The sequence below is a fragment of the Neomonachus schauinslandi genome, chromosome 8 (assembly GCF_002201575.2).
Source record: "Neomonachus schauinslandi chromosome 8, ASM220157v2, whole genome shotgun sequence".
Classification (NCBI taxonomy): Eukaryota; Metazoa; Chordata; class Mammalia; order Carnivora; family Phocidae; genus Neomonachus; species Neomonachus schauinslandi.
Window position 1 is genome coordinate 82076897 of NC_058410.1, and position 72089 is coordinate 82148985.

The following is a 72089-nucleotide window of genomic DNA, read 5'->3' on the forward strand; positions in this document are numbered from 1 at the left end:
GCTAGACTTGTCTTACAGTATGCAGAAGCAGAGCCCAGTGTCTTGATTACCACCTGCATGCCGAAGTTCAAGAGCTAAGAAATACAACTCGGACCCAGGGAAGAATACAACAAGATTTATCCAAGAATATTCCTACAAAGCGGGGATTAGGTGAGGTGTTGACATCTTTTAATTAGTGAAAGAATGAACTGTAATCAAAAGTTTTCCTTTAAAAGCATATTTTGCTGGCTGGGAGAGAGAAACTGCAGTTCACCTCTCTAGAATTAACAAATCCATGACACATCTAGTTAATTTATCAATCCAGTTAGAATTATTTGCTGTTTGTGTCTGACTGCTTCTTGATTCTTCATATGTCCCATGCCTTCAACCCTTCTGGATCATTTTGATAAGACCAAATATTTATAAATTTTGACCAAGTGCAGTAAGACCTTAGAGAAATGAGTTCTCTCCTCCCCGACATCCACACAATGGTTCCAACACCTTCAGTTGCTGACAGATAATGACAGGGACCCTACTCCAAGGAACCCTTTTTCCCTAAGCCTTATCCTTATCCTCTATACCCACTATTATTGTTCAACATTCAGTTTTATTTTCTTTGCAAATATTTAATCATGTACAATAAAATCTTTTAAAATATATTTTTGATAAGTATTTACCCTTGGAAAATACCTGCTAAATAATCTCTTTAAAACCTTAAATTCAAAAAGTAATGCATGACTATATGTTCATTACTCTAGAACTTTCAAACAGACACTATAGACTAAAATTTAAAACCCCCCTTTTACTCTATTCCTTCTTGTTCTATGAGAAGCCATTGGAAAGATTCTTCTGGGTTACGCTTCCAGAACATTATGCAGGGAGAATATATCTTTTTGAACAAAATTGATTAAAAAAATGAGTTTCCATAGACTTCTTTATTTCTCATTCACTGTTATAAGTTCATTCTGTCTCCCTAGAAAATTTGTATGTTGAGTTCCTAACCTTCAGTACCTCAGAAGTTGACCTAATTTGAACACAGAGTATTTGCAGATGTAATTTGTTAAGAGGAGGTCATCCTAGAGTAAGTTGGGCCCCCTAGTCCAATATACCTACTCTCTTTATAAAAAGGAGACATCTGGGCACACACACACACACACACACACACACACAGGGAGAACACCAGGTAGAGATGAAGGAAGGGAAGGAAGGGAATGGAGTGATGTTTCTACAAGCCAAGGAATGGCGAAGATTGCCAGCAAACCACCAGAAGCTAGGCAAGATTCATGGAATAGATTCTCCCTCACCACCCTCAGAAGGAACCATCCCTGCTGACACCATGACCTCAGATTTCCAGCCTCCAGCACTGTGAGACAATAGATTTCTGTTGTTGAAGGCACAGGTTTGTGGCACTTTATTGCTGCAGCCCTAGCAAAGTAAAACACCCACTAGAGAAGGATGACATCATCTTCTCAGTTTATCTTTTTTCCAACCTAAGTAGAATTCCAGCGAAGTATGGAATTTTAAGATGCATAACAGGAACACTGGGAAATTAGGAACAGAAATCACGAAGAGAAAAAATAATTGAGATAGAAAGGGGAGAAGGACTGAGGACAACAACCCAGGTAGGATGGATGAAAGGAAAACTTCCTGGTTGAGGGTTAAGGGTATGTGAGGAGGGGTGTTAGGAAGGAGCTGCTGTTGAGGACAGTGACCGGGAAAGAAGAATTTTAAGCTGTTTGGCCATGTATTCAAAAAGTACTTCCCCAAACCTCCAGCACATACAAACACTCTTCCAACTTTAGAGATTTGTCAGAAAATTAATGTATTGATTTTACATATGTCTTGATTACAATATATACACATTTATTTTTTCTTGCTAACTGCTATTTCTTTGACTTCACACTACATGAAGACTAAGTAAAAAATTATATCAATCATATTCAGATTATATGTACACAAAATATATAAGTATATTGTATATTTTTATTAAATTTTAAATTGTGGACTGTTTAAATATATATAAAGTAAAGAGACTCATGTACCCACCTCACAGGTTTTATACTTCCACCTTATTTAATGAAATAAAACATTAATTAGTGTTTACTACTATCATAATAAAGTCCCACAAACACAGTGGCTGAAACAGTGTAAATTTATTATTTATTATTCTGGAGATTAGAAATCTGACATGGGTCTTACTGGGAAAAAAAATCAAAGTGCTGGCAGGGCTGACTTCCTTTGGAGGTACTTAGGAAGGAATTCATTTTCTTTCCTTTTCCAATTTCTATAGGCTGCCTGCATCCTTAGCTCATAGTCTCCTCCCATCTTCAGATAGCAACGATGGGTCTAGTCCTTCTCACATCACCCTGACATCCTCTTCCACCTCCCTTTGCCTCTTTTAAGGACTCTTCTTCAAGGGTGCATCCAGGATCCAACATAATCTCCCCATCATAAAGTCAGCTGCCCAGCAACCTTAATTCCATCTGCAATCTGAATTCCCATTTCCCGTGTAATCCAGGAGGGTAGGGAGGCATTATTCTGCCTATCATACATAATAAACTCCAATTCCCTCATCCCTCTCTTCTTCCTCACTCCCAGAATATTGTTATGCTTTTTTGACATATGCATGAAATATGTTTCTAGAGCACTGTTTTGTGCACTTAAAATTTTCCAACAATAGTATAATATTTAATGAGAACTTACATCTTAGTTTGCTCAAGACAGTCTGGTTGCACTTACTGTTCTAACATAGTATTAATAGCACTCTTTTATTCTCAAAAGTATTTCAAATCATACTGTTCATACCCTTTTGCAGCTAGCATTTTTCACTCAACACTTTTTTAATATCCATACTGTTGCCCATAAATCAACATTGTAACAAACTTGTTATATTCTTTATGTCCTCACTTATTTTTGGATATCTTGATTCATCAATCCATCCGCTCCTCTCCCTCTTAAAAAAAAGATGTGCAAATCGTCCCTCTACGATTGTAAATTTTTGGTTTTCCTTTTACTTCTGTCAATTTCTCCTTTAATGTATCTTGAAGTTATGTCATTAAGGAAGGTTCAAAATGTATTGCTTTATTCTCACGATGAATTATTCCTGTTAACATTCTTATCAACTTTTTTAAAAGATTTATTTATTTATATGAGAATGAGGGAGAGAGAGAGAGCATGAGCAGGAGGGGCTGAGAGAGAGGGAGAGAGAATCTCAAGCAAACTTGGCAAAGAGTGTGGAGCCTGACGAGGGGCTCAGTCTTACGACCCTGAGATCATGACCTGAGCCGAAACCAAGATTCAGTCGCTTAACCGACTGCACCACCCAGGTGACCCTCAACTTTTTTCTAATAATAAAATAACTAAAATACCTAAATATTTTCTTTTGGTTAGTATTTATGTGGTATATCTTTTCTAACCTTTCCTTTGTTTTTAATCTTTGTATATAATTACCATTCAACTAATGTCACTAATAAATTTTATTTTGTATTTATATTTTATATTTTAGTCAGGGAATTCAATCCCTCTACATTTGCTATAAATGGTAATATTTGCATTTTTCGACCATACAATATTATGCTCTTTATATGTTGTGTTTTTCCTTTGCTTCTTTAACATGTTTGATTCAGAGACAATCTATATCCCTTCCTTCCTTATGGGTAATAATGAAAACATTTTAACTCCAATCAACCTCTTTCCCCCAATGTATTGCTGTCCAATATTCTGGTTCCACATCGTTTTTGCCCTTCCCCATTGTTTGCTATAATTATCATTGCCTGTTACATTCTGTGCTCTTTAGGTTTTCTCAAATATTTACAACTTTCTTTGCTTATAATTGCTTCTTGCAGTTCACTTCATGTTGAATTCAATTCCCTGAAGTATATTTTATAGAAGACACTTCAATGGGTCTGCTCATGGTCAACTCTCAGGTTCTGTTTGAATAAAAGTCTTTATAGTGGCTTTTAAGAATTAGGTTCTTTTCAATTTTTTACATTGCATTGGTTATGTTTTCACTCTTTAGAATTATTACTTGTGGCAGACAATATCTTCCAAAGCTTGACACAAAAATATCTCACATCTTAAAAGTTCTTCTACAATATGACCTTGCCTCTCTCATGTTAAGAAATGGGATCTATGCTACCCTCCTCCTCACATCAAATCTGGCAATTTTGTGGCCCACTTGTAACCAATAGACTGTGGCAAAAACGAGACAGCATAACTTCCAATACAAATTGAAAAAGCTCATGCAACTTCTACCTTTTTCAAAGATACACTACTTGTGAGTTCCGAGTGACCATTTAAGAAATGTAAGTCCGCTGAGGCCATCTGAGGAAATATAGGCCACAATGAGAGACCACAGACTTTAGCCATAGTCTCAGGTGAGGTCCCAGTTAACAGCCAAAATCGGCCAACACACACATGAGTGAAGACAACTCTAAATGACTCTATTTCCGAGCTGTGGAGTAACCCCAGCCATCTTGTTGTCCCAGCTGAGGCTCCAGACATCTTGGAACAGAAACAAGCCATTGGCTCTATGCCCTTTCCAAATTCCTGGCCCACAGACACTATAAGCACAATAAATGGGTTGTTTTAAGACACTAAGTTTTATGGCAATTGGTTATGAAACCATGGTAACTGAAGAACTAATTAACCATCTTTTGACCTATTTTTGTTGTTCCAAAAACTTCTTAGTTTCATTCTTTTTTTATAGAATCTGTACCATTACTCTGGTTGCTTTTAGATTTCTCTTTTTGTCTTTGAGAAAGAAAGAAATCTTCAAAGATAAAGGTAAGTGGTACTATGAGAGTAAAAAAAGAAATAGATACAGACACTGTGTGTGTTTAAATAAAAATGCCACCTCTGTTTCTGGGATGGTAAAATTGCTTCTAGAAAACCAACCTCCTTCCAAGAATGGCTAGAAAACCATATGAAATGTTTTAAAAATATGTTTGACAACATTGAAGAAGTAGCAAGACAGCAAGGACCTGAAACAGCAAGAGCCTGGAGAGAAGGGGAGTATAGAAGTGAGCCCAATATTCAGTGCTACTTTTCTCCTCAAAGCCTTTCCTGATTCATAAATAGACATCTAGAGTTTGAGATGTTGCGAAAAACTTCAGGTAGCTTAATTGGATTATAATGACCAAAATTAAAATTCATGCCTTTTTAAGAAGGAGATCCCTTTAGACTTCTACTTGGGTGCTAAAGAATGACAACTTGGGGCAAGTAGAAAGAGCCAAATATTTTTTTTTTTTAGTGACCTATTTGCCTTTCTTTTCTTTTTTTTTAATTATGTTATGTTAATCACCATACATTACATCATTAGTTTTTGATGTAGTGTTCCATGATTCATTGTTTGCATACAACACCCAGTGCTCCATTCAGTACGTGCCCTCTTTAATACCCATCACCAGGCTAACCCATCCCCCCACCCCCCTCCCCTCTAGAACCCTCAGTTTGTTTCTCAGGGTCCATAGTCTCTCATGGTTCGTCTCCCCCTTCGATTCCCCCCCTTCATTTTTCCCTTCCTGCTATCTTCTTTTTTTTTTTTTTTTAACGTATAATGTATTATTTGTTTCAGAGGTACAGGTCTGTGATTCAACAGTCTTACACAATTCACAGGGCTCACCATTGGAGCCAAGTATTTTTAAAACTAAGGCTCATCTTAAAATCAGCTCAATACCAAGATGGATTAAGATTATCTTTCTCTACGAAACTGCCTTCTGGTGTCAAAATAAATGACTCTGGAAGAATTAACTCATCTAGAGCTTTAAATAATTTATATAATTTTTCATCACATTACTTAGCACTCAGTAAAAAAATTACTTGGAAGATCAGGAGGTATGACCATATTACACCCCCCCAAAAAAGCAACAGATTCACAAAATATGTAGATATTAAAACCATCAAAGAACATCTATAAAACAAAGAGTTAAAAGATATATGCATATCAATCAGTATATATGTATATATACATGCAAATACATTTGCATATATATACAGAAATTATATGTATGTGTGTATCTATCTATCTATATATATAATACTGCAAATCCTAGAACTAAAAAATAAAATAATTGAAATTAAGATTCAATATATGGTTTTAATGGGAGATTAAAGCTTGCTATAGAGAGATTGCATAAAGATCAATAAGAAGTGCTCAGACTAGGGACGCCTGGGTGGCTCAATCGGTTAAGCGTCTGCCTTTGGCTCAGGTCATGATCCGAGGGTCCTGGGATCAAGTCCCGCATGCTCAGTAGGAAGCCTGCTTCTCCTTCTGCCTGCCACTCCCCCTGCTTGTGCTTGCTCTCTCTGACAAGTAAAAAAAAAAAAAAGGAAAGAAATACTCAGACTAAAGCACAGACAGATTAAAGGATGGAAAACGGAGACAATACCATAATAATTGAGAGGGTAAATAAAGTTTTAACATATGTGTAAATGGTACTCCAGAAGAAGGCATAAAAGAAAATGAGGCAGAAACAATATCTGAAGAGATAAGGGCTGAGAATTTTCCAAAAGCTACATATTTAAGATGTGTAATAAAGAAAACTATACCTAGACAAAAATAGTAAACTTGCTGAAATTTAAAATTCAAAGAGAAATAAAACATATTTTAGGCAGCCAGAGAATAAAAGACACATGACTTTCAAAGGAGCAACAATATGAATTTTAGTATACTTTCAAAAAAAGATATGGTAGCCAAAAGACAATTAGATGCCATCTTAAAGTACAAAAAGAAAACTACTGACAACCTAAATTGTATATAGAGCAAAAATATCCTTTCAAAATAATATTCTCTAATTATGAAAGAGTTGTATAAGATTGGTGCTTTTTTCCCCTAAAAGTTTGGAAGAATGTACTAGTAAAGACTTCTGGCACTGGAGTTTTCTTTGTGGGAGAATAATTAATCAGTTTCTTTGATATATGACTATTATAATTTTCAATTTCTTCTGTCAGTTTTTATAGGTTGTGTTTTTCTCAGAACTTGTCCATTTCACAAAAATATTTTTAAAATATTTTTTAGTAGGATCTTAATGTTGTGCATCTTTTCATTATTGAAGTTGGTAATTTACATTTTTACATGATCAATTTTAATAGGGATTATTATTTTTGTTGTTTTTCAATGAACCAATTTGTCGTTTTGTTAATTCTCTTTGCTGATCAATTTTAATAGGGATCAATTTTACATATGTATCTTTCTATTAGTGTATATAGCACAGAAAGTTGAATTGGAAGATAAACACAAAATGACAACATTGTTTCTTTTTCAGCTGTTTACTGTATTCAGTATTATTTTTATTTTTATACTGAGTGCCATAATTTTTTAATAAAAATGGTAAAAGGTTTACACCTGAAAGAAATAATTCAACCTCCTAAGTAGCTTTTTAATCATAGCTTTTAAATATTTTAAATATATCACTTGTTAAAACCATATCTGCTCATATTTATATCTCATGACCTTGTCAATTTCTTTATTTTTTTTAATCTTCACCATCCAAGATAATTACAAAATAAAATAACTTCAAAAAAAAAAGATTCGAATATCTTTATTTTCTTATTCAATTTTGTATTTTATCTTTTTTCTTACTACTCAATACTACTCTTTTTTTGAAATTCCTTTTAAAAACTTCTGGCCATTTCCCTTCAAATTTGCACGGATGGATTTTTAGGGCGATTTGAAAGTGATGGTTTTATGTATCATCCTCCATATTTTCTCAAGCAAGACACCAAAATTAAGGTATACCTGTATCTCTATAATAACACTAAATAATCCTATAAATATTTGCATATGCCTTATGCCTTCACATTGACTTTTGCTGCTTCCTACCAATTTATCAGTTAAGGTTGGAGTAGTACCATCTTTGAGCTCATTCTGGGCAGTTCACCATCACAGCATTCTCTGCCTGCCACAGCTCTACACCATTCAGTTGATTCTTTACTTAGTTGCATTTTACTGATTTCAAAGTTATGTACAAAATTCCTGTTTTTAGCTACTGAGCCACATTCCCAACTGAGACCATAAATTCATAAAGACTACTACATCTTTAAGCTATCAGTGAACAACAACCCAAAATCACACACAGAAAGCACTCAGTATTTTTTTTTTTCTCTCATCAGGAAAGTCCCAACATCAAGCATGTTTATAAACATGAGGTGAAGAAAACTGTGGTTGGAAATTAAACTAATTTGTAGGAGAAAATATATGTTCATGTAATCAAGAGTAAAAAGATTGCTGATTTGTTGAGTGACGAACTTGTCTTTCAGGAATGCGGCAGTATAATTCTCTCAGACTTCACCCACGTTGTTATTTTCTGCTCTCCTGGACAAGCCGTTTTCATGTAGCTCTGGTGCTTTAAACCTAGTCTTTTCTTCCTGCAATGGTAGATGGATTGACAGTGGTAAATAATGGTAAACAAGGTGATCATTGGGCTCAAGCGATAAGGTTCCCCACTAACTAAACAGGAAATCTTCTAATTACTCTTTGAACATAAAGTGTATTTGTTATATTGACATTTACAAATAAATTGGAGATTGGTCAATACGAACAATCTGCCGATATTCCTTCTGACTGAAGTTAATGTGACATTTTAAGTGTTAAAGAAATAGAATTTCTTTTCCTCAACTTTGGTGTATCCCCAATACCATTCCACTTACCCAAGGAATATAGGTACCACAATCTGAGGAATAACAGATACAGAGGGGGAGAAAAAAAGGTCAAAGCAGTCCGCTCAGTTAGCTTTCACCTCGTTGAGCTAAATCCATTTTTTTAAGACTTAAGAATCATCCAGTTCATTTCACTGGGGATTTGAGCCCAAAACACTTGATAATTATAAAGTGTATGAAGTGTCACATGTGATTGTTTTAGAAATAAAAAGGTAACAAGACTCATACACCCAGAGTCACTGAGCCTGTCTACCTCGAACATGAAAACCAATAGTGTTTGATGACAGAAAGTTTTCTATCCTATGTATTAGTGTTTAACTGTATCAAATAAGCAAATTGTAGGTAAAATACACTTTAGTTTAAGCACACTTTGCCACTTTGTATCCATCACTGCCCCAACAGCAGTCCAGTCCCACTGGCTTCCTTTGATTCCTTTCCATCCCAGGACATTTTCGCAACTGGTTTTCTTTGTCAGGAATAATACACCCACTCACACACATGCACACTTTGTGGCTAGTCTGTATTCATCTGTCAGGTCTCAGTTTGAATGCCACATGTAAGGCTAGATTATATGTCCTCACAGGATTCTGAACATCTCCAAAGTCACCTCACATTCAACAGGGCTCACAACTGTCACATGTTTTCTAACTTGTGTGTAATACTCCATCATTTTAAAAAAATACTTTCATATTCATTTTTCTTCTACGCATCGAAATGGCATTTCACCTCACAAGGAGGCAGCATCGAGCGCTTTGGGCTCTGAAATCAGAGGGCCTGCCTTGCCAACCCCTCTTGGCCACCTCTGAGTTACACAAAATGACAAGATATTTAACCTCTCTGTGCCTTGGTTTCTTGATCTGTCAATGGAAATAATGGGACCTATATCGCAGGGACCGGGACAGTGTCTAGCACTTTGCAATTACTTGTAAATACTAGCATTTACCATTTCCTCCCTAACTTTTTGGATGAACCTACGTGGTTTGGCCAAGATCAGACAAATAGTCTTTTGATTTCTTTTACATGTCCCTTTGGGGTTTTCTTCTTCAAAGCAGATGCATTGTTTTTTTTGCAACTATCAAAAATAATTTTAAAACTCGCATTTCATTTCAAGAGATTGTATAGCAGATTTTAATAAAGTTAAGTCCTGCCTGAAGACCCTGATTTTAGTTTTCTAAATGGCTGGCTGTTTTCAAATTTATATTTAAGAAAAAACACTTTTCAGAATTCTATTTTTAGTCAAAAGCATTGATATTTCTTACAGATGACATGCTGTACCAATTGAAACCAGCACACAAAAAAAGAGAAACAAAGGTTATGACATTTAACATTGAATGCCAAGCTCTCTCGTCATTAGCAAACAGAGCCTCTTTTTGTTAATTTCTGTAATCAGAAATTGTGACCTTTGTCTCTTTATTCAGCGGTGACTTTAGGCTTGTATTATTTGTCTGTGCAGTTTCTTCCTGAACACTTGTTATTTTAATTAGTGTTTTATTTTTTATTTACAAATTATTTTCTCTTATTTTGAAAGAAAAAATCTGTCTTCAATTTCTTTTTTTAATTGACATCAGTTGATAACAATTATCTTGTAGAAATCTAAAATAACTAAGAAATTCCCACTCTGACACTAATGTTCTTAAGAATATTTTTCCCCCACACATGAGAGTGTAAATGGTACCCCTACCTAACTTGTGCATCTTTTGGATTTTCTTCCATTTAAAGTTACTCAGAAGTTGGAGACTTCTGGAGCTGAAGACTTTACAGGAATCTTCCAAGTTATTAATACCTGAAATTATTATAACATTTGTTAAATAAGTATGATCATATAGTCAAGCATGACTGTCAAATTATCTGCTTTTCTTAAGTAATTTATGAGTGAGTCTTCATTTCTCAGGGACCTTCAGGACCCTAGATTTAAAGCTCATACGGTCAATCTTCATTATTCATGCATGTTGTATTTGCCAATCAACTTACTTACTAAAATTTCTTTGTACCCCCAAATCAATACCCATTGTGGTTTCACGATCATTCATGGACATGCTCACTACTGCAAAAAATTTGAGTCACCCAACACACATTTCATCAGCTGAGGTCAAACAAAGGCAATGCTCTGCCTTCTTGTTTCAGATCTCACACTGTAAACAAGTGTGTCCTTTTCACAATCTCTTTAGTGCCACATTTTCCATGTGTGCTGTTTGTTGGTGATTTTGCTCTTTAAAATGGCCCCTGTGCATATTGCTGAAGGGCTCTCTAGCATTTCCAAGCACAAGAAGATTGTAATACGCCTTAAGGGGAAAACACGTGTTAGAAAAGTTTTGTTCAGACCTGAGTTATAGTGCTGTGGGTCATGCATTCAATGTTAATGAATCAACAATGTATACTAAATTAGGTGTGTTTAAAGACACCTAAGGTTAGATGTTGGTCATTTGTTAATTTGTTCTGATGGAGACTCATAGAAACCTCACCGTGCATTTCCCCTAGGAGTAATAATTCAATATTCACTAATTTAGTGCTCAAGGTAACTTTATAATATATAACTACCATAAATAATGAGAATTGACTGTATTTTGTTGTCAACTCTAAATCTTTGAAATCAGAATCTACCTGAATATTATTAGTTTAGCTAAAATGTCTGTCAATGTATTAACTTGGATGATTTAATGAATTTTTAAAAGCACAATTGACTGGATATCTTGACATATATTGACATAAAACAACAACCGTAGATTAAAGAACTAGCTTGATTCTCAATTTAGTGAGACTGTTCAATTGTGCTAATTCTGTATTTGTAGAAAAGTTCCCAATGCTTCAAATGAGTGATTTGCCAACCAATACACTGAACTTAATATCTTAATATTTTAATGAGTTTTCTTAATGTTATCCAGATATAGTCTTAAAAATAATATTAGGGAGATGGGTAATAAAGATAACAACAGAGAAGGAGGCTACTTTAGAGAGCCTGAATGACAAGAAATCTGAATGACAGGAAGCCATGTGAAAGTTTAGGGACCAAAGCAATCCAGACAGAGAGAATAAGTGCAAAAGCCTAAGTCTTGGAAGACTGTGACACATGCCAGATGCAGATAGCTAGCTAGCTAGTGTGGCTGGAGCTAAGGTCTTAGTGAAGCAAGTATAAAAATGACATCTGCATCTATGACCTTCTCATGTGATAGAGAAGTCCTCTCTAGTTGTCTGTCCAGGTGTCCACTCTTGTCTCCTCCCCTTCCCTGCTCCTTCAAATGGAACCACAAAAACATCTGAGGTCCTTTTATGTAACTTCTTGGGCTGCAGAAAATTCTGGGAGTGGTGCTTCAGCCTTTCCTCTTCTTCCCAAGAATCAATATCCCTGTGTCTCTACTTCTATCAGGCCTTCTGCCCCCAGAAATCTCCATGCAAGAAGCAAGAAGCATTCTCTATGTTCATTTATGTGGTTAAATCCAGAGACACAAGTCAACTTCTCTCAAGAATTTCATCAAGCAACCCTTAGCCCCAATGGCAGTGCTAGAGTTAATGCAATATGAACAGGAGATAAACTCTGACCTAAACCTTGTAAGAGTTGGTTAAAAAAAGAAGAAGAAACCAATGGGCGGTGCAAGGAAAAATAAGATAGGCAGAAGCATGATGAAGTCACAGCTTCAGGACCAGAAGGAAGTCAGCTCTGCCGAACAGAACTTTTTACCCATGCCTGCCTCTTCCACTCCTCGCTAGTCATTATGGAGACTGTGGGATGGAGCCCTGTCTACCATCCCCAGCCTGCAATTATGTGAGCAGAGACAACTCTTCCTCCTCTCTGGGTGCTGAGAAGCACGTAAGATGCAGCCTTGTTGTTGACCACACTCACCCTGTGGTACCGTGAGCTGAGGCCTTGCCCTTCCTTCTGCCGGCTTGGCTCTGTGGGCGCCGTCTACCATTCTGGCCTGCCCCAAGTGGAAAAAAGCAAATAGGTGACACCTCAGTCCCGTAGAACTAGACAGTGAAGACAGAACTACCCAGAAGGAGGAGCCAGAGAAAGGGATTCTTTAAATTTATGTAGATAGATCCTGGGATGATTCCAAGCGACCTTGCATGGAACTGCCTGGAATCCACATGACAAATTATCTGAGAACTGAAGTACGGTGTGTAAAATCACTAAGGTTTCAAATTAGCCTCTGGAAAGCACACAAACAGAGCAGTCCACCATAGCATAGAAAGTCTCTGAAAGTCAAGTTAACATTTGAACCACAGCCCACAAAGTCAGCCAGGGGGTGCATTCAGAACCTAACCTTATTGACTGCCAATCTCAAAAGGCTATATGCTGTGTGATTCCATATATACGACGGTCTTGAAATGATGAAATTACAGTGTTGGAAGACAGATCAGTGGTTACCAGGGTTAAGACCTTACCTACAGACAATCCTAAAAAAATCTAACATTGCAAAAATCCCAAGAATCCACAAAAAAACTATTATATGTAATAAACAAATTCATGCAACTTGTATGGAGTAAGATCAACATGCAAACATCGGCTGTGTTTCTTTACTCCAGCACTGAATAATCTCAAAAGGAAATTAGGACTTCATCAAAATTAAGAAATTTTGTACAATTACAGGATACTATCAAGAAAGCAAAAAGACAACTTATTCGATGAAGGAAAATATTTGCAGATCACATATCTGGTAAGGATTAAAATTCAGAGTCTATAAAGAACTCCTACAACTCAACAAGAACAAAAAGTCAAACAAGCCAATTGAAAGGGGCAATGGGCTTGAAAAGACATTTCTTCAAAGATGTACAAATGGTGAGGTCCTGGGTGGCTCAGTCAGTTAGGTGTCTGCCTTTGGCTCAGGTCATGATCCCAGGGTCCTGGGATCAAGCCTCACATTGGGCTTCCTGCTCAGGAGAAGCCTGCTTCTCCCTCTCCTTCTGCCCCTCCCCCCCCCCGTTCATTTTCTCTCTCTCTCTCTCAAATAAATAAATAAAATCTTAAAAAAGAAAAAATGTACGAATGGCCAAAAGTACATGCATAGATGCTCAACAACAGTAGAAATGAGGTAAATTCAAATCAAACCACAGTGAGATATCACTTCATACCTACTAGGATGGCTATCATTTTAGAAATAGAAAAGAGAAATGTTGATGAGGATATGGAGAAATTGGGACCTTTGGGCATTGCTGACGGGAACGTAACATGGTGTGACCACTGTGAACAATAGTGTGGTGGTTCTTCAGAAAAGAGGGAAAAAAGTCAACAATGCCATTTCTAGAATACTTAGACCTGTCAAATTCATACGGACAGAAAATAAAATAGAGGTCTCATGGACTGGTGGGGAGGAGAGGGAGATTGCCTGATGGGTAGAGGTTTTGGTGGAGAGATGAAAAGGCTTTTGGTTTAGATAGTGGTGATCGTTTTACAACGTTGTGAACACATTCAATGTCATGAATAGTACACTTATGAATGGTAAAAAAGATAAATATTATGTAATGTATGTTTGACAACAAAAAATACTATAAAAAAACTCCTTACACAGCAAATTTGAAATTTGCTTTTCAAACTCACCTTTCTCCCCTATATTCACAGTACATAGAAAAGGTATACATATAGGCTGATGCTACTAAATTCCCTTTGATAAACTACTTCTAATTCAGGTTTACTGCTTTGTAGATTTTTTGAAGTGAGGTTAATTTTAAAGGCTTAAAGGATAAAATTGAAAAACGTGGCTGTTTTGAATGTCTAAATTTTTAAAATATATACTTGCTAATAGTCATCTGCTATTATCCCACAGTCACTTTAGTTATGTTAACAATGTTGTCTGCGTGTCGTTTCTCTTAATTTCTACATACATTTTGCAAGCAGTGTTGGCAAAGATAATTAAAGAATGGAAGCTTCATTTTGCCAAAGGGAGTGGGATAAAATAGCAGAAAATTTGCATTTTCTTCAAAATGCCAAACTTAACGAATTCTGGGTGGACTCTGATTTTTGTTGCTAAAGCTTGCCAGTCCTTTCTGGATGAGATGTATGAATTGGAATTTATTTGAGTCCTTTTTTAAATTGAAGATGTGGAGACCAAAAATTTTCCAATTTAAAATTCCAAGTTTTTTTCCTTTGAAAATAGTAACTATTATTAATTTTGTAGCATCAGTGGTCCTATAGATGGTCATGACTTGTGCTAACAAAATTCTAGTAAGGCCTGGCTTCACAGCAAATGTGACACATCACAAGTACAAACAGTTTAGTGTGCCAAATACCGTTGAAATCATACACTATCATTGAACCTTAATTTCTTCTCAAACCTCAGTATCTCCCAGTGTTTAAGTGCATGGATCCCAGAACCTCTTTGCATGGGTTCAACCCTTAGCTCTACCATATATTAGCTATGGAAGCCTGAGCCAGATATGTACCTGTTTGTGCATCAGTTTCCCTGTCTGTAAAGTGGGATAATAATATTATCTACCTCATAGAATTGTGATGAGTATTAAATATAAAGCACTTAAAACAGTACTTGCACAGGGTAAATATATATAATGGATAGTTAACTTTTTCACAAGACACACATCTGTCCACTCAGCATTAATGTTTTAAATTAACACCTCAATTATTTATTTATTTTTTTTTTATTTTTTTTTTTTTTTAAAGATTTTATTTATTTATTTGAGAGAGAGAATGAGAGACAGAGAGCACAAGAGGGAAGAGGGTCAGACGGAGAAGCAGACCCCCCGCTGAGCAGGGAGCCCGATGCGGGACTCGATCCCGGGACTCCAGGATCATGACCTGAGCTGAAGGCAGTCGCTCAACCAACTGAGCCACCCAGGCGCCCGACACCTCAATTATTTAATAAAGCTTATCCTCTTTACCCCAAGATTACTTGTCTTTTAAAGCATTCTTTTGTTTTCTTGCCCAATTTGTTTATTTGGGGGGAAAATATTTTTTCACAGTGACCGTGCTTTCCACGGGTGACTATGCTGTCATTCTAATCATATCACGGCCTCCTATGTCTTGTGCCCAACAACCATCTTTGTTTATAATGGTGTTATTAACAGATGGTGGTGCCAGGGAAAATTTTTACCAGAAATGATAGGAATATTTTCTTTGGTTCTAGTTTATCTAAAAAGTTAAGTTTTTAAAAGTTTAGTAATTATCATCATATCCAGTCTTACATGTCTTTTGTTAACCTTAATATGCCAAAAATCATAGTTCCTGACGTCTACTAGCCAGCATTAATTTTAAAAAACCTCAAGGAAGGGCGCCTGGGTGGCTCAGTTGGTTAAGCGACTGCCTTCGGCTCAGGTCATGATCCTGGAGTCCTGGGATCGAGTCCCGCATCGGGCTCCCTGCTCGGCGGGGAGTCTGCTTCTCCCTCTGACCCTCATCCCTCTCATGCTCTCTGTCTCTCATTCTCTCTGTCTCAAATAAATAAATAAAATCTTTAAAAAAAAAAACCTCAAGGAAAACCTCGCAGGGAATGATTATTTTTACTTATTTTTCTTCCTGCATTATGTAACTTCTGAAAGTAAAATAATGGCTGGCCCTTTGATTCTTATTTACTAACAACAGAAGAAAAATGTACAGCACAGATTAAAATCATCAGCAATCAATATGTTCATTTAATTTCAACAAAATAATAACAGCATTACTTATATATTTTTCAATATTAAATAATTCTTTGAAATATTAATAACCACAACTTGGTTATTCTTTCTGAGGAAATCTCTTGAAAATATCCATCATCAAAATATAATTTTAATTCATGACTATGTTAATAATGAAAATATTTCCAATTCTGAGCACAAGTCATCTTCAGTGTTTCCTATTTGAAATGATTATTTCTATGCAAAATCAGATATATATGATATATACATATGTATCACATTTTCTTTATCCACTCATCTATTGACTGACATTTAGGTTATTTCCATATCTTGACTGTTGTGAATAATGCTACAATAAACTTGGGAGTGCAGATATCTCTTTGAGATCCTGTTTTTATTTCCTTCGGATATATATCCAGGAGTGAGATTGCTGGATTGTATAGTAGTTTCATTTTAAATTTTTTGAAGAATTCCATACTATTTCCCATAGTGGCTTCACCAATTTACATTCCCACAAACAGTTCACAGAGTGGTTTTTTTTTTTTTTTCATATTTATGCCAACACTTAACTACTGTTTTCTTGATCATAGTCATTCTAACAAGTGTGAGGTGATAGCTCATTGTGATTTTGATTTGCGTTTCCCTGATGATTAGTGATAATCAAGTATATTTTCATGTACCTGTTGGCCATTTGTATGTCCTCTGTGGACAACTGTATATTCAGTTTCCCTGCCCATTTTGTAATAGGAGTTTTTTGTTATTGAGTTGATGAGTTCTTTATATATTTTGGATATTAACCCCTTCTCTAATATATGCTTTGTAAATATGTTCTCCCATTCTGTAGATTGCCTTTTCATTTTTTTAATTGGTTCTTTTGCTGTGCAGGGGTTTATTTATGGATTCTCTATTCTGTCCCATTGGTCTATGAATCTATTATTATGGCAGTACCTTACTCTTTTGCCTATGACAGCTTTGTAGTATGTTTGAAATTAGGAAGTGTGATGCTTCTAGCTTTGTTTTTCTTGCTCAGAATTGCTTTGGCTATTCAGTGTCTTTGGCTTCCATACAAATTTTAGGATTGTTTGTTCTATTTCTGAGAAAAAGGCCAAATTTTAGGATTGTTTGTTCTATTTCTGAGAAAAAGATAGGGATTTAATTGCATCTATAGAGGGCTTCGAGTAGTATGGACATTTTAACAGTACTAAATCTTCCAGTTCATGAATACAGGATAGTTTTCCATTTGTTTGTGCCTTCTCCAATTTCCTTCATCAAAGTCTTGCAGTTTTTACTATTTTGAGCTTTTACTTTTTTCGTTAAGTTTATTCCTAGTATCATTGTTTTTGATGCTTTTGTGAGTGAGGTTGTTTTCTTTATTTCTTTTTAGATATTTTGTTGTTGGTGTATAAAAATACAACGGATTTCTATATGTTGACTTTATACCCTGAAGCTTTGCTCAATTCATTGATTAGTTTCAACTGCTTTTTGGTTGAGTTTTCAGGATTTTCCATATATAAGGTCATATTATCTGTAAATAAAGACAATTTTACTTCTTTCTTTATGACTTGAATGTCTTTTATTTCTTCATCTTGTCTGATTGTTCTAGCCAGGACTTACATACTGAATAAGAGAGATGAGAGTGGACACTCTTACCTTCTTCCTGATCTTAGAAGAAAAGTTTTCAACATTTCACCATTGAATATGATGTTAGCTGTGGGTTTTTCATATAGGACCTTTATTATGTTGAGGTATATTCCTTCTATACCTAATTTATCAAGGGTTTTTATCATGAAAGGATGTCGTATTTTGTCAAATGCTTTCTCCCTGTGATTAAATGTAAAGTTAACAACTCCATTCCCAGGAATATTAGAAGTTCAAATTATTAGAAGATACAGATTTTTCCAGCTTGATGAAAGAAGCTTACTTAATAATATATATTGTTAATAGTTTTAAATTAAAACCAGTTTTTTCCTCAGTTTTTTTTTTCCTAAACCAATGAATAGGTTGTTTAATCCAAGTGTTTCTGAATTCTTATAATGTTTAATAATGGGACATTTTCAGAAAATTTCCCATATTTCATTAGCTCAATTATCTGCGAATGTCTTGCCCTGCTTTCATTCAGGGAAACAATTTAAAGCAATTTGTTAAATTTTAAGAAAGAGTTTTAGTAATACAAATGTCAGTGCTTTTGGCTTGTCTAAGGAGACTAAACAAAACAAAGAGCACATTATTAAATAGTTATAAGACTTTCAAACTTTGAGAATGTTTACTTAAATCATTTTGAAAGATTAAAACATGGCAAACAAGTTCTTAGCTGAGTCATATTTCTTTTATTCTTTCTAAATCAAGTCAGAGTTAATAGTACCAAAGAAGTCATATAGTCATCCTCATCTTTTTTTTTTTCTATCCCCCAAACAGATGACCATAACAAAACCCTATTAATAATAAAGGCTCATGAAAGCAGAGTTGTATGGAAGAATCATCAATTGTATGGATGATGGGGGTGGAGATTTACATCAAATTCTTGGCTTCATTGGAAAAAGTATGTCTGTAGTTTTAAAAAGTCTTGCAGGTGAATCTAAACCATTTTTCTCCCCACCTCTTTAACCATCCCTACCCAGATCAGAATTACAGTATTAAAAAGAGGTTAAACAGTAAATGATTCTCTCTACATTTGAGCATGTACCATCTGTTCTTTTTGACATGGGAATTCTACATTGGAGGTAAATCAAAAAATGAGTTAGATGGTGAGGTAGTCAGAATAATGGTCTTGAAAGATCCATGTCTTAATCCCCAGTAATATGAATAGGTTACTTCCCATGGCACAGGGGACTTTACAGATATTATTAAAGTTAAGGACATCAAGACAGGAAGATTATTCTGGATTATCCAGTAGGCCCAATCTAATCATACAAGTCTTTAAAAGTAGAAGATCTTTCCTGGCTGTCAGAAAGAGATGTGAAAGCATAAGAAGGGTCAGGTGCATGGAGATGCGATGTTGCTGGCTGTGAAGGTGGAAGGAATTCATAAGCCAAGGAACATGGGCAGTCTCCAGAAGCTAGAACAGATGAGGAATGGATTTTCCAAAACACAGGCCCACTGATATCTAGACTTTAGTCCAATCATGCCCATGTCACACTTCTAACTCACAGAACCATAAAGGAAGAAATCTTTGTTGTTTTAAGGTATTACATTTATGGTAATTTGGTTTTGCAGCAAAGACTAATGGTAGTAAGATTTTGACCCTGACTACTTTTGCTTAAGAAGTATCAGACAGCTACAAAATTCCTTTAATTTACTCAAATTATAGACACTTGAGTATACTACAAACAAAGATTATTTGTAAGCAAGTAAACCCATTCTTTCACAATTATACAGTTAGAATTAGAATTAAATGTTTTCATAGTATTTAATTAGCAACTTCAAATTTACTCAAAATGTCCCTAATCAAACAGGTATGATCACAGAGCTATCTGCAAATAATGAAGTAGATTGTTGCAACTTTTCATAGTCTCCATAGCAGGATAAATACTTAGTATTTTTTGTCAAGGCATCCCCAAATTATATGTACTATAACATACCAAAACAATGGATAAAGTGAAATGTTTTTATCAAATCTCCTTACCAGTTTTTCATACTCTGGCCTCAGTCTTGATATAATAATCAAATAGTGTATGCCTAGATTAGGTAAATAATAATAATAATAATAATTCAAGATGTTATGCAACTTATGATTCCCAAAGATAATAAATTTATTTAGGAACCATGACTAAAAAAATAATATATATATTAAAATATATAATATGTTATTTGGGGAAAAAAATCCATATTTTTGGCCCAGAGGAAATGTGCCCTCCCAAAAAAATGTGTGATTTCTCTGCTGAATAGTCTCTATGGGTAGATCTGCTCAACACTCAGGGGCCCATGAGCACGTGATGCGGTTGGGGAAGATGAAGTAAGCTCACTGCTCTCCACTATGTGCCTTGTTGCGGATTGAACACACAGACACCAACCCTCAAGTAGTACTTTAGTCAAAGGATATGGTAGTAAAATTGGAGAAGGGTAGAGGAAGCATGTGTGAAAACTTTTTAAGTGCTTTAAAATGATTAATACAGAGCATCCAGTGCTCATCTTTGGATAAATATATATATATATGTATATATATAATGTTCATCTTTGGAAAATGAATACCTTTTGACCCCAGAAGCCTGATAGAGAAAAAAATATGTAAGTACTATATGCATTTTAATTAGCAACAAACTATTAGAATAGCCCATGTTTTTATTTTGTTGATATATGTTTTTAATACTTTTTTGTAAACATAGAAATAAATGAGAATTCTCTAGTGATCATTCCAATAGAATTTTGTGATGTGGGAATTTTTGCCAATATTGTAGTTTACATGTTAATTCATTCACTGTGTCAGTCGGGATCTGGTCAGGGGACAGAAACCGTATCAGTTACGTGAACAGAGTGAATTTAAATAAAGATCTGTTAGGTTAGTGCAAAGTTTTTAACTAGGCAGCTGAGCGGATAAAAGAAAAGAAAAACACTAAAGGGTCATGGAGGCAGTAACTCTGAGAAGGAGGTAGTACCGCTTGGGCTGGAGGAACAAAGCGAGGAGGTTGGAGGAGTATCCGCAGGCACTGAAACTGCTCAGCTGAGGCTGAGGTGAGCTCAGAGGAGGGCGCCCTAGGCCTGCAACCCAGCAACCTGAGGAATGGACGTTGGCTCCTGGTGTCTCTGAGGGGGAAGCCTGAAGCTGGTTATGCAGCTGTTGGACCAACTGAAAACTGGATTCTATTAATGCTACTGGCAGAGGGAGGACACGATGGTAGGATGCTGCTCACAGAAATGGCAAGTAGCCAAAAAACCAAATATGAAGCTCCATCATAAGAAAGTAAGGATAGAAGGATGGGTTTGAAGTTGAGGCAATAATTTCATAACTTGTACTTAAGCCAATAAAAAAGCACCTGTTAATGAAAATATTTAAAATATTTTCACTTTATTAATTTCATAGGCTCTAACCAAGTGGAAGACTTGATGTTTTTGTTCATTTACCTTTGGCCTAAAAATCTCTTCTTAATTTTTACATATCTGCATCTATCCCATAATTCTAAGTCAGCACCATGCCACTGATCTTCGTAATCACCCAACAAAAAGTTCTTTCTTCCTTCTGGGAACACTCATACAATTTTGTTTGTACCTCCTTTGTGATATTCATCACTTTCCACTGTATTTTATGGCTGTTTATAAACTTCTTTAGAGGTCCTTCTACCTAGGGGCCATGACTAATTCTTCTACTTAGCACAGTGCCTGGAGAGTGGTAGGTATTGACAGAAGGACTGAGTCTCCCATGACCAGAAGAAAAGGACTCAGATTCCTGCATACTTGCAGGAATCTGAAGTGAATCAGACCACTCTTTTTAACCCTCCACATCAAAACCCTGGCCTCGAGAGAAAGATATGGTACCCCTTCACTCTTTTCTCTCACACTGGATCTTAGAGGCTAAGAAGCACTGTTAGAACTGGTGGACTGTCATATTTTTAGAGGAAAATGAATTTGCTCCTAATTTACCCCATGCAACCATTTATGTATCTGGTTTGGAGGGAGGGGAACTGGTAGAAGCCCCATTCTAATGGAAGTTCTTCTGGAGTCAGGCCTAAGTACCAACAACACTCAGAAACTATACTTGCTGATGAGATTGCTTTATTTTACAAAGTCCAAAGGGAGAGGTGAAGAGAAAATATTTGCCGAGCACGTGAGAAACAAAACAGGCTATCAAATACGAAACAACATCAACAGGTGAAATATGAAGAGAAGAAAATTTAGCAATGGAAGTATCATAATGTCACAGAATGACTCACTGGAAAGACCAAGACTTCTAAGTTATAAATTACTGCCCCTTTTTGCACTCATTTCTGCTCTTTCTAATACTCCTTGTATGCTTATTTTAAAAATATTAATAGAGAACAACTGGACCTTTTAATTCATTAATTCAATAAATATTTATTAAACACCTACTGATTGTCAGGACAACATTGGGGACTGGAAAGGAAGTTGTTAACAGAACCCATACCTTCACAAAGCTTTGATTCTGAGGTAATATTAGGGTAATATAATATTCATTATACAACTTTTGAAAATTAAAGCTAAAAAAACTCTGTCAAATAAAGATATGCTTTCCTGAAGGTGTAATGAATCTTTGGAGGTAGGGAACAGAAGAGCAAGCATCATATTTTATATGTGTTATTTATGAAGAAGGAAACAGGGTTACAAAAGGTTTGTGGAAAAGGTTTTCATGTTTCTCACTTTGTAGCTTGAGATAGAAAGTGAGAATACTTTTTAACACATATCTATCATTTGGGATTTTCACTAACCTGAGAATTCATTCCAGATATGTGTTAAAAATGAGAGTCAGTCTCCAGAGGTTTTGCCAATTCAGTTGAACCCAGTCATTAAAAGTCCTCAGGCAAAAATATACCATATTCCCCACATTTTAAAAATGCATATTTTTCACATTGTAGCATATCTAAGATTAAGATTTGCTTTAAAAGTGCTTGGTATACTTAATCTATTATTATTTCAGTGGTACATCTTATAGCTGATTGTTTCCCACAATAGAAAAAATTATGGCACACAAATGAAAACCAAATAATCCTTTCTAAAAAGTGATTATAGAAAATGTATAGCTTTTATTTTAAAATGATGACATAAAAATAAATTATATATAAAGGGGCACCTGGATGGCTCAGTTGGTTAAGCATCTGCCTCCAGCTCAGGTCATGATCTCAGGATTCTGGAATCTAGCCCCAATGTCTGGCTCCCTGTTCAGCGAGGAGTCTGCTTCTTCCTCTCCCTCTGCCCTTCCTCCTGCTTGTCCTCTCTCTTCCTCAAATAAATGAATAAAATCCTTAATAAATAAATGATAAATGGCCTGAGAAATAATAAAGCAAGTGTTTTAAAATTTTAATCTAAAATCTTTAATGAGGGAAAATCAGGTAAGATTCTCAATAAGAAGATTGTAATAAGATATATATTTTATAAACGAGATTGAAACTGATACATATCTGTATAATGAATGTGAGTTTTGCAAAAGGATTTGTTATATTAACTCATACCGCCATGGAAAATATTAAGTAATTTGTATAAAACTCATTAGGCAATTTCTTACATCAGCCAAAGATTCTGTTACTAGTCATTGATCTGACAGTTAAATATTAGGCTAAAGAATTGGAGTCACGGGGGCGCCTGGGTGGCTCAGTCGTTAAGCGTCTGCCTTTGGCTCAGGTCATGCTCTCAGGGTCCTGGGATCGAGCCCCGCATGGAGCCCTGCCTCAGGCTCCCTGCTCAGCAGGAAGCCAGCTTCTCCCACTCCCTCTGCTTGTGTTCCCTCTCTCGCTGTGTCTCTCTCTGTCAAATAAATGAATAAAATCTTAAAAAAAAAAAAAAAAAGAATTGGTGTCATGGGATGCCTGGGTGGCTCAGTAACTTAAGCATCCACCTTTGGCTCAGGTCATGATCCCAGGGTCTTGGGATCAAGTCCCATGTTGGGTTCCCTGATCAGTGGGGAGTCGGCTTCTCCCTCTGCCTGCAGCTCCCTCTGTTTGGGCTCTCTCTCTCTCTAATAAATAAATAAATAAAATCTTTTTAAAAGAAAGAATTGGTGTCATTGTGAAATGGAATAGTCTACAAGTAAAATTCAATATTGTGTTCTTAAGGCCTTTAGTAGATCATGAATAGAGTTTAGAAAACCAGTAGATCACGAATAGAGTTTAGAAACCAAATTATCTTAATCTGTAGAAAATGGGAGTCAACATAACGGATTTGATTTGGGGTAAAGTTTCACCATTGAAACTCAAAATACTACTTTAATGGAAACTGAATCTTTCTCTACATCTGGGGTCAATTCTAGGAAAAATAGCAGCTGGCTGATTCATTTCTTTGTGTGGCCTCCATGCATATTGTCCATGCTTGCTTGTTTTTCTAGGGAGAATATGTATTACAAGGAACGTGATTTTTATAATCTAGAAAGGCCCTAAAAATCCTGATTTTGGGGGGATTAATAGCTAACTAACTTGGGTAGAGTTACTCTGTGAAACTGCTCTGTAAGGTTTAGGCAAAGAGAATCTTCTAGATTTGCTTTCATAAATGTTACAGAAATGTTATTGTGTGCATGTCAGATATACAATAAATGTTAGCATTTATCTACCTGAGTGTTATTAAATTACGGACTGAATTTTTCATATTTCACTTAGCTATTTTGCCTCCAAATAAACAGGATAGGGCTTGATTGAATGAGTACAGGAAAATAACACTTTTTCTGATATATAAACTTTTTTCTTTGCTATATTTGTCAAATAAATATAGTCACAGTGTGTAAAAAGATAAGTATATTTTATTGTGTTGCAGAAAAACAAATATTTAGAGTTTCTGTAGATAACTTTAGAAATATAAGAATTTGTGCAGGTATTTGTTTTTCCTTTTCTTTTTCCTAGCTATTTCCTATAGTCTTCAAACTAAAATTTCACCTGAGCTTAACCCAAGGTGTATCAAAATAGTAACCAGTAAAAAGATTTATAATTAGCTTATCATGTACAATTAAATTTATTTCTATGTGGTCACTTCCAAAATAAATATTTCAGTCTTTTCCATCATGCCTTTTGAATTCTTCCTTTACAGTTGGTGAATTCTATAAGTAGGAGTCATGAAATGGATAATCAATGAATTTCCAGATGACAAGAGCCAGAGAAATATAAGGGAGAAAGACAAAGGAAGAAAGGAAAGGAAAGAAAGTGGGAGACAAGTGGGGGGACAGAGAGAGGATGAGGAAGACAGAGAGAGAGAGGTGGGGGATAAACAGAGGGAGTGAAGCCATCGTTTAGGAGTGAATGCCGGTTATGAAAGTTTTACACAGTATCTTCCAGAAAGCAACTATTTTTCTGTCTGATATTTGGTAAGGACTGTTTGAAATCTAAGGCAATTTCAGAAAGAATATAAAAATTTCTGTAGTTTGCCTCCAACACCCAGACCTTTTAGCAGGTCTCTAGTCAAGAAGCATCTCCTCAGAGATGCCTCCGGACATCTCACTGAAAAATGGCACCCTCATTGCTCTCTACCCAACTCCTTATGGTATCTGCTTCTCTATGTAGCACTGAGCACTACCTGAAGGAATTATGTGTGGATTTTGTTTTCTCTCTCCTGCTCTAGAAAATCTATGGATGCAAGAGTTTTGTTATTCACTTTTACACTGTATTCCAATACCTAGGATAATGCTTGTTAAATAACAGGAACTCAATACAAACTTGGTGAATGAGTATAAGAAAGCACACAGCACAGGATCATCCAGACTAAGAGTCAAGAAGCAACAAAGTTGTAGTCACTCCAGAAGTAAAACAAAACTCACCATTATATAGCAACAGAGGTTTTACTGATTTCTAGAGAGGAAGAATTATAAATTTATGTCAGGAACCCCTCTTGTAGTATTTTTAAATGCATTTTGCTATTTGTTTTTATGCTTAAAATGTAATTAATGTATAGTTATTCATCTACAAAGTGAATCAGCCATTTTTAATGGTATGTATTAAATCACTCTTTCAGACATTGCTTTAAATACATGTTTGAACTTGACCATAACTTACAACAGTAGCCATGACATTGGTGCCCAGGGAAGACAACCCTTTAAAACATGGTGCATTAGCAATATTTTGATAGTGCAAACCAACACAGAGATGGTTTTGCCAGGTGGTTGTGAACCTCGACTTGGTGGGACACAGAAGAGAAGTCATTACTATACCTTTCCCTTCATAAACCTCAAGTTGTAACAGAAAATGATACCAGAACCTTCTTCCAGAGGCTTAGAAAACAAAACAGAGGAGAAAAGAAACATGACTTTATATGGCTGATCTTTCTTAAGTTCTTACTATGTGCTGGGCATGGATTTAAATCCTCAAAATAACCAGATATAATTCTCATTAAAGATGAGGAGATAGGCTTAGAAATTTAAATGCTCACCCAAGTTCACACAGATAGAGTGATGAATATGGGTTTTAAACACAAACACCATCAAAAAATCAGCAACAAACCCACTCCTGACAATGTTCCCATCCAGCGTACACACTTTTCATTTCAAAGATTCCACAATGAATTCCGTAATAGTGATCATCTCTATTGTGTAATTCTCTTTCTAATTTGAATTAAGTGGATGCCTTTGTTTTTTCCAAGAGTTCATCTACTCCAACAGAATACTGGATGTATTTTTAAAAATCAAGAAATAAATTCAAAATACGACTCGTTACAAATAAGTTTGTTGTAGAATCTGGCACTAAAATCAGTTCTAGGTCAATTTCTCTTACAGTTTGTACAGAGACCTACATAATATTGTTTCACTGAATAAGAAGTTACATCAAAAGGGAATTCAAAAAGCTGTTTGCCTTCATGCAGATTGTAAGAATATTTTATTTTACATTCTCTAGTGTGAGCACAATTTTAGGCAACACGAAGTAAGCTGCGGCTTTCCAACTGCGGGTTATTTCCCAAGGGAAGCTTCTAGTTCCTCAAAAGACTAATAGCATTGATTAATTATTGACTCATTTTTAAATCACTCATCTTAACAAGATCTGTAAACATGCCCCCATAAAATGCCATCTATTTCTCTGCATTCTCAGAAATACATTTTTTTAAAAGGCTAAAAATGTTGGCAAGTAGAGAAAAGGTTCTTGATCCCCAAGAGGTTCCCAGCCCTTCGGTGACATAATACAGTGAAAAAACCATTAAATGAAAAAAGAAAAAAAAAAAAGATTTTCTTTTAAAAAAAGGAAGGAAAAAATATGGGCTCTGACACCAAATAAGAGTCTGTGGTAAGCCATCCAATTAGTCTAAGGCTCAATTTCCCCCTCTGTAAAAAGGATACAACACTGGTGTTGCTTTTTTCATCTGGAATCCCACCCTCTCCCCGGTTCCTCCATTTCTATTGAGAAAATGATAACTAGTAAGTCCAACTGAAGTGCCCCCTTTTGCTTCTGTAACAGTCATTCAACCTCACCTTGATCCTTTGAACTGGATTACAATGGCACTCTCTACATACTACTCTCTTAAAATGTAATATACTATCACATAATAGAATAGAATGTAGTGTAAAAGGTTTGTTTCACATTTATTCCTTGATAGATATAAGCACCTGGAAGAAAACAAAACAAAAAAAACCCCATAAAACTTATATAACTTTAATATCCCTTCACAGTCCCTACTTTAAGTACAAAAAAAGTACTAATATTAGTTATACTACTGGAATTACTAATAGTGGTAGTAATAGATGCTGGGTGTTACGGAGGGCACTCTTGATGAACACTGGGTGTTTACGTAATTGATGAATCACTAAACTCGACCCCTGAAACCAATATTACACTCTATGTTAACTAACTAGCATTTATATAAAAACTTGAAAGATTTCAAAATTACATCATATGTTCACTAATTGAATTTAAATAAATAAAAATAAATAAAATTACATATCACCATCCTTTTTCCTTTCTGTAGGAGGAATTTTATTCCTTTATAAATTTATGTCAGGAACCCCTCTTGTAGTATTTTTAAATGCATTTTGCTATTTGTTTTTATGCTTAAAATGTAATTAATGTAGTTATTCATCTACAAAGTGAATCAGCCATTTTTAATGGTATGTATTAAATCACTCTTTCAGACATTGCTTTAAATACATGTTTGAACTTGACCATAACTTACAACAGTAGCCATGACATTGGTGCCCAGGGAAGACAACCCTTTAAAACATGGTGCATTAGCAATATTTTGATAGTGCAAACCAACACAGAGATGGTTTTGCCAGGTGGTTGTGAACCTCGACTTGGTGGGACACAGAAGAGAAGTCATTACTATACCTTTCCAATATTACACTCTATGTTAACTAACTAGCATTTATATAAAAACTTGAAAGATTTCAAAATTACATCATATGTTCACTAATTGAATTTAAATAAATAAAAATAAATAAAATTACATATCACCATCCTTTTTCCTTTCTGTAGGAGGAATTTTATTCCTTCCTAAATGTTAGTGGCTCTCAATAGGTCAGTGACTACACATCCCAGCTTCACAGGAGCTTTTGTTGTTTATTTGTTAATACCAATGCCAGGTCCCAGAGCAGGCCTGTCCAATTAGAATCATTTTTTTCTTTTATCTTTTATTTGTGTTTTAAATGGCCGCGTGGGTAGGGGAGCAGGCTCTGATGTTTACAAAAAGTAAATCTTTTTACTTTTTATTTTACTAGAGAATGTAAAATAAAATATCCCAGGTCCTGGGAATGGTGCAGCCACGGCCAGGACCGTAGACCATTTTTCTATAGAACCAATTCACTGACCTGGGTCTGAAGAAGGACTGAAGCAAAGAGGATGAAGCATAGAAAGGTGCCTACCTGTGGTTTAACTTTGGGGCTCGTTAATTGGGCATAATGTTTATGATAATAAAAAGGATATACTTTTACCTATGCATTTAAGAGGATGGAATCCGTCTATCAGCACCCCCACCTTCTGTTATGCAAGTTCATCCAGTTCATGCTCATTCGAGTTCTTCCTCACCAATACACGCTTCAATGAGACGTTTTTCTCTTTTCACTAGTAATTCCAATAAATGTGCTCTTATAATTGGCAGAGTTTTACAATAAAAATAAATAAAACAAAAAGTTCTTACAAAATAAACATTCTAAAATTATTTTATTTGTGGTTTCATATGGCAAACAGGAGTGCTTCCATCCTCTGCCTTCTGTGCCTTTTGAAATTTGGATGTGACTTCTTTCCAACAACAACAGAAGGAAAATATGCTTTCCCTTAATGGTGTCACCCAATCCTTCAACCACGGTATTGAATGAATTAGATCCCTAGAGGGCAAACCTAGTTTCATTTTGAAGCATTGGGACTCATCGGGAACGTTTCTCTTTGGAGATGGGACTAGTGTGTAAACCTCAGGCACAGTTGCGGGTTTCCCTAGTGCAGAACTGAGCATGCTCTTTCCTTTTGGGTCTAATAATATCCTCGATAAGCTTTCATTATCACACCGACAAATTTTCTTCTTTTACACCTGTTTACAGGTGTTTTCCCCTCTATTATGTTACCCACTTCTTGAGGAAACGAATATATACCCGGCATCTGACACACAGCCTAGCACCTGTCATTCAGCGCCTGTTGCACTCCAAAGCACGCAAGTATAGCAAGTCAGAAAATTCAGATTTTTTTTTTTCTTCATGCCTTTCTTGGACTCACATAATACCTTTTCAGGCTTGTAATAAAGCCTATCTGTACACACAATTGTTTAATTACACATTCTCCTCCTTTCTGACTTGTCTTTATTTTCTTTAATATAAGATTCCACAACTTGGGTGAGAATAATTTGATTCCCTAGGATAGCATTAGAGTTTATAGTCTATTCAGTGCCCCATTCTCAATCTAATAATTTTTTATTACTATTTCAAGAAAAATAAGAAATATGGGTATTCACACCAGAAAAACACAAAATGTTAGTTTTTTTTAAAAAAAGGATGCTTCATATTTATTCTTATTATATTAAAAAATTGGCAGATGAATGACTACAGTGTTGAGTGAAAATGTTTATAAACCATGACTTATTTTTTTACCCAGAAATCCTGTTTTTTTTTAAATTTCTGAAGAAAACAGTAAGCATTACTAGATATATAAGGACTAAGAAAATACTATACCTGTGGACCCAGGCTGAAAATATTTCTCAAAATATTTATATATATATATATATATATATATATATATATACTAACCATTTAAACCACTTAATTATGGAATCAAAAGTAAGTAGTTTCTGTGAATGTAATTACAAAATTATTCAAATATTTTAAAAGTATTGTAAGAGAAGACATAAATTCCAAAACCCAGTAATTTAATTAAAACCTTTCTTTCAACTGTGAGATTAGACTAAGAAGAATAGGAAAAAACAGATGAGAAATACCAGATGATAACATTTTCCAATAATAAAATAAGAACCAGATAATAAGTGAAAGATTATTACAATACATTTTTCAAACAATATGGCTAAAAAAGAAACAAGACAGATTAATTTCTTCTACATTGCTATTGGAAAAAAGAGAAAGAATGAAAAACTTATCTCACAAAATAAAAGATACAAAACACAGAGAAAAAAAAAAGAGTATAAAAATCATTAATAAGTTGATATAAGTAAAAACTGATGAATCTGTTACCATGCTATATGCAAATGTTCTAATTCCTCTACCAAAAGACAAGGACTCTTAGATGGGGTTAAAAAAAAAAATATCTAACCATATGTTTTTTAAAACAGACATGTCTTAAATACATTACTTGAAACGTTTAAAAGTAAAAAACTGTGAAAATATATATGTAGAAAATACACAGTAAAATGAAGTAAGAATTTCAAGGGGAATAGCTGGTAAAGTGGGATTCAAAGGAAATAAGCAAGGATGAGATTTTTAAATATTATTTTATATAAAGTCTGTAAATATGTCTGTAACAGTGATCAACCTTTATGGATAATGTAACATTAAAACTGAACAAAAAGATTTATAAATATAAGCAATTATCAGTAGAAAGAAAGTAACAGGACACAAACAAGTAGGTAAAAATAAAGTAGACTATAAAGGACTAACCACATGGAAATTAAATTTTCAAAAATAAGGAAATCATCCACAGAGAGTTTTTGGAGGAAAAAGGAAATGATGCTGCAATTATACAATGTTTAGGAAACAATTATTTAAAAAAAAAAAACACCTTTATATAAAAAAATAGAATGTATAGTCAAAGATTTTCTCAAAATCAAATTCATAGCCTTAGTTTCTAAAGTTTTATTAAAAGCATTAGGAACTAGATAATTAAAATATAAAACACGAAATGTAAGAAAGGGAAGAAGGAATGTATAAAGATAACTGAATAAGTAAATGAATTAAAAACAAAACAGTTAACACATAAAACATTTTAGAACACAGACTTGAACAAAAATAAGTTTATAATAACATATACAAATTTAAGCTAGTGTAATTGAAAAAAAAGTAAAATAAGATAACAGAACTAAAAAAAGGCATGAAATACAGATACAGGGAGTTTACAATTTTCACAAAATACCATGTATATTCTTCATCAGTCTGCATTATTTTATACATATTCACAGAAATTAAAATTTAAAATGGAGTTTATTCTACAGTAATTTTAGTACCCATGCTGTTATTGTAAATCAGGCAGAGAGATAGAGATTCTATTTCTATTAAGTAGAAATATTGAATATGCCCTTGAGTTAGTATTTTACTGGAGAAGAATGAAACACAAAGACATAGAGGTACTTACCTGTACATTGTTTTCTTTTCCCTAAAGTAAGACCCGTAGTAATTTTGAATTCTCTTCTCAAGTAAATTCAAAGATGAATAAAATTTCAAATAACAAAACTTAAACTCTGGAAATGGAAATAGAATATGCTTTTTATTTAGAAAATTGAATATGGTGACTAACATAACATAGTAAAATAAAAAAAGAAAATAGTTTACCCACAAAAAAATTGAATATAGCTTTTGAAATAATTTATAAGACGATTTCCATTTCCAATGATAGACATGATTGACTTTTTCAGGGCTTACTCCTCAGGTCCCCAAACCATGCAATGAAATATAATGAGTAGGATCTATCATACACGGAAGTGCATTTTCAACCATGAGTAGATCTGGACTCCGGGAGCTTCGTATCCAATATTTTATTACTAGACAGCCAAGATAGCAATAACAAATTGAGGGAAACTATCTGTTCATTAAGAAAACAGACTCTGCAATACACCGTATCACAGGTTTCAGGACAGGGCTTCTGATTCCATAATGAATTCACTAGCCACTGTGTTCTAAACCTCTTTCAAATGTCTGATTTCAAGTTTTGATTTCTAAATGTTAACTTCATGAATGGGGAGAGATTAAACATTTCAATGCAGATACCCAGGGATTCTCACCCATCCCATGTTTTCCATCAATGAGGCATTTTGGATCTCTCAAAATTCCATAAGTAATATATAATATGTGAGGGAGGTATACAGATGCCAAACCTCTGTCTGCAGAGACAACTTTTTCAGGGGATGGAAACAGAAACAAGAGCTTGCTAAAAGATTTCCAGGCCAGGAAGTCCAAAAAGTTGGGCTGAAATTTGACCTCGGGAGCACTGAAACCACTGGTAATACTTAAAAGCAAAATGTGGGCTTTAAATAACATTTCACATGCTGACTATAGAAAACGGAAACAACCTCTGGGTGTCCAGGCAGGACATCTGAAGTCTTTCACAAATGGTAAAATCACAAATCAAGTCCAACATGGGACCAAGAGTGAAAATACAGTGACACTGCATTGTTATGAGGGAAAGTGAGTTTTTCTCGGGTCTTTGATCTCCTTGAAGGTTGCTTATTTGCTTGAGTTTTAGAAGCATACACACAGTAATAGGCATAGCGTATTATTCAGGCTTTTGTCCTCCAAAGTGAGGTCTTTTCATGTTTCAAATACATAAATCAGAATGTCCTTAAAAAGAAACAGTCTTTTGAGCCTCATGCTTCAAATAAGCGCAGTTTGCTGAGCACAGAAGTAAAAAACTATCAGGCATTAACGTAGTGTCTTCAAGGCTCCTCTCTTCTGCACAGTCTGATGTTCGCTCACCTCCCTCGTTACCCTGCCCCACTTGTGTAGACCGAGTTTCACAGCTGGAGTAACTTTAATGACGCCTCCAGAAGCCACCCTGTTCCCTTTTTGCTCCTCTTCTTTTCTATTGAATTCTCTCTGTATTTAAAAGATAGAGAAAACTAGAGATGGAAACAGCCTTAAAATCATCCCTATGATGTTTTATCACTGATTGTCCCTGTGTGCTACCAGAACAGATAAATAATTAAGTGGGAGAAGAATCAAATAAGTCGATTAAAAAGTTAATCCCAAATAAGTTTGGTTTTCCTTTTGCTTTACTCACTGGGACTACACACTTGTTGGGAGAGCTGAGCCTCTTTCTTGCTGAGTCATGGGCTCAAAGTGAAGAAAGGGAAGGGGAAGTCTCAGACTACAGTCGGCCTCCACATTCCTACCTGGCCTGGTGACTCACTGGTCACTGTCTTAGAGCAACACCTCTTGACATTACAGGGCACTAGCCCCGCTGGAGAATCTACCGGCTGCGGCCCACCTTACTGCGTCTATGCGAGAGATGCAGCCATTCCACGGTGCCTGCGTCCTCGAAGGAAACTTCCTCAGTGACCAGACGACGACGTCGCCTGTCTTAATGACAGGGCCCTGACTCTGGGACTCAGACTTATCCCAAGGGAGCAATCATAGAATGTTATGGACTGAATGTTTGTGTGCCCCCAAAATGCACACGTTGTAGCCCCAACCCCCAATGCGATGACATTTGGAAATGGAGCATTTGGGAGGTCAGGAAGTTGAGATGAGATCAAATGGGTGGGGCCCCCTGATGGGGTTAGTCCCCTGTAAGAAGAGGAAGAGAGACCGGCGCTCTCTTTCTCCCCACTGCGTGAAGACACAACAAAAAGGGGCTGCCTACAAGCCAGAAAGAGATCTTGATCGTGGACTTCCCGACCTCCAGAACTGTGAGAAATAAATGTCTGTTGTTTAAGCCCCTCAGGCTATGGTGGCCTGAGCTGACTAGGGCAAAAACCAATGAGGCTTCCCTCGGTACCAGCCCGGAGCATTTTCCCTCACCTAGCTTGGGCACCCTGAACTTCTCCTTCAGTCAGTGCCTTAAAGCTGAGAGATGACCTTTATTCTCCTGAGGACTACTAGGAGGGGTCTGGTGGTCATTCTCCACATGGCCAGCCCATTACTCTTCCTCACCAAACCCTCTAATCAAGGATGCCTGGTAGACATGAGTGTGTATATAGTATGCAAAAGAATGGGATGAATATATATATATACACACACACACACATATATATCTTAAGTTGCTATATATATTAATATGGAATATAATAGAATCAAGCAGTTATAAGCTGAGCTGTAGCTTGGAGCTGTAATACCTGTATTCTACAGCTGACGAAACAGAATCTCAGAAAGGTGAATAGCTTACCCACCTTCACAGAGGCAGGGTAGAAATGAGCACAGGAATAACATTCTCTCAAGCTGTGCTGCTCAGCTCATTTATACTTTAAACACCAGTTTTATTTTATAAAATGTCAGGGAAAAGGCTAAATTTTTTAAAATCACACACACAGGCCTACGGCCCATTCTGTGCTCGAAGATTTGGGAGACATGAATATCCCCATGCATGCTTAACATTTTGCCACCTGTTGCCATTGCGGCATGACAACTCAAAGCCGTACTAGTAACCAGAGCTTCCTGTTCTTCCAGTTTCAATTGTCCTCTCCTGAACCGAAAACCTTCCACGGCAACTGAAGCAAAAATTAGACAGACCTGCTTATTATACTTTTGGAGATGGAGAGATAAACAAGGCAAGTCAGGCCTTGAGCAAATACAGCCCATTTGGAGAGACTGACAGCGGCACGAAGCCTACCAGTTGGAAACAGGCTGCGATCATGTCTAAGGGGCTCTAATCAGAAGCCAGTCTTACAATCGAACCAAGGAGGTAAGGTCATTTCTTCGGGGAAGAATCAAGGAAGATATCGCGCAAGATGTCTCAAATGGCGATTAGGGTTTAAGCAGAAAGAGACAGAGGAAGATAGGGGAAACGAAGGAAATGCTCTGAGCATGGAGGTGCCTCGAAGTGGACCAGGACAGGGCTTCTCCAGTGAGGGCCGACTAGGTCAGTGTTGCAGGAGGTGATGGAGAATGGATGGGGTGGTAGTTAGGCAAAGCACTAGGAGGCCCAGTCAGAGCCAGCCAGATCTTGGAGGGCTTATCATTGCATGCTAAGAAGTTTGTTTTAATGCAGTAGACAGACGAGCTGAGGAGAATGATTCTCAGCAGAGAAATGATCAGGTGTCTGTTAACTACACAATGACAACAACAAAAACAAATAATAATAATAACTAAACAACTTTCAGATATCCTCTTCCTTACTCTTCATTTAGACATTCAGAACCTGATGATCCAGCTTATCATCAGTTATCAGTGAAACCTTATCTCCAGAGTTATCCTTTCCTTGTGATTTGTGATTTGTTTAATCTTTTCAAAATCTGCTGATGTTTTCGCTTGTTGGCTGCCAAGATGCTGGCTCCGGCTTTAGTCCTCACTTAACAGCTCCTTGGCTGCCCTTCTCCATTCATCCATCACATGCTTAAAGTCCATCCAAAATACTTCAGTACATCTCACTTTTTCCATTTCTTGTAATGCTCGTGTTACATTGGCGTCATGTATACCTGAACATTAGATTCAAGTCATTTCTGGTTCTGATGCTTCAAGTGCTTCCGGCCTCCATGCTTACAGAGTGCCCTCCAAGCCCTGGTTGCACCTTTGTTATCAAGGCTGGATTTAGGGAACTTTCACGGTCAAGGTTCAGCTTGATCAAGAATGAGAAGAACAAGTATTGTCCTGGACTTGTCTGTGAAGTTGAGTTCAAGAATACTAGAGTATTGACTAATCTGATGTGTTATTCCTAAAACTGACCTCTACAGCTCCTGACTCCTGTCCCCCTAAATATTTTTCATGAATTTTAATCCACCTTATCCAATTATTTAGTATCCCGATGATAGCTGCTGAAAATAGCAAAATGCTATAATTTCTTAGAAAGATAACATTTAAGTGAAATGTGCAAATGGCTGTTTCAATAGACAAATCTCTATTTCCACAGATGAATTCCTCTTGAAAGTCACCTGTTTCCTCTCTTTCTCTCTTTTTCTGTCTCTCTATCTGTTCCTCTCTCTCTCTTACTCTCTCTCTCTGTCTGCCTTTCTCTACCTGCCCATATATTTTTTATTTGTTTTCCCTATTTTTCATCTCTGAGCACTTATCAATGGCTAATGGCTCCTTCAGCAATTCTACATTCAGTTGTTTCAAAGATCAGAAAACATTCCTTAGAGAAATATGCTCTGAAAGGGATGAAAATAATGAGATACAGAGAAGATATACTTTAGTTTTGTTTGTAAAGGTGGTTATAAACCTAGTCTGGAAACTCAAAACTCCCAATCCTTAGTCCACTAAGAAAATTATAACCCTGATTTATAATTAATTTGAAAGAGATCATGATTCTTTCTTCTGTCTTGGAAATAATCTTGGTTCCTGGCTAAGAATTCAATTACATCATATCAATTACTTCAAGGACAAAAAAGTCTAAGACAAAGACTTGACTGGCTGTGCACCTAGAAGAAATCCAGCTGTGGCTCAAGAACTTCTTATAGAAATGCACCAGCCTCACCAGCTACTGCAGAAACCTATCATTTGCTTAAATCATCTGGCACTAAATTCTTGATTTAGCAAATGTCACAGGCATGACGTATGTTAGTTTTCTGCACCAAGAGAGATATTTGCATTCAGTTTAGAAAGTAATTTGTTTCCAAAATGCTATTACAGAAAAATTGATAATTTTTTTCCTCTGTGATTTATTATCATTCTTAAGCAGTTTTTTCAATACCATTATAAATTTTGCTTTAATTTCTGAACATTATAGAAATAACTCTCAAGAATATTATCATATCTGCATTAAAATCATCTTAGTCCTTCATCTTTTATGGAAATTGACTGAATTTTTGGCATTACCTTTACTGATAAATAATTGTTTAAATCATGCACAGGAATGATAAAAAGATTTATTACTTATAAAGTAAATTGGAAATAACTGGTTTTATGGAAAGAGGTCTGGCTTTGGGATTACAAAAAATGAAGCTCAGGTCCTGAGTGGCTCAGTCAGTTAAGCGACTGCCTTCGGCTCAGGTCGTGATCCTGGGGTCCTGGGATCGAGTCCCGCATCGGGCTCCCTGCACGGCGGGGAGTCTGCTTCTCCCTGTCCTGCTGCTCCCCCTGCTTGTGCTCTCTCAATCTCTCTGATAAATAAATAAATAAATAAATAAATAAATAATAAATGTATGTATTTTTTTAAAAATGAAGCTTTGCCATTTGCTACATCTAGGATTTAGGCAAATTACTTGATAGCTCTTTAAATGAAATATGGGCTACTGATTACAATAGTGTTGTAAAAATTTAACATTATGGGTGTATTAAAAATTTCCTAGCTCGGGGATGGATCGTATTATGTGCTCAAAAATATTAGTTCTCTTTCTCTTTTCCCAAGATATAAGAGTATTGCATCATTGTAGTGATGCTTTTCACTTGGACTTTATGATTTCACTACAAGTGACCGTTCTTAGTTTTGATATAAAGAAATTGTTAGTAAATCAAAAATGGAAGAATGAGTCCATTTACTTCTTTTTTAATTGCAAAAGCATTTTGCCAACAGCTATTGAAAATGAGAAATGTTTTAAAGCACACTATTTTCTCCTCAGTCAATAGTGAAGCATTTATAGGGATGTTCTTCTGTAAATTTTACTTTACTTAAAACCAAAACTCCAGGTAGTTTTTCTCATTAAGTTTTTCTCATTTCTCATTATCTGATTTTATGTCTAGCATGTACTTGAATGAGTATTAACAAGTTCATCTTTTTTTGGAATGTTTAGTGTCATGTTTCAAGTCTATCTCACTGACTCACCGAAAAGGAGGATTTAATGTTAAATCTGAAGTTAAAGATCAATGTTAACTACTAAAGAAATAAGAATTATAAAGGAAAAGTAGACTGAGGAGCTTAAGAGAAAAGTAAAATGAGTACAAAAAAATTAAATCGCTGAATATTAGTTAAATATTGAGCTAGTTAACTATCTTACAAAATTAGAGCTAGCGGTTGATCCAAGTTCCAAATATATTAATGTGAATGTACCTATGATTCCAACCCAGGCTGACTCAGTATGCCATTGGAAGCATCTAACATAAACCTGAAAAAGAAAAACCACGGGAACCATGAAAAGTCTATGGGGTGTTTTGTTTTGTCTTACTCATCTTCAGGCACATTCTGAGATAAGTTCCAAACAACAAGGACCTTCTTTACCTGAAAATCACTCAAAGCATTAGAAGATTCAGTGGAGTGGGGCAGGCCTAACCTACTAGAAACAGAATTAGACATGTTCTTTAAACACACACACACACACACGCACGCACACAACAACCTGTAATTGGCAATCAGATCTAAATTTTTTATCTAAATTCTAAGACAATTACTTATTATCTCAACAAATTTTATTCTAAATAAATTTTATTTTAAATTTTATTTTAAATTTTATCCCAGTTCTATGAAATTCTATTTCCTCATGGCAATAATACATGTCTATCACAGGGCTGGGCCCAGATATCTGGGTCATCGCAGAAAAGGGGGAGACACAGGATAATTGAGTAGAAGTTTCACAGAGGAGGTTGAGGGCTCAAAAACAAAAAAACTTAGAAAAAAAACATGTCTAAGGGTTCAAGTTCTTCATAATGAAATTAAGACTCATGCTGTGGGCTGAATTTTATCCTCCCAAATTAATATGTTGAAGTTCTTATCCCCAGGACTTCAGAAGGGGACTGTATTTGGAAATAACTTCTCTAAAGAAGTAAAATGAGGTCATTAGGGTGGGCCTTAATCCAATATGACTGGTGTCCTTATACAAAGAGGAGGTTAGGAAACAAACAGGCCAAATGGGGAGACCATGTGAGGACACTGGAGGAAGACAGCCATCCATAAATTATGGAGAGAAACCTGACAAAACAAAACAAAACTGCCAACACCTTGATTGCAGACTCCTATGCTCTGGAATTGAAAGAAAAAAATTTCTGTTGTTTAAGGCTCCCAGTCTATGGTACCCCATCTATGGCAGTCCTAGAAGACTCATACAACTAGTTGTCTATTTGCTGAGAATGTTTTATGAGATCAGAAAGAAGAAAGGTTGGGGCACCTGGGTGGCTCAGTCCAAGCATCTGCCTTCAGCTCACATCATGATCCCGGGGGGGGCCTTGGATCGAGCCCTGCGTTGGGCTCCCTGCTCAGCAGGGAGTCTATTTCTCCCTCTCCCTCTGCTCCTCCCCCTGCTCGTGCTATCTCTCTCTCAAATAAATAAATAAAATCTAAAAAAAAAAAAGAAGAAAGGTTAAGATGACTTAGCTCCCCTCCAACTCTGAGATCCTATTAAAATTTGTTATATGCCTGTTAATATCTTTCAGCTCAAATTTTCTAGGATCCCATTGACTTTCTTTCATTCCCAGTTCCCTCTATTTCCTCAATATTATTGATTATCTGTATACTAAACAGATAAATCCATGGACTAATTTTCCAGTTACTCTGCAACTACAACCTGTGTTATCTATCATCTATGTACTAATCTTGACTTCTGCATTAGACTGCCGATTCTTTGAGACAGAGGCCATTATACTTATTTTGCCTTTCCTAAAGGACTGAATAAAATACACAACATAAGCTCGCTAGTCCATTTCTCAATAATTAATCAAATCAAAATTAACATGATGTGTCCGTAATGACTGCAGTGTCATTCTCTTTCTGGGGGCCTTAAAACTGCAGTATTTAGGACAAGCAGGCTCAAGAATCCTGACATGAGTGCACCAAAGAGATGGTTAAAGAATACTTACCTCAGTTTCCTTATTTGCAAAACAGGAAGCCATGAACATGAATATAAAAAAGAGTAAATCTTTAGAGGGAATTGAAAAATCTAACATACACATTTTACTACCGAGGCTGGTCACCCGCTTTATTTTATTCCACTTAGCTTTAATTTTTCTCTTCCCTTATTCTAGATTTGTCCCCATTCTTCCTGCTTTTGTACCTTTTTACTTCCTCATCTTTTCCTGATCTAAAGGAATAAAGATGGAAAAATGGGATAAGTAAAAAAATAGACATGTTTTCACATTAAATTTTCTAATATTTGTACAAGCATATAGATAAGTCCTGCTATAAACACATTAAAACCTTTGTAGGGACTTTTATAATTATTCAATTAAAATAATATGTACTATATCTCAACTATGTGCAAAATCAGAGTCCCATTTGCAAGGGAGTATAAGCACTCATAATGGAGTAAAGATTGAATAAAGAAAGGAAATATCCACTAGAAGAACCACAAAAAGGAAAAAGAAAAGAAAAACCTTGAATCTATTTCGTTAGAAAAACTTTCAAAAAGTTAATATTTTGCCATGATTCTGGCTATATCACAAAGCATAAAAATGATTTCTCTCTCTGTTTACCAATGTTTGGTCTTGAACTTAAAAAAAAAATTCCTATTTATAAATTTGCTCCCAAAATTATTACTCGGTTGTTTAGGAAATCTTGAAAATGTTGGATGTACTAAAGGAAAGGTGAAATCAGATGCACGTTAGGCTAAGCAACTTAAAATATTTTCCAAACATTTTCTGGTTCTATAAAATCTAAATTTATTTTCTCAGAAATCATCAAATGTTTGTTTATGTTGAAAAAACATGAAACCATTTTCCAATTTCTTTCATGCAATTTGTACTGCTTTTTAAGAATTACTTTTTATACCAAAAGACTCAATTTCCTTACTGAAACTAATAAGTTTTTCTTTAACAGAGCTAGAAGAAATTTAAAAACCTAATAAGTATGGGTGTTAATTTTAACTTGGTTTGAAATTTATGACATTATTTTTGGAAAGAGAGTAAAAATCTGCATAATTTCCCCAAAGATCCTTATTCCCCCATGCAAAAAGTAATTCTAGGTGAGTGTCATTCAAATCAATGTATTCCAAAAATGTAATAGAGAAAAAATACCATTACATAACTGTGAAAATATCATCTTCTCACCTGATAGGTCAGTTTCATCCATAACCCAAAGGGAACCCATTTAGAGGAAAAAATAAGTCTTTTACATACATACAAAACTCCTTATTCTCAGAAAGCTTAAGTGCAGATAATAATAACAAAACCACTTGTATAGTAATTATAAATTTTTCTTTATACACCTATAAATGACTTATGTAGTCATAATTAATTTACTCATTCATAAAATATATGTTGAGAAAATTCTATGTGTCAAGCACCATTCTAGGCTTTTAAACCATAGTGTTGACAAGAAAGACAAAGTTTCTGCTCTTACACAGTTGACATTCCAGTGGGAGGCAGAAGATCATAAATAAGGTAATTTCATAAGAAAATAAAACTGGTGATGGAGTACATAATGATGGTGGAAGGAAGCATATTAAGGCAGTCAGAAAGCTTTCTTGTAATGAGGAGGTGATGGCTGAGCTGAGATGTGAGAAGCCAGCCATGAAAAGATTCAGAGGCACAATTCCTGAAGGAAGGAACAAGTATGAAAGGCACTCAGAAATGATTTTGGAGTGTGCCTGTGGTGGATTAAATTCGTAGACAATTTTCCATTGCAATGTGGCATCTGTTCTCCCTCCCCTTGCATCTGGACATTCTTGCAATTGCTTTGACCAAAGAGTGTGTTAAAAGTGAGGCTGTGCCAGCTCCGGGCTAGTTTCTTGGAGAGAAGGCAGCTTCCACCTGGTCTCTTAGAGCCTTTTGCAGACATGTAACCTTTAATAAACCTCCTGGAGAGAACATAGGGAGAAGGACCCGTGACTACAAGGAGCGGTAGATGGAGAGAGGCCCTGCTGAGTGCAGCCTTCCTGCTGCCCATTCTGGGCTCCAGACATGTGAGAGAGGCTATTTGTGATCTTCTCAGGCCAGTGGCCAACTGAATATACCATGGACAGCAGAAGAATCATCCAGCCAAACTCTACTGGAATTCCTGACCCATACACTTGTGAGGAATGGTAAGATGGCTGTTGTTCGAAGCCACTAAATTTTGGAGAAGTTTGTTATGCAGTAAGGGGTAACTGGAACATTTCCTAGAGCAGAAAAAAGACCAATATGGTAGATGCATGATGAAGCAAGGAGACTGTGATCTGGAATGGGGCCAGACATTTTATTCTGGGTGCACATGAATGACAAGATGGGGGAGAGAGTATGATTCTGGCCTAATATATATCTTTGAAAACACAGCCCTGCTACCTTTCAGAAAAAAGATTTTAGAGAGGTAAGAAGGAAGTATAAGAAGGAAGAACAGTTTTCAGAAAAGTATTGTAATCACGGGATTATATCACTTAATTCTCAGAACACTTGAGCTAGCAACTTGTACTGTCTTTATTTTACAAATAAACATACTGAGAAATACAAAGAGTAAATCATTCGCCCAGGGTTGCACAGATAATAAAAGGTGGAAGTATGATTGAAAGCTAGGCCAATTCCAAAGCATTCGGCTTAATTGGTTCCCTAAGCCAGAGGTTGTCAAAGAGTGGCCCCTTGACCAGCAGTATCAGCCTTTATTACCTGGAAATATGTTATAAATGCAAATTCCTGGGCCCCATCTGGATCTATCAAATCAGAAACTCTGAGAGTGGGCCCCATGACTCTGTGTTTTAACAAATGCTCCAGGTAAGTCTGATGCAAGGTCAGAAACTCCCACTGTGCTACAAAAAAAAAAAAAAAAAAAAAGGAAGGGGGCGCAAAAAAGGGCGGGAAGAAAAAATGGGCATTTGATGTCTGGCCCAGAGCAAGGAACCAGCCCAGGAGAATGAAGAGGAGCAGTCAGTGGAGTAGAAAGGAACCCAGGAGACTGTGGTGTCAGCCAAGACAGAGTATCTCAGAATATCTCGTTACCCTAAAAGTGGGTATTTTTGTGGATTGGTGAAGAAAGCCTGGTTGGAATAAAATAAAGAATAGAAAGGCAAGAAAGGGGAACAAAAGCACAATCTTTTTGAGAAGTTTTTTTTTCCTATGAAGTATAGAGATATGGGATGATAGAAGAATTTGAAATAAGTGTTTTTTTTTTACATAATAGATATTAAGGCATTTTTATATGTCTTTAGAAACCATCCAATATAGGGAGCAATTGAAGTTGAAAAAGAGAACAAGAAACGATAATTGCATGAGCCAAATTCTTGAGTAGCCAAAAGTAGAGTGTTTGTCCTCAGGTAGGATCACAGGCTTTTCTTATCCTAACAGGAGGTGAATCAAGTATCTCAGAATTAATGCAGGTTAGTCTGAAGATATGGTGATGAGATGAGGTGGGTCTTATCAGTGTTTACAACTTAGCAGTGATCTAAGACATATGGTCTAAGGTCAAATGTTAGAGTTGGGAGCAGTGTGAAGAAGAGAAAGTGTAGAATAACTTTCTTAGAGTGTGGGAACAGAAATTTAGTAGAAGAATGAAGGACTGCTAGCCAGTGTTGGAGACCGTCTGGGATTTGAGGTTATTAATTTCATGTGAGACCACTGAGAAGAGTTATTTTCTCCAGCGAGTTGGGTCCAGGGCTGGTGCTTTTCTGGGTGAATATAGTAAAGTAAGACAGGAGAAAGACCATTTATGAGAAAGTGATTACAGTGATGGACATGGAACCAAGGACTTCAATGTAAGGAAGAAATTGAACTATAAAAAGGATGCTATGCAGTGAAAAAGAGAGTCAAGGGGGCGAGTTCCTGGAGGGGTGAGAAATTGTGGGTGTAGGAGTTACTGGAATAAGTGAGCCGGATGCAGAGGAGGTAGTGGTTGGAGACTCAGATTCCTGAAACTGAGAGTTTGGAGTTTACATAGTCATTATTGATTCAGAGTTACAGGAAAGACTGTAGGAGTGGGTGACTGGTGTGGTTGGTGGCTGGAGTGAAGGAAGTCAAGTGTGGAACAACCAAGATACCAGGTAGACCATAAAGGAGGTAGCCAACAGCAAGAATGATGACATGAGTAGTGATAAAAAAAATCAATGAGTCAAGTACGCAAGTATGTGTCTTCATGTGTAAATATAAAACATGCGTTTTATCTCTCCTTCCAGAATGTAAAGTTCTTGAAGACAAGGTCCGTGTTTAGTTAATTTGGTCTTGCCTGTTGTGCTGAGTATAAGGTGTTATATTAGGATATGATACTCTAATATGACTTAGATAAGGGAATCAATTGCTAACAACGTAAGAAAACTAGTCAGCACGGTAGAAAGGTTTAAAAATAACATTTATTTAAACCCTGATAAGCGTAAGAAACTACTAATTTCCTACATATACAATTCTTACCACAGTCTTATAAGAACACAACTCTAGTTTGTTTTTGTTCTGCCTATGACTAAGCTCAAGAATAACACAAAAACGTAGCCTTCGGCTCAGGTCATGATCCTAGTGTCCTGGGATGGAGTCCTGCATGGGGCTCCCTGCTCAGCGGGGAGTCTGCTTCTCCCTCTCCCTCTGCTGCATGCTCTCCCTCTCTCTCAAATAAAGAAATAAAATCTTAAAAAAAAAAAAAAGAACTGCTATAGTTTCCAAACTTCCAGTAAGGTGAAATTCCAGTAAGTTTAGTTATTTTTAGGGTACCCATGTATGTCAGTTTTCCTGATTAAGTATTTGTCCCAGGTTGGTTGGTTTGTTTTAACCAGGTAAGACTATTAACAATTTACATTAAAATTAGCTTAATTGGGTTAGATGGTATTCCACCTGGTAGTTCTAACTTCCGCCAAGGTATCCCTGAACTAGTTGTGTGTCAGACACACGTGAAGCCCACAGAGATCTTAAACACTGCCAGAATCCACCATCTTTCTTTTTTCAACTATTTCCTGATGTGAGGAATGAATATGTCACTTTTCCAGGACATCTTACAGGGTGCTTACCGATGAAATTTTCGAGCGGTGGGCAGGAAAGGCCATGGACTAGTCACTCCTCATCTTCGATAAGCACGGGAGGAACTCTGAAGTCAGCATGCCGGCCAGGTGTGCCACGCCATGGTTGACGCTTCCGCCTTCAAGATGCACCAGTTCCTTAGGCCACCAGTAGGTGAGGTCAGTGGAAAATATTTAGCGTCATCAGAGGGTGGAGATACAAACAACATATGCAAGAAATCAAGGCTAAGCCCGGCCACGGGACACAGACAGAATAATCTGAATGCAATTGCTGCTTCGTGGTCATTTATTGTATGACGCAATCTGAAACTATTTGGCTGTAATCCTTTGTTTATGACTTTTTAATAAACTTCTTCTACAACAATGAGGTCAGCAAAAGGAAGGTACATTTGAAATAAAAAAAATAGAGAGCTACTATTTCTCAAGAAAGTTTATAATAAATGTGTACCACACGTAAGATGTTCTTTGACTGTCACTATCCACCATAAAGGCCATGACAATATTACTTCAGCAAACCAAAAGATACAAATACACTGAAGGAGCATTGTTATCTTTTTATTTTATTTTTAAGATTTTATTTATTTATTTGAGAGAGAGAGAGAACCCACAAGCAGGGCGTTCAAGGGATCAAGGACCCTGGGATCATGACCAGAGCTGAAGGCAGACTGAACCACCCAGGCGCCCCATGGTTATCTTTTTAAATGTTAGTTGTTGTTGTTGTTTTAATAACTGTGCCAAAAGATAGTATGTGTAGTTGTAGAAGATATGTTCATCCATTTCTCTAGAAGCATGACCTGTTCCTTCAGATCAAATGGATTATTCTTCTAAATTAATTATGTTCATTTTTGCACTTTAGATTCCAAGTTTGTTCATTTGCTTTTAACATACAGAAAATTGAAACAACTGCTGTTAATGTGTCAGTTCCATTAGCAGAGGGAAAACCTTTACAGATAGATAAATCATGAGAGGTTTAAAAAATGATTAGTGTCATCATGGAGTAAAAGCAATGTACTTGAAAATTCATTCTATTAAAGGTAAACTCTCTGATATTATTATTATAAAAGCTGTTGTAGGGGCACCTGGGTGGCTCAGTCGTTAAGCGTCTGCCTTCAGCTCAGGTCATGATGCCAGGGTCCTGGGATCGAGCCCCGCATCGGGCTCCCTGCTCGGCGGGAAGCCTGCTTCTCCCTCTCCCACTCCCCCTGCTTGTGTTCCCTCTCTCGCTGTGTCTCTCTCTGTCAAATAAATAAAATCTTTAAAAAAAAAAAAAAAGCTGTTGTAAATTAATTTAAAAAGATTAACACAGAAGATAAATTATTTGGGTTTTGTGGTAATACAAATATTAATTTTGTTGGAGCAGAGCATAATGGCATAAAAAATATTCTCTTACTAAAAAACAAAAACGCAGAAATACACCTAGAATTGATTGCAACACAGTCATAATTCACAATTGTCCTCAAACAAGATTCTGTCAGTCTAAACACAAACTGTAGTTGTTAAAATTTATATAAATATATATATAATTTTATATTTTATATATATAAAATTTTATATAAAATATATATAAAATTTTATTCATTTTTATATATTTCACAGGGTAATTGTACCTCAAAATTTTGTTACAAAGCAGATATTGAATACAAAAAAAATTTTTTTCTTCAGCCTGGTAAAAAGCACTTTTACTTTCTGTTACCCACTATTGTTACTAACTGATGTTAGATTTAAAAATGTTTGGAACTTTGAAGAATTATTCTATAAACCAATGTATTCTACAATTCAAATGAAACATTTTGCAAATGAGTCCTTTATATTTCTATTGCACTGTGTTCAAAATTACTTAGAAATCTTTCATCAAATCATTCAACAGATGGAGTACCAAAACAAATAGAATTTAAAGATTTTAATCAATTGCACTTATTGAAAACCAATTGCACTTATTGAAAATTGTAATTGGGAAGATATCAAAATTTCTCCTTATAAAAGCACAGGAGGAACTGAATCAAGTAAATGATGACAACTCAAAAGTGCACAAAATTTATTTTGAAATTTTATAATTTCTCTTTGGAATATCTTTATATGGGAGAAATCTTTTGATATAGTTCCTATATTTAACTGGATATATGTATATTCTTATGATTTTGCAGCAGCTAAATTTGGCAGAAAATCAAAAGGATTACAAACAGAAACATGTATTTTGATTATTTTTATTTAAAAATATTTATTTAGGAAATTAAAGTTTAAAATAAAAACCAGTATCTGTGAAAATATTTGGGTTGAAATATTTACACATTTCAATTAAAAAATAGAAATGAGGATATTCTGTATTTAACAAGAATTTGCTGTGAAACTTTCCAGGTAACTTAGCATCTATAGAGGAAATATTTTCTTAATTAAGAAGATTATGCAGAGAAAAGTCTAATGTAAAAAACTTTTCAGGTTTATTAACTACGAAATGTTAACTTCAAGCAAGATTTCATGCAATGTCATGAAAAAAAAGTATTGCAATAGCAAATACACTCACTGGGAAAATACCAGTGGCATGGTATTAGAGATAGATAGATATGGATTAAAATAAAACTGATTTTGAATATGGTATAGGAATAGCTTATTCTACATATACTATTTTTAAAATTAAAATAAGCAATATGAAGAATTGTTTTACATTGCTTTTATGTACTGTTATTTTTTTAAAGAATATTGATTTTTAACATAGTTTTTGAAAAAGACAGATCAACTAATATAATAACAATTTGATAGTAGATGAATACATATATATGTAGTTAGTCAATCTCAAAAACTAATATATTTTTAATTATTTTAGCATCCCTCTCAAAAATGCTCTGGTTTGGGGGCCCCTGGGTGGCTCAGTCGTTAAGCGTCTGCCTTCGGCTCAGGTCATGATCCCAGGGTCCTGGGATCCAGCCCCGCGTCGGGCTCCCTGCTCACTGGGAAGCCTGCTTCTCCCTCTCCCACTCCCCCTGCTTGTGTTCCCTCTCTCACTGTGTGTTTCTCTCTGTCAAATAAATAAATAAAATCTTTTTAAAAAAATGCTCTGGTTTTATGACAAATTATATAACTGCCATAGTCAGAGCTTTTCGGTTTTTGTTTTTAGAATTATTCTATTACTTTATTTTATTCATTATGAATTACTGAGCAATGTTCTGGAATTCAAATAAACAAATGTCTACTATAGGTGTTTTGTACTGGAGCCTCAGAAAATTTTAGAGCTGAGATATTAGAGATCGTGTAGTCCAGACTCCACATTTGATGGCTAGAAAGCCAAAACCTGAGGAGCTAAATGCTAGGCCCAAGTACATGCCACTAATCCGTAGCGGAATTGGGCCTGGAATCCCCCTCTCCTATCAGTCAATCAATGTTCCTTTCATTACACCATGCTTTAGATTCCAGCTTCCTATTCAAGTAATCCTACAAAGTGCTGGTCTTTTCCAAAAAATGAATTATGTTTTGCTATTATGTTCTTTGCTGGGTTTAATTTGTGTTCTTTGTTGGCTGTAATTTGCAAATTTACAAGTCAAAATTACATGTTTCCACCAACTTATTTCTTCCTAAGAATGTTTCCATATACTGCCCAGATTGAATTATACAATTGAATATGTAGTTTTCTGGATTTATTTGTATATTTTTGGTTTGGATCATCCCAAATTTTTTTCATAACTTTACAATGACCTGAAAACAATAATTTAAGGTCTTGATATCCCATTTGTGGTTTAAATGCTGACAGTAGTTCTTATGTATCTGGAGACTGCTATTATGATGCAATTTCCTTTTTACAAAGCTTAAAAAAATAACCAACCCACACTTTTATTGATTTATAGAGGATGAAATCATATTTGTATTTTAAGAGAAAAAATAACCACCAAGTTAAAAAGCAAGTTGTCTTCAGTTGCATTATATCCTCAATAGTTGTAGATGGAGACTCATAAATCAATATACTCTCATTTCTTGCTGGAAAAATCTATTTGAGATATTTCTGAATTTCTCTCCCACATTATGAGAAAAAAACACACTAGCATGCTTTGTGATTTACGGAAGGGAACTGACACTTTCTAGGTATTCTTTCACTGACTGTTTGACACTTTTCATTTTGATTAGAAAAAATAAAATGTCAATATGTATATGTTAACTTCTTGTTTTAGCTCTCATACTATAAACAGGTGTCCTTGTCACAGTCTATTTAGTGCCATGTTTTTCATCCTTTTGTGCTATTACATAGGAATTTCGCTGTTTAAAATGGACACCAGGGGGCGCCTGGGTGGCTCAGTGGGTTAGGCATCTGACTCTTGATTTCAGCTCAGGTCATGATGTCAGGTTTGTGAGATCAAGCTCCGTGCTCAGCAGGCAGTCTGCTCTTCCCAATCAGGGGAGACTACCAGGCAGATTCTTCAAGGTCCAGGAACCCCACACACCCACAACACAGTCAAGGACACATAAAATCCTCTCTAGACTTCAAAAAAGAGAATATAATCTCAGCACACTTTGTTTTCAAATAGAAAGCATACTTCCCCAAATTTAAATAGTAAGATGTCAGCTCCAACCCAACGCAAAGGTTTAAGAAAAAAATTGCTAAAGGCAAAGTAGTGTTTTTGTTGTTGCTTTTCCAAGGGGAAGATGTTGTCAATCATTTGTAGAAACCATATTAGAGTTCATCTGAATGAAGTGAAATTCAATAAAAATATAGAAATGATGTTTTCCCAACATTTCAAGAGCCAGCTTTAGAAAAACATTTTAATTCTCATTCAGGTTAAGATTGTAGTTTTAAAAACACCCACGGCTTTGGATTTTTCAGAGAGATTAGTCAACAATACACTATTTAATGAAAACATGCTTTTACCTTGACCTATCTCTGTCTTTATGGTACTAGATGAACTGTCTAGCAGAGATTAACTTCTCCCACATAGTGTCATTGGGTTAACAAAATATGCAATTAAGTACAAGCTTATATTGTCTGTGAAGACACTGGATCAATTACATTCCAACTAGAATATGTATGTTTCTACCCTGATGTTGGAATATTCTAATATAAAAATTTGAGAACACAGAAACTTTTTAAACTTTTTATTAAAATAAAAAGGTAGATGCACACATACTGAAAAACAATATTATTACAAAAAGAATGATTAATTAGAATTGCTACATCTCACTCTTCTGCATAAATTCCCACTGCACTAGGAATAAAATCTATATCATCTGCCATGGCCCACAGGCATACCTAACTGTCTCTGACTACCTCTCCAACCATACTTCTGCCTCTCTTCTTCTCCAACCCCCTCAGCCACATTGTCCTACTTTACGTTCCTTGAACAACCAACTTTGTCTCCACCTTGGAGTCTGCACTTACTCTTCACTCTCCCTGGAATGCCAACCCCATGTCCTCACACTACTAATATAGTCTTATCCTTCAGCTCCAAATGCAAAAATCACCTCCTTATTGACTACCCATTTTAAATTAAACCCAAGATCCTTAAACTCTCCATTACAATACCCCATTTTTTATTCTTCATAACCTTAAATCTATCTAATGTCACCCTCCAGGGGCACCTGGGTGGTACAGTCAGCTGAGCATCCAATTCTTGGCTTTGGCTCAGGTCATGATCTCAGGGTTGTGAGATTGAGCCCCGCGTCCAGCTCCATGCTGTGCTGCTTGACTGTGTAAATCACAGTCTACTTGAGATTCTCTCTCCCTCCGTCTCTCTCTCCTGCTCTCTCTCTAAAATAAATAAATAAATCTTTAAAAAAATAAATAAAATCACCTTCCATTTATTGGTTCACATGTATTTTGCTCTCTACTCCCCTGGTATGTAAATTAGTGTATTATTCATCTTATTCTACACTATTTCCCTAGCTCCTAGAAATCTGCCTAGAACATAGTAGAACTCATCAAATATCTGCTGGAAAGAATAAACTATTCATACCATTTAAATGCAAAATTTAGGCTCCCAGAGATCAGAGATAATTACATCTAGATGGTAGCATAAACTGTTAAAAAATCTTTAAAATTATTGTGTTTATCTGGTTCCTGTGTCTATACAATGTGTAAAAGAGATTTGTTTAGGTTTTTCTTGGATTTTATTCTCATCAGATTTCCAATACCAGCCAGGCCTACCATGAAGCTTTGCAAGAACTTCTAGGGGCAGAAAAAACAGCACAGCCTACCTAAAAAGGTTGGAAACATGCTTCCTGAATCATCTGTAGACATATGCATGGTCAGGTGTAGGAGGCCTCATGTCCAGAGAACATTGTTAAATACCGCAAGAGATTAAACTAAAAGTAATGGCAAAAATCCCAACTCCTACTATTGTCAAAGGAACAAAGAGAATTATAAGTATGTTAGTAAAAGAAAAGATAAGGATGAGCAAAGTTATTTCTCATCTACACTTAAATCTATGTCTCCAATTATAATCTGACCAGCATTGCATTTCAACCCATGTCTAAAGAAATCTAAAGAACATTTTGTCTAAGATACCTTAGGACCACGCAGTCTTCCACGTGTCTAGAGTAGGATTCATCTCTCTTCTCCACAAAATGATCCCTTTCATAGACCCCAAAACGTGCAATCACCTTTGTGTTTTCCTCTCTCTGTGCCACGTGTTCTCCCATGTACCAAACCTACCCAGCCTTTCTCTTGGAAATGTCTTTTGGCTCTAGTCCTTATCTCTGTCTCAGAGCCCCCGCCTGGCCTAGATCCATGTCATCTCACATCAAAACTGTGCATTCATCCTCTCCTGAGATGGGCTGATGGCCCCAAAGCTCAATTTCAAACTCTGATTGAGGTTTGGAATATGGCCTTCCTATTGAACTCTGTCATCACCTTTACCCTCAGAATTATTTCTCTGTGGAAATGGCTTAGGGCAATAATCTGATTGGAAAGAGGGGCTACAGGACTTGTTCTGAGGCTTCATGTATATAATATTTTGAACAAGGCAGGGCAAAATATCCTTCATCCAAATCAAAGAGTAGGTTGAAGGGCTGATGTAAATTATGGAGGTGACAGGGACTTAAACCTCACCAAACCCATCTCTTGTTGTCACTGATACTTAGGACCCAATCTACCCTATTTATATATGTACTGACTATGGTTCTTATTTGTGCAGAGGAAAGTATGGCGTGTTGAGAGCATAAAGGTCTTTAGGTTACGGGACTGCCAGATCTCCTAACTCTGAATTCCTAGTTCTTGTCACTACACTGCATGGTCTCATTCAAGTGTAGACACAAGGAGGCATGATGACATGTCTCCCTGTATTGTTTCTAAAATAAAATTAACCTGGTTACTAATCCACTTAGAGTATGAATAAATTATATTTTTAAAAAGTCATTGTTTTTAATTAATAAACACTACCCAAGAAAATAAAACTTTTATTAAATTTCATAATAGACGGAAAAAGGTATCTGCAGACTTGCTCAAAAACTAGTTCTGGTACGCCTGGGTGGCTCAGTCGGTTAAGCATCTGCCTTCGGCTCAGTTATGATCCCAGGGTCCTGGGATCGAGCCCCACATTGGGCTCCCTGCTCAGCGGGGAGCCTGCTTCTCCCTCTGCCTCTTCTCCTCCCCCTGCTCATGCTCTCTCTCTCTCTCAAATAAATAGATAAAATCTTTTAAAAAAATGCTAGTTCTTATTTCATTTGTTGAGGAATCTTGATACTTTAAGAAAAATACTACTGCCAAATTTAAATATATTTTTAATTCCTCAGCAACAAAAGTTTGAACTTCAATGAATGCATACATTTTAAATAAAAGTACAAGACTTCGTTAACAGTGGTAACAAAGCATCTGTAACAATTGTCCCTGTGATACACTAATTCAGCTGGCAAAAGTCTAGCTGATTAGGCTGACATTCAAGCTCACCGCATGTGAGGTAGTTGGTTCCAGTCTGCTTCATGGCCACAAATTACATACCTAACTCTGATCTACCAATTCAAGTGTATGACTTTGGTTGTGAGGATGGCCAAATCACAGGATGCAGCCATCTGTAGCAACATCACTACTGGGGGGAAAAAATCGCCTTAAACTCTATGTCTTACTGATGAGGGATCAATAGTGTCATTGATGCGTAAATGAAGAGGCCTTTTAATGCACTCTATGAATCTACCCTCAATGCACACTAATTTTATAAAGAGGAAAGATGAACATGTTTTTCAAGGCCCAAATATATATACACCCCCCCAAAAAAAGTATATATATATAAACTTTTCATTTTACCACTATCCTATTACACCTCATTGTTCATCTCCAGGTGCACTTACTCAGTTACAGATTGGCTTCTGTCAGGGAGGCTAATCAGAGAATAGGACAACACGTGCATTTTCAAGGTGCTGCCTCTTGGTAGCCCTCCTTCAGAGCTATCTTCCGGGAACATGCTTTTTCTGAAAAGCAGAAACGGTGAAAGCAAAGATGAAGTTGGCTGAGCCTCACATGCATATTCCATCACACCACCTGATCTTCTCTTTATGCTTCTTAGTTTCATTTTTCCTTGGCTTGTCTACCAGTCAAAGATCTCTCTATGTCACTAATATTGCCATGAAGATGTCACACACTAGCTGCTGGTAACTACAAGCCTTGGCTGTCTGGTGGCACTTGGGTTAGGGTATTCTTTCCAGGAATTCTAAGCTTACCCAACTCTCATGCTATGACTTTGTCCCTATGTTAACAAATTCTAACACCATAGTTTGTGCTCCTATAGGTTGTTTAAAGCAACTGGCCACAAGCTCAACATATGTCTTCATATGTGTGCAAATAAACTTCCACATAAATTGATATATGTGTTTTATTTAATACAAAGGATAAGTGTGAGAAGGAATGTGGTATACGGGAAACAAGGCCAGTGTTCTAGAAGGCCCTTACTCAGCTAGGACCTGGATGAAATGATACAGTGTGAACAGTCCTGTGCCTGGAATTCTGAGGCATGGATTTTACAAGAGCATCATGGGCTTTGGCTGCTCTCTACTGGATGGAAAATAAATCTGGCTATTTTCAAATGCAGAAGTACTTCAGAAAAGAGTAAATACATTGGTTTTTTTATCTTATTTCTCTTGTAATATTAGGAAGACAAAGAATCCATTTCCTTATTCTACTTCTCTCTTTATAAGTTATTATCCACATCCTGAATCCCTGGGTTTTTCATGATGACAAGTATACAATAATATATTTATTTCTAGCTTTACTTAAAATTTTACTTTCTCCTTATTTATCTTTCAGCAAATAGTATCATAATTTCTTTCCACACATATAGAACTCAATGTTCAACCAACAACACAGTCATGTTGGTATTGTGAAAAGAAGTCCCCCTCTGTCCATCTACACACACACGCACACAGTCACGGCATACTAAACAATACCATGTGATGCTTTTTAGGTTTTAAGATAAAAAAAAGTCAAATTTCAATTTTGAAACTCAAAATCTAGATGTTAAAGCTCTGAAAAGGAAACATGATGCCTCTGAGACATTACCGTCATAAAACAGGCAAGGTCATGCTGCCTTTCTGATTAAGGGGCCCGTCCCTTCCAAGTGCTGATATCATAGCTGTACTCCTGCTCGGAGATAGTTGGTTAGGAAATAGTATTTATTGCTTCATCTGTCAGCCTTCCGTGTACTATTATATGAGTAAAAAGTAAAGGCAACTCTGAAAGAAATAACTTTGGTAATATAAAGGAAATACCAACTGGCAAAAAGAAAAATGACAGCACAGAACAAAAACATAATGCAAGTGAAAATCAACACTTAGAGCTTTCCTGAAAATAATACCTAAAATAAGCTTTCTTTAGACATTTCCGAGATACACTTTGTAACTTCTGGCATTTGGGGTGAAAAGGTATAAATAAAATATTTGATTTAAAAGAAGCATCTTCAAACTAACCTAGATGTAGTTCCGAGTGTCTGAAGCCTTTCCAAGGAATGTCTGTGCAAGGATGGTTTTATGGGAGTCCATTTCTGATGCCTATCTGTTGCCTCCTCTTTCCAACTGATTTGTCTGAGATTCAAGGAGCCTTCTTTTATAACAGGTTTTCCACACACACTTTTTCAAAAGAAAGATATCCACTTCTCACTCATCTGGGATTTTTAGTATGGTGCTTGCCCGAGCTATAAAAATATCCTAAAGTTGATAAACGGACAATTTGTAACATTGATATAAGTGTTGAGAAAATGGTAATTTTAATAACTTTGTGAATCAAGGGGTTTATACTCCACCTTTGATACAACTGAAAGAGGAACTAACTGAATCATACATAGTTCAGAATTCACTTGAAGAATTGAATGACATTTTTATAATAAAACTTCCATTCTCATATACATTTCCTTATTTTAGCAAGATTTATCATTGCTTTTATCTATGAACAAGAAATATTGGAATCAAACTGCTAATAAATGCTGAATCATTCCAACAATATGTAATATTCATCTATTATATACAGAAACTATTTGGGGAAAAAAGCTAGATCTCATGGAGAGATAGATTTCCAAAATTTTCCAGTTACTTTTTCAATAATATTTTCTCAAAATGTATTTCTAATATTTTTCCAATAATTAGAATCTTATGTTTATAGGAAATATTTCTAAATAGTTTCAATTTACATACATAATTTTATAGTGTAGAAATATAACAAGTAATCAATAAACACTGTCAAGTTATATATACACAGATAAAAGTTTATAAAAGTAGAATGAAAATCTATGTTTATTTTTTATTTTTTTAAAGATGTTATTTATTTGACGCAGAAAGAGAAAGAGACAGAGAGAGCACAAGCAGGAAGGGGCAGAGGGAGAGGGAGAAGCAGGCTCCCAGCCGATCAGGGAGCCTGATGCAGGGCTCGATCCCAGGACCCTGGGACCATGACCTGAGCCGAAGGCAGACGCTTAACCCACTGAGCCACCCAGACGTCCCCAAAATCTATGTTTAAAGACAGAAAAAGAAATGATGCAAATTGTCTGAGATGAGATTTTTCATATATATCTTTAAGTGGATGATAGACATCAAATCATTGTTAGATTTACCATTCACTATTAGAATCACTGTTAGATTTCATTGGTTACACTATATATATATAAGTATATACATGCATACATACATGTTTCTATTTCTTTTTAACTTTACTCCAGGTAAATAGAAACTTTCATTATATTTTGTTAACTAGTTGTTGTTTGTAAACAGAAAGGTTATTGGTAATTTTATATGATCAAAAGGCAATTTATTAAATTGTCTTATTTGTACTAATCATTCAAAGCATTCCCTTGGGTTTCCCATGTATACAGTTATAATTTAAGATAAATTTTGACAAGACAGTTTTACTTGCTTGTAATTTCATACTATTTTTCTTATCTGATTATTTTAGGTAGTACCTCCTGAACAATGTTAAACAATAAAGGCTATATTAGCAAAGATAGAGGCTAAACTACTATAAGGGAAAGATGCAAAAATTCAGTGGTTTAAATAAGATAGAAGTTTATTTTCTATGATGTAGAAATCCAAAAGTGAGTGACCCAAAACTGGACTAGTCTCAGAATGTTGTTTCTCTCTCTGTTTTCAAAGGCGACTGTTACATTTGCCAACATTTCCCCACTAACAGGAGGAGAAAAGCAAGTTCAGAATAAACAATTTTGTCTTCAAGGAGGTTACCTGGAAATTAGATACATCACTTCTGCTTACAACTCACTGGACAACTCTAAGTTACATGGTCACAACCACACCTAGCAATTAAGCTACAAAACACAGACTCTAGCTGAGCAACCATGTGACCCCCTGTGGGCTTTCTATCACTAAATGGAAGGAGAAGAGGATGGATACAATACAATTAACGTAAAGAACATCAATGCCTTCTTCCTTGCTTTAATGAGAATGCTTCTAGTGTATCTCATTAAACATCATGCCTGCTATCGTGTTGAAATATATTTTTAAAAGTTAATAGGGTATCAATTTATTTCTATTTTATTAAAGTTCTTTTATTGGAAACATATATTGAATTTTATCAAATTTGTCCACATGTATAGAGCTGATGTATTTTTCTTTCTCATCCATCAGTACAGTGAATTTCATTAATTTATATATTTGTAATATTGAAGCCATGCTTGTATTTAGGATATGACTCTCACTGTGGACATCCTTTCTTAAAGGATAAAAAACTCAAAATAATTTGAATACTATTTTCTTCAAAAACTAAATGTAGGTCAAGTAGTCTTGATTTTTTAGGGGACAGTTCTGTTTTTTTTTTTTTAAAGATTTTATTTATTTATTTGAGACAGAGAGAATGAGCTACAGAGAGCATGAGAGGGAGGAGGGTCAGAGGGAGAAGCAGACTCCCTGCCGAGCAGGGAGCCCGATGCGGGACTCGATCCCGGGACTCCAGGATCATGACCTGAGCCAAAGGCAGTCGCTTAACCAACTGAGCCACCCAGGCGCCCTAGGGTACAGGTTTAAAAGATCCTTAAATTAAGCAGGAGACACAGCCTCAAATGTCTTCAGAGACTGGATGGATAATGCAAATGGATAAAAGGAGAGTAAAGTGGTCTTGATGAGGTCAGGGTAAGAGTAAGGCCAGGGTAGAGGGATAGCTAATAGTCAGTTCCAGTGTTGAGGGCTGCTATGAGGACATCAATCCTTGTGATGCCAGATTGTCCTTTTTTCCCCTGCAAATCCAAAACTCATATTTTTATATAAAATTTCACAATCTTTAAATATTGATAACAAATTTAACATCACACATTTGCGTACACACACACACACACACACACACACACACACACACACTACTGCACAGGCCAAAGAAAACAGTAACAGAATGGATCAGGCTGCCATTACTTCAGCTCAGGAGGAGGTTGACTAGGAAGAGGCAGTTGAATGGTTTAGGGTACATGAGGCAGCAGATGTGGGCACCAGCACTAATGGAGATCTTCTAGGCTGGCCTGTCCCCATAGTTGTCTATGTGCGCTGATGGTATGGTGCCTGGTCACAAAGATCTGCTCAGGCCTTAGGGCATGAGGGTCTCCTGACCAGGGTGATATTGAGGATTGCCTTTCCCCAAAGAACTGGGGCTCTCCAGTAGAGTAAAAGCCCAAGCAGAGGACCTGCCATACAGCCCTCCTGCTCCACTCTCACCTCAAAAACGTAACTGAACCAATCCATGGACAGTGAGTGGCAATTTGTCAAACTTCAGTCAACTTCCCCCTCACACTGGGGCATTTGCATGGAGCACAGCCCAGGAAGGAGGGAAACTACTTTCAGAGGACACTACTCCCTCAGACTGTAGGGAAGCTTCAAGCACGGGGAACTTGTTATTTATTGCCCCCAAAGTAGGATACCTGAAATATCATTCTGCAAGGTTAGAGCCCTACAGGCTTCCCTATCACTACAGTGAATCATCCAGGCCCACCAGCATGTTAGACTAGGCCTGCCATAGTCCTTGCTACTACTCAAGCCCACTAGCCACCCTCCTTACTTTGCATTTTATACCTCAGTGACACAGAATTACTCATAGTTTCCCAAATACATGATTCCGTTTCATGCCTGTATGTGGCCCATACCACCTACCTGTCCCCTATCCCACTTCTTTGCTTCCTGTTAATTTTTTAAGGTCCACTTTGGATGTCAGCTCTCCCAAGAGGTTTTTCTTCAGCACTCAGCTCCATCATCCCAAAGCTAGACCCAAGCTTCAATTCTCCAATCCCATAATAAACCTTGTCTGCCTTCATCATAATTCTATTTTGCTTTCAATTTATCTGTTAATGTGCCTGTCTTGCATCAAGGGTAAGAATAGAGTTTTGGTTTTGGTTTGTTTGTTTGTTTGTTTTTTCATCTTTATATGCCCAATTTCTAGGATTGCATCTGTTATAGAACAAGCACCCAACTGAACTGGCCTTAACTATACTAAACCTCCTCTCTGGCCTCATCAGGAAATTGAAGCTGTTGGCCTAAGCTTTAGAAGATTTCTGGGGTCACTTCCAATACTAAAGTGATTTAAAACATTCACTCCACAGATTTACAAATGATTTATGCTATTGTTTTAGCTGATATGCGACTATCCCAGACTTTTTCAACTCAATCAGACCACACCTTGCTCCACTTAAAGCACATTTTTTATCAGCAATTTTATGGTAATTTCTATCACTCAAAATGGCCAACCTATTTCTCCTGGCCTCTTTGCACAAATCTTTCCTGGACTTCAAGATGCTGCAATCAGCATTCAGTGTCTTTATCCTGCTCACTTTCTTTGAATATGCCGTCTCATATCTCTCCCTACTTTTAATTATGCTACTAGTGTCCATAAAAAAAAAATCCCTCAAATTTTCTCCTTAACAATTGTCTCCCAGGCTAACATAGTCTAGTTTACAATTCCTATACCTCTAGAGGAATAATTTTTTTTCAGATATTCCACCTTCAAATTCTCCTTCACTCAGTTTTCTTGATACATCACAAAATAGTTCTAACGCAAGATTATTCCTCTTTACTTCAGACCCACTAATCCTAAAGTGTTCTACAAGCTACAGGTAGGCAGTGGAATTCAACAAGCTTTTATCAAGCACATTCTACTCAAATAGTTGTAGTAGACCAATAGATGATTTTTGAGATGGGACTGCAAAAAGCTTGAATTTATACTAAAGTATAAATGGAATATGAACAAATTACCCGAAAACAAGGTAATATGTGATAAATATCATAGGGAAGTTAAGGCTAAATTCTGTAAGAGTCTGAGAAGAGAGTTCTTTTCTATTAAGGTGGCCAGAGAATGCTTAGTAAATGACTCAGTAATGGGGATGTCCCTGGAAAGTCAATAGGTTTGTGGTAGGTTTTGATAGGAGGGAGAAGAAAGGCATGGATGAAAGATGACATGAGTAAAAAAAAGCTTGGAGACCAAAGAGTGTACTAAATTACTGAGCAGCTTGGCTTATTGGAACATGAGGAAGCATCTGAGCTTTAGGTGAACAAATTTGGTTGCAGAGGGATCACCAGAGACTGATGGCCCAAACAAGAAATTTTAGTTTATTCAGGAAATGAGATATAGAAGACTGATGAATTTTGTAGATTGCAAAAAAGGGACTAGAGCTATTATGCTAAGCAAAATAAATCTGTCAGAGAAAGAAATAACACATGATTTCACTCATATGTGGAATTTAAGAAACAAATGAGCAAAGGGGAAAAAGATAGAGAGAGAAAGGCAAACCAAGAAACAGTCTCTCAACTATAGAGAACAAACTGATGGTTACCAGAGGGGATGGGGGCGGGGGGAAATGGGTGATGGGGATTAAGGAGGGCACTTGTGATGAGTACTGGGTGTTGTATGGAAGTGTTGAATCACTATATTGTACCCGTGAAACTAATATTTATTTCACTATATGTTAACTAACTGAAATTTACTAAAAACTTCTAAAAATACATAAATCATTTTTTTAAAAAAAGGAACTAGAGTCTGAAGCAAAGAAGTCTGGACTCTGAGTATGAGACTGAGGGGAGGCAGAGTCTACCCTGTAGCTACATGACTAGGGCATCCTTCTCTTTGAATGTGAAATACATAGGGCACAAATTACATTTTCCCAAAATAAAAGAAGTGATAATATCAGTACCTTTCTCATCTAGTGGTAGTAAGAATGTAAAGAAATTAGTTACATAAAGTATTTAGCACAATAACTACACATAATAAAATAGTAAATGCTCAGTAAATGTTAACTATTATTAATAGTAAATTATTTTAAAAGATCGTATTTTAAAGATAGTTTTTGTTGTTATACGCAGTGAATTTTAACTACTACTCAGATTTTCTTGTTAACTAGAACAATTATCTGAAATCTCTCTCCATGACAAAGCATATAAATGATCAAGTAACCGCTGTATAATGATTTATAAGAAATAACATACTCGGTCATTCAGATGACCAAAATGTATTTCTCAGATATATTTGGTCTTCACCCACAGTTCCTGAAGCCAGGTGAAATGGGTGTCTTGTTATTAATAATGGTGACTTTGGGACCCCACCCAAGGGCAGGAATAGTTGCCAGGACAACCAACTATATGATTAAAGGGTTGAAATTTTCAGTCCCCTTCTTGCTAAGGGTTAAAGCAGCCAATGGCCAATGACTTAGTCAATCATGACTAAGTAAAGAAGCTTCCACAAAAACCCAAGAGTACAGTTTTTTGGGTCTTCTTTATCTAGAGAGCTTCCACACTTGGGAAATCAGAACACTTCCACATGCTACCAAGCCAGGCCCCAAGGTCCAGACGAACAGAGCTCCCCTGTTCAGAAGCTCGCCCTATGTAGTTCTCCATCTGGCTGTTGATTCTTATTCATTTTATCTTTTCAAAACTGGAAAATGTGTTCCCCTGAGTTCTTTGAGCCACTCTAGCAAATTAATTGCATCCAAGGAGGAGGTTGTTAGAACCTCCAGTGTCCAAAAGATGGGTCAGAAGCACAGGTAATAGCCTGGGGCTTGTGACTAGCATCTAAAGTGGGGAGTGGGGGACAGTCTTATAGGACTGGACCCTTAACCTGTGGAATCTGATGTTATCTCCAGGTAGATAGTGTCAGAATTGAATTAAATTCTCACATACCCTGTCAGTGTTTGAGAATTGCTTGGTGTTGTAGGGGAACCCCCAAAACATTGGAATTGAGTCTAAAAATATTAAAGGAATAATACACTGTAAGTGTTAATATATGCATAGGAGCATTCCAGGAGGCATGTACACAAATCTAACATACTAAGAGGGACTTTCCCTAAGGGTTGAGATTACAGAGGACTCTCATTATCTATGATAAACATTTCTAAGATGTTTACTTTTTTTAACCATCACTAATTTCATTTAAAAAATAACAGTGAAAAAATTAAAATATATAATGCAAGCAAATGGATGTTTGTTTTATTCTCTTTCTTAGTAATGACAAATATGTGTTCTATGTATATTCAGAACTATGTTATTTTACAGAATCATGGTCTCTCAAGTATGCAGTGCTTTATCTAGTCTTGTTAAATCATTCTTCATGCCATTAGATTTAGAAATTACAGCAGAAAATGGAAGCATCAAAGAAAAAAGTTTGAAAAATGTTGATGATTTGGCAAATAATCCTATGGACCTTTTAATACCATTTGAATTCTTAAGCAACTATTCAACTGTTTATCTGAAAATAAATATTTTCAAATACATTGGCTTTTTCTCAGTTCCATCTTTCCAAGAATAATTTCCATGCTTTCCTCCAAGTGGTTAGTACTAAAAGCTTATTTGACACTGTCTCAACATACAACTATTCTTTCCATTGCACATATATTTATTTTAAAGGAATATTTTGGTGTTAGAACTTAAAAATCCATGGTTTAACTTTAAGAGTCTTCTATTAATAGTTTATAGGTCTTTTATGCAATATGTCATTCGGATATTTGCAAAAGCAGTCACTTTAGCAGTTTTCCAATAATTTGGTTCCCTCTCCTCCACACTGTAACTTGAAGAAATCATCTGATACAGGGAAGAAGCTAAATTTCTATTAATCTGATTTGTTTGCATATTGCAAGTATCCCGCTAAATATGAAATTCATTTTCTAAAAATTGAAGCAGAACCATTACTTCTGGACTGTGGATACTCAAACCAGTTGTGAAGACAAGCTAAAGAATGTAATAGTCTGCTTTAGTCATTCGGCTTTTGTTTCATGTTGAATCACTATGTTATATGACTTTTAATTTAAATTTTTGCACTGACTTAGAAATCTATAATAACAATCCTTTTTAATATATTGCTATGCCTTATAGTATACAATGGAAAAGGTCCTTTCCCCCCAAAATAAAAGTATTTATAATAGCTGGAGAGAAAACTCTCAGAAATATTTCCAGAATCTACAGAGACAACAGACAATCTTTAGTTACTCTGAATATTCCTTATACAGAGAGTTACAGAAAAATAAATTAGGTATTATTTAATTCACTGAACACAAAATTATCTAGAAAAAAAATGCTCATAACATACTGCTAATTTTGTTTAGAATTTTTAAGAAGTTCTCTAATTAACAAACAATTGGCATTAAATGAAATAATGAATAGTATTATGAATGAATAGTAATATAATTAAGCTAAATATTTAACTAGAAGCAGGAAGGGAATTCCTAAATATATATCTAATATTCTACTTTAGACATTACTATGGGATACATATTCTTTATTTATTATAACATTATATTAATATACAACCTTTCAAACTTCAGGAAATTATTAATTTAAGAAGCTAAATGTTTAAAGTATTCCCTTATAGAATTGTACTACTGATAAAACAAGTTATTCTTTAAAGAAATACAGATGGCCAACAAGTACATGAAAAGATGTGTAACATCACTCATCATCAGGAAGTGAAAATCAAAACCACAATGAGATACCATCTTACACCTGTCAGAATGGCTAGAATCAAAAACCCACAAAATAAGTGTTGGCAAAGATGTGGAGAAAAGGGAACCCTTGTGCACTGTTGGTGGGAATATAAATTGGTGCAGCCACTATGGAAAACAGTGTGGAGGTTTCCCCAAAAATTAAAAGTAGAGCTACCATATAATCCAGCAATTACACTTCTGGGTATTTGGGGAAGAAATGAAAATACTGAAAACTCTAATTCAAAAAGATACATGCACTCCTATATTCATTGCAGCATTATTTATAATAACCAAGATACTCGAACAACCTAAGTGTCCATTAATGGATAAATGGACAAAGAAGATGTGGCATATATACACAATAAGATACTATTCAGCTACACAAAGAAGAAAATCTTGCCATTTGCCACACATCAGTGGACCTTGAGGGCATTATGCTAAGCGAAATAAGTCAGACAGACAAAGACAAATACTGTATGATCTTACTTATATGTAGAATTAAAAAAAAAAAAAACATAGATACAGAGAACAGTTTGGTGATCACCAGAGCTGGGGGGTAGAGGGTGGGCAAAATGGGTGAGGGTGGTCAAGAGGTACAAACTTTCAGTTATAAAATAAGTCATGGGGATGCAATGTATAGCATGGTGACTATAGTTAATAATATTGTATTGCGTATTTGAAAGTTGCTAAGAGTAAATCTTGAAAGTCCTCATCACAAGGAAAAAAATTCATAACTATGTATGGGGACAGATATTAACTAGACTTACAGTGGTGATCATTGCACGACATATACAAATATCAAATTATTATGTAGTACACCTAAAAATAATATAATGCTATATGTCAATTACACCTCAATTAAAAATTATTTGAAAAGCGGGCACCTGGGTGGCTCAGATGGTTAAGCGTCTGCCTTCGGCTCAGGTCATGATCCCAGGGTCCTGGGATCGAGTCCCACATCGGGCTCCCGGCTCAGCGAGGAGCCTGCTTCTCCCTCTGACCCTCTCCCCTCTCATGCTGTTTCTCTCTCACTCGCTCTCTAAAAAAATAAATAAAATCTTTAAAAAAAAAATTATTTGAAAAGCATTTCAAAAAAGAAGCCAAGAAAAATTGTTTCTTCCTACATTTATTTAGCTATGACAATTTCTGCATTGGGTCACTCTTGACACGTCTTAATTAGATTTATTCTGAAGAATCCTCAGGTATGAAACTTGTCAATGGGTCCTGGCATACATTAAAGTCAGCATTCTTTGGGAGGCATTTTCAAAGAAAAGGAACGATTTCTCTGAGGAATGTCTCTTGGCAAAAAACTCTCAACTGTTTTATTAATCACATTCAGAAGTCATACTTCCTTGCCATTCAGAGCAACATATTATATGCTGCTCATGTCAGCTATCATTGTGGCAGATCTAAATAAAACTGGAGAATGTGTGATGGCCAAAAATCCAGTAGTTGTAATTTTCTTAAAAACAACTGAAAAAGAAATGGAAGGAAAGGAAGGAAATAAGTCTCATAATATACTTAATCTCTGCATTTTCTAATGCTCAGGAAATAAAAATAATAAGTCTACCCAATACTTTGATGTATGAAAACAATAATACAATACATGCATCTGCAAATTGTACGATTTAAATTGTATATGGTATGCTAACTATAAATACCACATGTTTATACAGTATTTTTCTTGGAAGTAAAACAGGAAGAGGATAAACGGCCTCTGGTTTTTATTCAGTTGATATTTAAATATAAAGTGACAAATCAGTGACCTTGACCTAGATGTTGGAGGAGGGACTGTGCTGGGCCTCTAAATCTTCCAGGCCAAGGGGAGCATAACCCTAGCCGTGTGCTTTGCTCCAGTGTGAGACTGAGAAAGAATGTCTACTATGGGCCTATGAGTACACTGACTGCCTGCATCATGGACATCTCTTGTCAATGTTGTGGAGATAGAGTTTTCCTTAAAGTCTAGTTTGGCACATCCACATCATTAACAGGGTCCCAAATCTTTCTGTACTTTTATGAAGTACAGATTGGGACTGCCCAGGATATGCATCGTCCTCTTGGTATCAGCAGGAAAATTATGAACAACCTGCTGGTTTCCTCTAAAGGACAGATAGATATTCTCCATCCTCTTCCATTTCTTTCCTGATACAGGTTCAGTCCATCATCAAAGTCATCTCTTCTCCTTGAAATTTTCCTAGGTTTTTCTTCTCATGCATAGAAAATCTTTGGGAGATCTGTGGGTATGACCCAGTAATTTGCATTTAAACAAGTACCCCACTCAGCTGATTCAGTGGCCCAAACATACATTTGAGGGATTGCTCTCTAGTAAAAATAAAAGCTTTTGCAGATTTTTATGCAGAAGATGGACAAAATCTAAGTTATGTTTTAAAATAGTTACATTGGAGAGGGTATGGGCTATGGTGAGCGCTGTGAATTGTGTAAGACTGTTGAATCACAGACCTGTACCCCTGAAACAAATAATACATTATATGTTAATAAAAAATTTTTAAAAATAAACATTTTTTAAAAGATTGTAAAAAAAAAATAGTTACTTCCAGCTGCTTTATTGAGAATAGAGGGATCCAGAGTAATCAGGTAGGTTAGAATCAGTAGAAGGTTTTTTGTTTGTTTGTTTTTGCACTAATCCAGGCAAGAGACAATGGTAGTTCTCATCTTGGTGGTTGCAGTGGAGGTGGTGAGATATAGTCAAATTCTGGTTATTTTTGGTGCTAAAGCCAACAGGAATTTCCTGACATAGTTAATGTGGGGTGAGAATTAGACAACACTTAAATATAATGGCACAGTATTTGCCTGAACAACTAGAAAGATGGAGTACTGTTAAAACCTACCATGTGCTAGTTACCTTTCTGGGCACTAAAAGACTAAGAACTTCTCACTAGTAACCTACTAAGTGAGTTATAAAGTCTGAATAAAAACTAAAACTAGAACATGGGTTTAATTGAGGCATCATATTGTGTAGTCTACTAAGGATTCTGACACCATGCATCACTTAACAATATAACTCATATTTGGCATTTACATTTTCAGAGAACAGGACTTTCCATAATGTGGAGGATAAACCTTTTATGATCAGTGACTTTTCAGTGTTTTCCTCCATTGTTGGTGGCTACCAATTGCTGCTAGATATTTGTAGAATTACTGCTATATTTCTCTTTTATTTATCATTTTGCCTTGTTTCATTTTTATTGTCTCCAGTTCTTTGTTTATTCACTAGCAAATAAAGCCATGCAGAGGGGAGCTGGTGAGTTATTTGCTTTATAGTCAAAAAGGCTTGAGAACCACTGGTAAGATACAATTACTGATGGTCTAAGAGGCCACCTATCTAGTATCGTTTCAGGGGAAATCTGTAACCCAACATGTCTGCTGTAAATGAGACACAACACTACATATTTAAAAATGCATTGCTTCAGGTAGAGCATGCCTAGTAGATCCCTGTTTACATAGAAAAAACTAAAAACACAAATACTTTGTGCTATTACTTAGAGAAAATTGCTTCATCGTTTTGCATTCCAAAGTAATATCTACCTGTGAGCAAGATGGCGGAAGAGGTAAAGTTAGAGTTTAAGGGAAAAGTTAAATGATGGTTGATCATGTTTAAGCTAAAGATGCTCTTTTGAACCGTAAGGGCAAGCTTGGGGATCCATGTTCAAAGGAGCTACTCTGTGGGCCTGTGGGATAAGAAAGTTCCATAGAGTCCTGCCTTCCTACTTCCCATACCCTGTCTCCATGGCTCTCAGCTCTTTAGCATCACCCTGTCTTGATCTCCTGACTCCAGACTGCCTACATCATGAAATCCCAGAGAAGTTGTTAGGAATTCCAGGTTCACACCCCTAAATTTAAGATTGGCACTCAGTCTCCCACTTGGTCTAGAGAAGGAAATCAGAGAGTCCATGTGAGTCAAGAGCAGGGACAACTGGGTGAGGAGCTAAACTGGAGTCAATCACACAGCCAAAATCTAAGATATTGGTGCAACAAGGTGGCAAGAAGCCAAGATAATGGTGCAGCAAAAGGATGAAAAGAACAAGAGAAGACATGCAGACTAAAGTCTCTGAGACCACAGGGACAAGTTTGCCTACAGGAATATGTCAGGAATTTATCATTTCTCACCTTTGAAATAAGGATGTTCTTGGGTGCTACTTTGAACTCACCAAGAAGAAAGGTGAACTTCTTACTCACTTGTGGTTTTCTTTTCTTTTTTTTTTCAAATGCTAAGAGATGCTAAGTTGAATTTAAAAATTAAAGTATTATCTTCGAAATCTTTAATTAAAAACAGAAATCCCAAAGATAGGGAATACTGGAAAGACTGCTGGTGAGCTATAGTTAAAGTCTGTGGGACTTAATTTATGAGTTCAATGTTTGTCAACATCAATTCCAACTGAAGACCTGCTTGATGGTGCTCTTAAAAAGCAGTAGCTACTGAAAAGTGAGCGCCTCAGCAACACCCACAGCTGCTGCTGGTCCAATATGGAGCACTTTTTACATGCATCAAATGCCTGACATCTTTAGGAAAGCTGTTTCTTCATAGATAGGGAAATTTGGCCCCTTGTGAAGGCAGCAGTAAGTAAAAAAAATAAAAACTGTCAGGTGGTTTGTCATCAGTGCTTTTCCTTCCCAGAATTTCTTTCATCTTGTGCCTGATCCAGGAATCCCATTATCCTCCACATAGCTTGCCTATTACTGCCCTGCTTATTGATATAGAACTAACAGTATCTTATATCCTCAGATACACAGTTACCAGTTCCAAAGATTTCAGCCAGCAATCTATTAGCATCTGCAGGCTGAGTTAAAGATCTGCTATAGTACCTCTCAACTTAAATTATAAAATAAACAAATTCCTTTATCCCATGTTCCCCTCCACATTTTATAGAGAGGCTTCTCAAGATCTAATTTCTTTTCAATTTTCTCTTGAATCCACTCCAATAAAGCTTCTGTCCCTACTACTTCACCAATTCACTCCAAACTACCAAATCCAATGGGCAATTCCCCATTCTCATTTTATGTGGCATAACAACTTTTAACATAGTTGATCAACTAACCCCTCCTAGAAAATTTATTTCATTTTCCATGTGGGACAGCACTGTATTAATTTTTCCCTCTAGCCTCTCCTTCTCAATCTCTTTTGCTGGTCCCCCTTCATCTTCCTGACTCCTAAACAATAAAGTGCTTTGAGGGTTCAGGCCTTGGAACTCTTCTTGTGACAGTTACTTCTAGAGTGATCTCATCCAGTTATGGCAGTAAATACTATCAACACTCTGATAACTTTCAATTTTATCACTCCTGCCTGAATGTGCCTCTGAAATTGAACCTTAAATATTCAACTACATTTTTCATGTCTCCTCTTGGATTTCTAATAATCATCTTACCCTATCTAGAATAAATGTCTTGTTTTCTCCCCCCAAATCTTCTCTTCTAACAGACTTCCTCACTTTAGTAATGCAAATTGTTTTTCCCATTGGTCAAGGGTCATATGTGTCTCTTCCCTTCTCTCACACTCTACAGATAGTCTAACCTCAAGTCAGCTATACTTCCTGAATGTGTCCAGAATTCAACCATTTCTCACCACTTCCACTACTCCAACTCTGGTTCAAACCATCAACATCTCTTACCTGCATTATTACAACAGTCTCTTAACTGGTGTCCTTCCTCCTACTTCTGCCTCCTTATATTCTACATACAGAGATCCCCTAGACACTCAAAATCAGAGCAGATCAAAACTCTGGTCAAAATGACTTCCCATTGCATCCAGAATAAGAACCAAAATTCTTACCCTGACTTATCAGATCATGTTCCATAGCCCATGTGACCTTACCTCCTCCCCACTCTATTTGTTTACTATGTTATAGTCACACTGACACTGGTTTCCTTCCTCTTTCTCAAACACAGTTCTGTCTCAGGGCCTTTGAACTTGATGCTCCTTCTTCCTGGAGCAGTCTTCCCACAAATACCAGCATGGCTCAATCTCACTTTCTTCAGACTTTATTCAGTTCACACCCCTCACCTTATCAAGGAGGTCTTTCTTAATATCACTCTATAATAGAGCAACCTCCTTTCTTATTTACTTTCTGTGTCCCTCAGCCCGCTTTACTTTTCTTCAGAAGTTTTATCACTATCTGACATATTACATAAGTAATTACTGATGATCTATCCTACCCTCACTGGAATGAAAGCCCCAAGGCAAATATTTTGTCTCTATGTTTCATTGCCATATCCACAGTACTTAGAATAGTGTCTGGGGCTATATAGAAGATACTTAACAAATATGAGCTTAACTATTTAATTAAATAAATAATAAGTGTATTTATAGAGTTTTTTTTAATGCTAGTTGGAATCTCTTCTTTCCTTCCTAATGCTGCCTCCTGAATCCATCTGCTAGTATTTAGGGTCTGCTTGTGCTGGCCCAGGTGACCATTCTAGTTTCTCATGCCCCAGGAACATTTCTTCCTAGCACGGAATTGAGGAGAAAAAAATAAATTGGGATTTACCTGTTTAATCATCAAGCTGATCTAATCCTTATGCTAGGCACTCAGGATCCAGAGATGAAAGCTTTAGAAAACAAATTGTGAACAGTTTAGTTTGGTGAGAAAGACAAAACAACAATTTCCATATGTTATTCAAAGTCCCATAACAGAGCACATAAAGGGTTCTACAGGAGTACAGAACAGAGCCCTAAACCTTAGTGAGGTACAGGGACACAAGAAGTGAAAAAATTTCAAAAGTTATGAAGCTTGCCAGGTAGCAGGAGAGCAGGGATGGATACCCCAGGTATAATATGTAACTTGTAGATAGTCATCAGGACATGAAGAAGACTGCAGAGCAGGAAATAAGCTAAAGAAGTAGACAAGAATCAGGTCAGCAAGAATTTGCATGCCATGATGAAAGAGTATATATTTTATTTTGAAATTGACAGGGAGCCATTGAAGGGGCTTAAGCAAAGGAATGAAATGACTAGAATCTAGTCCTGGCCCCGCCCTCACTGACTAGGATTTAGGCCAAATTATTTGATGCAATGCCTATCCAATTTTTTCAGCCAAAAAAAAGCCTTTGTTCAAACAAAGGGTATCCAGAACTAACACATAAATCAGATAAAACAGAACACTCTGGTTGAAGACTGGCCTATTTGAACCTTTACTCTTTGCATCAGTCTCTGAGGCCCCTCCATGAAATCCTCAGAGCTCCATGGATTACATGGCCCAAAACCCACTGACTACATATCTGTTTCTTCATCTGTGCCAAATTCCATAATCTCTAGAAGGCTTAAAATATGTCTTTTCCATATAGCCTTACACAGTTGATTTTCCCCAACAACATTCTAAAGCAATCTTTTTAGATCATTTGATTGTGGCAAAAGGTGTCAAAATTGTACTTTCATTTTTCCTCAAGAGAGCTTGCCTTAGTTAAAAAATATATCCTTCCAGAGAATGACTTTTATATGAAAAAGAAAGATGCCCAGATATTATTGTTAGACTAAGTGTAAGAACCTCATGGCATCTTAACCAGCAGTACATGCTAAAGCCTAACTAAAAGTTTAGGGCTGTTAACTAGAAGTACTATAAATCAACAGAAACACTAGCAAAGTTATGCTTCAAATGTAAAGTTGCTTAAGTATGCTATCAGAAAAGACTAGACAATGAGATTTTATTGCCTTCATGTTTATTCTTCTCAGGTACTGTACCCTAGATGTCAGCCTTTAATGAAAGCATTCTTTCTCTTCATATTGTTCCACAACTAATAGAAGTCTCTTGCTATATGATTCTATGAGTTTAGTTAACACTATACTGGATAAGTACTTAAACTTACCCAATATAAAAGGTGAAGAATAGACTTTTGGGGAGAAAATTTTGAGCCTACAGCATGAAAAAGAAATACAAATATAGTGAGATACATGGAGACATCAAAAGATGTGTCTGATCTCCATTCCCATTGTACTCCATGGCCCTTCCAGCATGTACAGCATTCTACCATTTCTGCCTAAAAGAAGGAGGGCCACAGCAGACATACTAAGGAAAAATAAGACAATCTTGGATTTGGCATTTCAGAACATAAGCAATAGCTTAAGTGGGCAAAAAAGAAGTGTTTTAAATTTAAAAATTCAAAATTCTGTAGGATTCAGGGCTTGAAACGTATACTCTCAAATTAAGTGCATGTGTTAGGCAGAATAAAAGCCACCCAAAGATGTCCACATCCTAGTCCCCAAAATCTGTGAATATGATCCCTCACTCGTCAGTTAAGCACCCTGAGATGGATAGATTATCCTGGATTATCCTGATAATCACAATATAATCACAATAGCCCTGGAATTAATAAAAAGGCAGCAAGATTAGAGTCAGAAAAGGTGTTGTTATGGAACAGAGGGTCGAAGCCAGAAAATACTGTTTCTGGTTTTCAAGATGAGGAAGACACCATAGGTCAAGGAATGCAGGTAGCCTCAGAAAGCTTTTGGAAAAGACAAGGAAACAGATGGCACTGCTGACCCATTTATTTCTAAACCTTAGATAATTTGTGTTGTTAAGCCACTAAGTTTGTGGTAATTTGTTGACAGAACAATAGAAAAGCAAGACAGATTTTGGTACTGATAGTGGGGTTACCTAACTATGTAGAAGTAGCTTTGGAATTAGGTAATGGGTAGAGGTTGGGAGAATTTTGAGGAGCATGCTAAAAAAAGACTAGAATTCACTAACACACTGTTGGCAGTGGTTAAAGGCACTGCTGGTGAGGGCTCAGAATGAAGTAAAGAGCATGATAAAGAAAGTTTATATCATCTTAGAGAAATTCTTCAGGTAGAAATAAAATCATTCCAGATGGAAACACAGAAATGTAAGAAGGATTGAAGAGAAATGGAAGACATAAATGTGAGGAAACATAAACAGATTTGATTAACAAAATATAATA